The 72,089-nt window shown below is 41.6% G+C and overlaps 2 long non-coding RNA genes across 2 annotated transcripts; both read left to right on the top strand.

Annotated features, from left to right (window-relative positions):
• Positions 1–34,888: 34,888 nt before the first annotated feature.
• On the top strand, positions 34,889–35,242 carry LOC124653828. Its single transcript, XR_006988040.1, has 3 exons — positions 34,889–34,964; positions 35,077–35,120; positions 35,201–35,242. It is a non-coding gene; the product is annotated as an uncharacterized LOC124653828 (long non-coding RNA).
• A 5,643-nt stretch (positions 35,243–40,885) lies between these two features.
• LOC124651888 lies at positions 40,886–44,480 on the top strand. Its single transcript, XR_006987523.1, has 3 exons — positions 40,886–40,981; positions 41,449–41,486; positions 44,433–44,480. It is a non-coding gene; the product is annotated as an uncharacterized LOC124651888 (long non-coding RNA).
• Positions 44,481–72,089: the final 27,609 nt, after the last annotated feature.

The raw sequence follows: 72,089 nt of genomic DNA, 5'->3' as shown, positions 1-72,089 counted from the left end.
TTTTTGTGCAATAGTGATAACCATAATACTTTGCAAGTAATTTGATAGAAATACTCAAATGACATGAGCAAGTGATGAACTTGCCCGAACACCGCAAAGTTCTGCAGCTTGGAAGGTATGGACTGACCCTTGTCCTCTTGTTCTGAAAAATAGCATCATTGTCCGATAAGGGCAATGGTTAAAGAAGCAATAATGCATGATTCCAGTTTTAGGGTTTGTTTCCCCCCTTTCCGATGTCGTTGTTATTTTATGAGAGGTTAGATACTAAGAACATCTTAGGGATCCTTGATTTAGGGTAAATCCAACCTTGAAATGTTGTCAAGGTGTTTTAAAATCCAAAGGCATTAATGGACTTACTTTTATTATTTAAAAATATATGTGTGATTTAAATGATTATTTAAATCCTCAAATTAAGACTCATTCTTAATTGTCTTCAAAAATTATCTTTGATATTTTATTTGGATAGAGAATTTTATGCTGATCTATTTCCATATTTTTAATTATTTTTTTAGAGCTTTTATCACTTTTCTATTGAGTTTTCAAATTCCTGGTTTTTAATGGAATTTGGAAAAGACCATTTTGCCCCTGGGCCCACTCGTCGCTGGAGCCCAGTGGTTTGGCTAGACCAGCTCGGGTCCAACCGACCCGAGCGGTCGGTCGCTCACTCCCTCGCCACGCCGCTCGTCCTAACCCTAATCCCCTCCGCTCTCACCGGCGACTGCGTCGCCGCTGCGCCGTCGCCGGCCGATTCCGGCGGACTCTGGCCGCCATGGCCTACGCCATGGGGCGCAATCGACGCGCCTCTCGACGGCGGTCATCCTCATCCGCGTCGATCTGGAGCGGGCGCTGCTCCAGCTCGTCTTCGTCTACCTCTGCGGCGGCTAGGGTTACGGGATCTGCTCGATCCCGCCGTTCCTGGCGCTCCAGGTGCTTGGGCTCCGCCCAGGCTTCGCCGCCGTGGTGCGGCGGTGCCGTGGTGTCGCCATGGCCCGGTTTGGCCTGGCGCCGCCGTGCTTCGGTGCGTGCCGCCGTGGCCGCCATGGCCGTGTTCCTCCGTGACTCGTAAGTGTACACCGCCTCCCTACTGCTCTACTGCTTGATCTTTCTCTCTCCCCTACCTTCTAGACTAACTCTGGCCATTCTTGTTGTTCCTTGTGCCCGTGCTGCTCTGCCTGCCTGCGCCATGGCTCCTAGCTAGTGTTCTTGCTCTACAGCTATGCGTAGGCTACTTACTGTGCTGTGATTACCATGCTTCTGTGTTTCCTAGCTGTTTCTGTTCATTTTCATCTCCGGCCGTGGCCCTCCCGTGATTGCTCATGAGCATCGGTGATGCTCATGGCTTAATGGCATGCACCTATTCATTCTTACTGTCACTAGGGCATCCTGTGTGCTTAATCTTGTCCCTGGCTTGATTGTGGTGGTTAATCCTTGCATACTTGCAAGTGCCAGTGCCTCTGGGCTGGTTCGGTGAGTTCAGATTCATGATTATGCTCCATTGAGCTGTACTGTTGGCTTAGCAGTGTGATTCAGTGATAAATTGTCATGTGCTTATCTTGTATATTGTGATCCTTTGGGTCATCAAGCCTTTGATGTGCTTCTGGATACAATTATAAAGTCTGATGCTCTTATCTGTGAGGCAATTGTTCAGTTATTTAATTATCTGTTTATATGTGAATTGCCTAGAATGAGTTCTAGTATGCAGTAGCATGCTCTATCAAGCCTCTGGTGTTCATATGATCACCGCTGCTTGGAAACAGCACTGCCCTTTGGTGTCCGTGCCTCACTCGTTGCTCTCTTGTGTATCACATGGGCCTGGCCTGGTGTGTGCTGTTGCTTGCTTAAGCATCAATTGATGCCTGTCATGATCCATTTGATTATTGGCAAGACCCTGGTGCATCAATTGCTTGTCTGTTTCATTTATCTGTTTATCCTTGCTTGATTAGATGGATAAATGATGTGAACTGAGATTCAGTGATGATCATCTCAATGGATTTGGTAGGGTTAGATGGATGCCAACACCTGGTTGTGTACCCTAACCCTCCTTTTGAACCCTACTGGGTGATGATATCTGTGCATGGTTTCTTTGCTGGAATTGGTTAAGGGTTGAGGTGATCCTGGCAGTATACAAGTGCTGCCCTGGGATGGCTCCCCTATCTGATGGCTTGCTGTTGCTTACCAAATGTTGTCTGGTGATTCATTTATTGGATTTCCAGTAGCTTTTTGATGTTGAAATCAAATAGACAATGATTTGTGTAACATCCCAAATTTTCAAAACAAAACAAATGAATTTCCCTAGTTCCAAATTTTGGAACCAACAAAAACTTTTATTAAATTAAGTGTGATACATAGTGATCTTGCTTAATTCTTGTGCTATTGCCATGATTGCTTGTTATAGTAGTTTGAAATGATCTTAAACCCTAAACCTCACCCCTCCTATCACCATACTAGTTAAAATAAAATAAAAAGGAAATTAAATAAGAAAAAGGCATATGTGCCTATGGCTAAAATTATAAATCTTTACTCTAGACTTTTCCACTTTAGTTAGAGGATTGGAAATGCTTCATAAACCTTATATAGTACTTCTTAAATCTTTTCCAAGTTGAAACCAAAGAAAATAAAAAGAAACTAAAAATGCCATATAGGCATATGAGAGTAAAATAGCAAATAGGGGAATTTGAGAAATTTGACCCTAGGACTTGTGGTGAATGGTTGGATTACCTCCATATATCATTTCAACAATCCACAACACCTTTTGAATCAAGCCAAGTCAAATTAAAAATCTCAAATGCACCATATGCATAAAGTCATATGTGACACATAGCCAATTCACTAAACCTTGACCTATGACTTTAAACCTTGACCAAATGGTGTGAAACCACCTCTAAGCCTAATATAACACTAAATGGACCCTAACTCATGTCCAAGTGAAGCAAGATCAACCATCTACAAGTTTAGTAAAAAGTGACACCTCATCTCTTATGTATTAAGGCCAAATTTGCAAATCTTTGAACAAGACCATTTGAATTGGTTTCAATGCTCTTAAAATGTTTCTAAACTAATAAGAACCACATTAGAGTCAAGAAAAGTCAAATCAAATGGAGAGAAATCACATAGTGAGAAAATCCCCAAAATTCCCTTACATACACTTTATGTAGAAATGCAAATCCTTCACCAAGGCCATAACTACTTGCTTCCTTGCTTCTAAAATACTTCGATATGATAAACTAACACAATTGCATCTTTGGATCAAGAATCAAATCAAAGGAAATCAAGATTTCATCTTACATATGATAATGGTCATTTGGGCCAAAATTATTTTCTTCACCACTTTACCCCCCTGTATTTCTCAAATCCTAAACTAAACTTTGTCAACCAAAGCCATGTCATCCAAGACCATGTCAAGGTGAGTACTTTTCATGTTGACCACCATGGCCAGAGTTGACTAGGTTGACCAGTATTAAATTGCCAAAAGAGGATCAGAGAAGAAAAACAAGATCACCTCAAATTTGAAACTCTGCAATTCTTTTCCAAATTGAGTGCCACCACCACCAAAACCTCACATTAATTATATCATTAAGATTCACCAAAAAGAATTTCAAAATTCGACAAAAAAGTTCATGCGGCCATTTTCACGAACACTTGGCAGGCAGTAATTCGGAATTGAGTTACACTCTTTTGTCCAGCGAGTTTCTTCCCTAAACCCCTTTAAGCTTGTGATCATTTGCTAGTTCTAGGACCCCTGCATCATCTCAGTACCTCCTTGATCGATTAAAGTGAGAGAGAGGAGAAGAAAACCCTAAAACCGAGCATGCCATTGCACTTTCGGCCACCTTTGGCATCTCCATCCCCGGCCACCATCTCACCTCTTCTTCTTGTCCCGGAGTATCCCTGCAACACAAGGACACAGGCGGTACACGGCCCAGCCTCGCCAAGCCACGGTATTGGCCGGAACGCGCTCGCCCAAAACCCGCCAGATCATGCCAGCACGCGCGGTGATCGCGCTCTGGCCACGCAAGGACGCGCCAGGACGCCCAAGCACTTGATCGACGCCGTCCTCCTCCCCGCATCCCTACCGCCGTGTCGAGTAGCCACTCCACAACCTCTAGCGCCTAGACACACTCAAGCACTCGCGAAGCATGGTCACCATCGTCCTCGCCGTCGACGTACCGCGGGTACTGTGATGATAACTGGACGCGCTCGAGCGATCCCTTCGTCCCTTCTCTGCGCCAGCTAGCTCTCGAGCACCGCTAGGACGACGCCTACCCACTGCCGTCCTTGCCTTGCCCTTTCGCTCGCCACAGGAGCCGCACCATGGCCGCGCCCTTGCAGCACCCCACGGCCACCATGTCCCTCTATAAATAGAGCTCCTCAGCCCACGATCTCTTCACACATTTCACTCCCCTCTCCTCACTGACTCTGCCTGACCACCCAATTTCACCTCATCTCGCCGGAGCCGCCCCAATTGGAAGCTCAGAGCCGCCGGAGCTCGCAGACCATCGCCAGTGATCCACGCCTCCTCAAGCTCTGCCACTGTACCAGGAGCCTTTTCCCCCTCGCCAACGTCGCCTCGAACCTCGACATCGACCGCCGGCGACCTACGAGCGCCCTCCGACCCCCTAGGTACGCCGCCAGCACGCCGGGATCTCGTCGGAGACGACAAGGCTCCACGGCCGTTCGATCGCGTTCTGATCTAACGGATCACATAACGCATACCGTTTCGCGGGTTATGAACCGCTGACGGGTGGCCCCCACCTCGTCAGGCGGCCCGCGCACACGGGCTGTGTTGCTCGGGCCGTGCTACTTGTTTAATTCGTTTCGGCCCATTCTGTTTTCCCGCGTGGCCCAATAATTCAAATATGATCTTTTCCTTTTAGTTCAAATCCAATACTGATGCTGAATTCAAATTTGAATAGTTTAAAATATACTACACCAAATTTGACAAATTTTATATAATTGGAAAGCCCATGAAATTGTCTAAATGATGCCACTGGCCTCATATCCAAATTCGTATTAAATGTCAAATGACAAAAATAATAAGGCAGAGACTTTGGCACATTCAAACTTTATTTAAAAATCAACCAAAATAGATTTTGAAGTAATTCCAATTCTAATAAATCGCAATTGATGTCCTCTAATTGATTATGCAATAACATAGCCCTGTTGTTTGTATGATCATAGACTAGATCAAATAAAATGGCTATGTAGTCATTTCTAGAGTATTTTAAGTTGAAATTCAAACTCAACCCTAACATGAGATTTACCTCTCATTTAAGTTTTGATCCTAAGTACTAATAACCAGGGGGAATGACTTAGGCTAATGAACCCTTGAGAATTATTACTTAGAGATTTTAAATTCATTTAGATGTTAAGTATTAAAACTATGTGAAGTGTAGCACTTCAATTAAATGAAACTCACATATAATAGATATGAAATGTTGACTTTTGGGTCAACCTATATTTCATACCTTATTATTATATGGAGAGATTAAATCTTAATTTTAGGTAATGCAAAGAAATGAATTCTTTAAAGACCTACCTTTCAAATTTTAGGAATTTAAATCTATGAGGTGTAGCACCTCATTTAAATCATTCTCACAAGTAATATTAAGTAATGTGATGACCCTTGTTGCTTGGTCTCATATTTGCTCGCTTAAGAATATTAAATGATTGCCATAGTAGCATTTAAATTGTTCCAACTAATTATTAAATCATATGAGAGGTATCCCTCTCATTTAAACCTTTGTCTCAAGTAATTCTACATGAGGTAGAGACCATGGTCTATTAACTCTCATATGGAATTATTTGAGGATATTAAATCATTACTATGTTGGTATTAAATTGCATGAGGTGTATTCCCTCATTTAAATCATGTTTCTCAAATAATAAGTGTGAAGTGTTGACCTTAGTCAACATGTGCTCCTACCTTAGTATTTGAGGAAATTAAATCTTAACAATATTTAATGAGAGGAGATTAGTTCTCCAAACAAATAAATAGAAACATTAATTAATATTGTAATGAGAGGAAACTATTTCCTCCAAAGCATTAAAGAGTTATACTAATAAATAATTATAATGAGAGGAAATTATTGTTTTCTTTAAAACAAAGTAAATCACCATGCTAATAAGATGTGATGCTAGCATAGGCTTGTGTGAATCTTTGGTGTGTTTAGTCTAGCATGCAAGTTTGGTGTGGTGATTGTATCCTCGTATTCGTTTATAGACGCTAGTACCGAAGGCTACGAAGGGGACGACGAGAACATCTACGGAGAAGAAGGAGGAACATTTTGATCCATACACCAACCAAGGCAAGCTAATATTCTTGCAAGATACCCTAAGGCAAAGCTCTACAAGAGCAAGGCCTCATACCCATTTAATTTATGCTTAATGATCCTATCCCAAGTTTTTACCTTACAAGTTTTTGACTTTGGTTTATCAAAGCTTTACTTGAGTTTATTTATCAAAGTTACTTTTTGATTCATGATTCATTTTTGTTTAGTTATGGAGTAGTGCAAGAGTATCAAACTTAGCCTAGAGCAATCCAGGTTACTTAGCACCCCTCATAACTAGCTGCTAGTGCTAAAGATTAAAATTGACTATTAGAGATGGGAACTTGTGAAAACCAATGACGTTGAAAACCTGGGAATGATGAGTCATTCTATTGAAAGATTTTGAAGGTGAATATGACGGGTGAATGACTTGGTGAATTTTACGAAAACTGATGGTTGGGTTCGGATGCGATACCATTCCAATTTACAAGTACCCCCACAATACCTGATTATGGGTAGGGCTTAACTGGAAATTTATGTGTCTTTGTATGGGTTCCCTCTAAACAAACGTCATCGGGGTTATGCCAAAAGCTGCCTCCACCACAACACAAAAGAAACGACGATAAAGATGAGGTGAATGTCCGGCCCAAGCCCTGTGCAGTTCCCGGGTTGACTGCGGTTTTCACCGGGAGGCCAAGCTCATGGGGAGAGGTGCTCATACTAAGTTATGTAAGTAAAAGGTTATGGTTGATGATCCGCGTACTGAGTTACGATTATTCAGGGTTACCCCTGACGGATGTAATCAAAAGTTGTGGCACAAGTGTACAACCTCTGCAGAGTGTAAACCTATTCGAATAGCCGCGTCCACGGTTAAGGACGGTTGGAAAGGCCATACTGTTCCGTCATCAGACCATTTTCAAAAATGTGACATATGACTCGGTGTTTTAAATTTTGAAAGGTGAATGGTGGATTTGAATTAAAATCACAACCAAGTTGTGGGAATGACACTAATGTTCCCTCTTGAGTTAGTCTAGTGATTCAAGCATCTTTACTAAATGTTTATGAAATAAACTTGGCTTTATGCAAATAAACCTAGAGCTTAGTATCCCCTTACTAGAATTGATAGTTCTTACACTAGTATTAGTTTGCGAGTACTTTAAAGTACTCATGGCTTTGTCCCTGGCTATTCAAATGGCCAGACTTTGAAGGAGAACAACAGTACGAGGAAGATGGACAACAGGACGTCTACGACAACTAGGACCGCTCCTGACGTCAAGCGTTGGCCTGTGGATTAGATAGCCACTACTACTTCGCTTCCGCTATTTGTGATGTTCGTTGATCAATAGATCAACTACTATTGTAATATTGGATCCTGTGATCTACCTTTGTAAGACGATTACGTGTTGTAATAAATGATGACTCTATGATATTCAACTATTATGTCTCGCAACAACACTATTCCTGGGATTGCGATGTATGGCATAATAGGCATCTGGACTTAAAAATCCGGGTGTTGACAAGTTGGTATCAGAGCCATTGTTTGACCTTAGGAGACCCTAGTTAGAATGGACGTTCTGAAAAACCTAAGTTCAAAAACAAATGAAGTGAATATTTTTGGAAAAACTTAGTCACTTTCGTATCTTTGAGATCTTGTTAAAAATAAGAAGTCATGCTCTTCTTTATAAACCTACATAAAATTTTGACACACTTGTTCACTCTCTAAACTTACTCATCTAACTCCCTTTCAGATGGACCCAACCAACGTCAAGTTTTACCAGCTTGGGAATGGCGGAGACTTGAGCTTCGAGAGGGACCTTGATGCCCTGTCGAACTTTCTTGGACGCCCCCACCCCGAGTTCCACGGAGTTGAGGTCAACGACCAGCACGGTGGGGAGCTTCGGTGGGTGATCACCGCTGATCCGAGAGGCAAGATGGAGCCTCCTACTTCGAGAGGATCCTCTTCTCCTTCGGGGAAGGCAAGCTGGCTGGACGGACCGACACGTGCTCTTCGGGAAGCACTTGCCCGTCTATGCGGGCGAGAATGAGGCCGCCATCCAGGGAGAGCGCTTTGCGCATCTCGCAAGGCGTGAATCCGATGGAGAACCCATGGACCTGCCGCTCCACCCTGAGCTGAGGCACCATGTGGATCACCTGGACTTCATGCTGTTCCACACCCAGAAGGAGCTGGACAACTCGCGTGCCTACGCCAACCAGACCCACATGGCATTGGCTCATCATGCCGATGCTATCAAGCTGCTCGCCAAGGACCGCAAGTCACTCCGTCTGCAGCGTGCCAAGAATGCCGTTACCATCGACCACCTTCGCGCCCGGATAGTATCCTTGGAGGCCACTGTCAAGGCTCAAGAAGATCAGCTCGAATGGGATGGATGAAGACGGTGAAGACATTCGGGGAGGAGAAGCCTTCCCGAGTGATGATGAGGACTTCGAGGAGGATGAATTCACCGAAGAGGAGGACTATGAGTTTCGGAGGCCGGAGAGGATGGAATCATCCCGATCGATGTGGATGATGAGGATGAGTAGTTGCACTAGTTCACATGTGTAGGTGTGGGTATGTATCGGGATCCCCTTGTATCGTAGAGCGGTGAATGGTTCTTAAAACCAACGGTGTGTTAGCTTTGTAATATTTGATGTTTGGTATGAATGAAAAAGTGTTGTTGGTTGTACCCCTCAACACTACTCAAGTTTTGAAACTTTTCAAGTTTATCTCAAACAAACCATAGAAATTCCCCGCTTATCTTATGATCCACCTTATTATTCAGATGGCCCCTCCTACCCGCAACAACCCCCGTGCCCAAGCCAACCAGATGCACCTTGAGCACGCCAAGATGACTGACACCATCAACATCCTTGCCATGGAGCGCAAGGCACTTCGTCATCAACACGCCAAGAAGGACTACCTCATTGCTCGCCTCCGCGTCGAATAGCATCACCGGAGCAGCTCATCTCAATACCCAACCATGCCCCCGGAGGCAAGTCCACTGTGACTTGCTATGAATGTGGTGTTACGGGTCATTACTCTAGAAAGTGCCCGATAAAGCCGCCAGCAATGCCCCAAGGACTGGAAGCAATGCTGTACCCATTACCCAAAAGGACAAGTCAACGGTAACCTGCTATGAATGTGGAATTGTGGGTCATTACTCCAATGAATGCCCCAAGAAGCTTGCTAGGACTGCCTTCAATACCGCTGCAATTGCCCAGCAGCAGCGACCGTGTCGCAACCGGAAGGAAGTTTGCCCCAAACTACCCACACAACCGCAACGGTCGTTACTACCGCTTGAATGCCATCGAAGCTCAGTGAAGCACCACGAGACCATGCCAAGTATGTCTTCCTGTTAATAAAATGCTCAATCTCTCTTAGGAACCTAACTTTTCTTAAAATCTCGGGACGAGATTTGTTTAAGGGGAAGGGTTTGTAACATCCCAAATTTTCAAAACAAAACAAATGAATTTCCCTAGTTCCAAATTTTGGAACCAACAAAAACTTTTATTAAATTAAGTGTGATACATAGTGATCTTGCTTAATTCTTGTGCTATTGCCATGATTGCTTGTTATAGTAGTTTGAAATGATCTTAAACCCTAAACCTCACCCCTCCTATCACCATACTAGTTAAAATAAAATAAAAAGGAAATTAAATAAGAAAAAGGCATATGTGCCTATGGCTAAAATTATAAATCTTTACTCTAGACTTTTCCACTTTAGTTAGAGGATTGGAAATGCTTCATAAACCTTATATAGTACTTCTTAAATCTTTTCCAAGTTGAAACCAAAGAAAATAAAAAGAAACTAAAAATGCCATATAGGCATATGAGAGTAAAATAGCAAATAGGGGAATTTGAGAAATTTGACCCTAGGACTTGTGGTGAATGGTTGGATTACCTCCATATATCATTTCAACAATCCACAACACCTTTTGAATCAAGCCAAGTCAAATTAAAAATCTCAAATGCACCATATGCATAAAGTCATATGTGACACATAGCCAATTCACTAAACCTTGACCTATGACTTTAAACCTTGACCAAATGGTGTGAAACCACCTCTAAGCCTAATATAACACTAAATGGACCCTAACTCATGTCCAAGTGAAGCAAGATCAACCATCTACAAGTTTAGTAAAAAGTGACACCTCATCTCTTATGTATTAAGGCCAAATTTGCAAATCTTTGAACAAGACCATTTGAATTGGTTTCAATGCTCTTAAAATGTTTCTAAACTAATAAGAACCACATTAGAGTCAAGAAAAGTCAAATCAAATGGAGAGAAATCACATAGTGAGAAAATCCCCAAAATTCCCTTACATACACTTTATGTAGAAATGCAAATCCTTCACCAAGGCCATAATTACTTGCTTCCTTGCTTCTAAAATACTTCGATATGATAAACTAACACAATTGCATCTTTGGATCAAGAATCAAATCAAAGGAAATCAAGATTTCATCTTACATATGATAATGGTCATTTGGGCCAAAATTATTTTCTTCACCACTTTACCCCCCTGTATTTCTCAAATCCTAAACTAAACTTTGTCAACCAAAGCCATGTCATCCAAGACCATGTCAAGGTGAGTACTTTTCATGTTGACCACCATGGCCAGAGTTGACTAGGTTGACCAGTATTAAATTGCCAAAAGAGGATCAGAGAAGAAAAACAAGATCACCTCAAATTTGAAACTCGCAATTCTTTTCCAAATTGAGTGCCACCACCACCAAAACCTCACATTAATTATATCATTAAGATTCACCAAAAAGAATTTCAAAATTCGACAAAAAAGTTCATGCGGCCATTTTCACGAACACTTGGCGGCAAGTAATTAGAATTGAGTTACACTCTTTTGTCCAGCAGTTTCTTCCCTAAACCCCTTTAAGCTTGTGATCATTTGCTAGTTCTAGGACCCCTGCATCATCTCAGTACCTCCTTGATCGATTAAAGTGAGAGAGAGGGAGAAGAAAACCCTAAAACTGAGCATGCCATTGCACTTTCGGCCACCTTTGGCATCTCCATCCCTGGCCACCATCTCACCTCTTCTTCTTGTCCTGGAGTATCCCCGCAACACAAGGACACAGGCGGTACACGGCCCAGCCTCGCCAAGCCACGGTATTGGCCGGAACGCGCTCGCCCAAAACCCGCCGGATCATGCCGGCACGCGCGGTGATCGCGCTCCGGCCACGCAAGGACGCGCCGGGACGCCCAGCACTTGATCGACGCCGTCCTCCTCCTCGCATCCCTACCGCCGTGTCGAGTAGCCACTCCACAACCTCTAGCGCCTAGACACACTCAAGCACTCGCGAAGCATGGTCACCATCGTCCTCGCCGTCGACGTACCGCGGGTGCCGTGATGATAACCGGACGCGCTCGAGCGATCCCTTCGTCCCTTCTTCGCGCCAGCTAGCTCTCGAGCACCGCTAGGACGACGCCTACCCACTGCCGTCCTCGCCTTGCCCTTTCGCTCGCCACAGGAGCCGCGCCATGGCCGCGCCCTTGCAGCACCCCACGGCCACCATGTCCCTCTATAAATAGAGCTCCTCAGCCCACGATCTCTTCACACATTTCACTCCCCTCTCCTCACTGACTCTGCCTGACCACCCAATTTCACCTCATCTCGCCGGAGCCGCCCCAATTGGAAGCTCAGAGCCGCCGGAGCTCGCAGACCATCGCCAGTGATCCACGCCTCCTCAAGCTCTGCCACTGTACCAGGAGCCTTTTCCCCCTCGCCAACGTCGCCTCGAACCTCGACATCGACCGCCGGCGACCTACGGCGCCCTCCGACCCCCTAGGTACGCCGCCGGCACGCCGGGATCTCGTCGGAGACGACAAGGCTCCACGGCCGTTCGATCGCGTTCGATCTAACGGATCACATAACGCATACCGTTTCACGGGTTATGAACCGCCGACGGGTGGCCCCCACCTCGTCAGGCGGCCCGCGCACACGGGCTGTGTTGCTGGGCCGTGCTACTCTGTTTAATTCGTTTCGGCCCATTCTGTTTTCCCGCGTGGCCCAATAATTCAAATATGATCTTTTCCTTTTAGTTCAAATCCAATACTGATGCTGAATTCAAATTTGAATAGTTTAAAATATACTACACCAAATTTGACAAATTTTATATAATTGGAAAGCCCATGAAATTGTCTAAATGATGCCACTGGCCTCATATCCAAATTCGTATTAAATGTCAAATGACAAAAATAACAAGGCAGAGACTTTGGCACATTCAAACTTTATTTAAAAATCAACCAAAATAAATTTTGAAGTAATTCCAATTCTAATAAATCGCAATTGATGTCCTCTAATTGATTATGCAATAACATAGCCCTGTTGTTTGTATGATCATAGACTAGATCAAATAAAATGGCTATGTAGTCATTTCTAGAGTATTTTAAGTTGAAATTCAAACTCAACCCTAACATGAGATTTACCTCTCATTTAAGTTTTGATCCTAAGTACTAATAACCAGGGGGAATGACTTAGGCTAATGAACCCTTGAGAATTATTACTTAGAGATTTTAAATTCATTTAGATGTTAAGTATTAAAACTATGTGAAGTGTAGCACTTCAATTAAATGAAACTCACATATAATAGATATGAAATGTTGACTTTTGGGTCAACCTATATTTCATACCTTATTATTATATGGAGAGATTAAATCTTAATTTTAGGTAATGCAAAGAAATGAATTCTTTAAAGACCTACCTTTCAAATTTTAGGAATTTAAATCTATGAGGTGTAGCACCTCATTTAAATCATTCTCACAAGTAATATTAAGTAATGTGATGACCCTTGTTGCTTGGTCTCATAGTTGCTCGCTTAAGAATATTAAATGATTGCCATAGTAGCATTTAAATTGTTCCAACTAATTATTAAATCATATGAGAGGTATCCCTCTCATTTAAACCTTTGTCTCAAGTAATTCTACATGAGGTAGAGACCATGGTCTATTAACTCTCATATGGAATTATTTGAGGATATTAAATCATTACTATGTTGGTATTAAATTGCATGAGGTGTATTCCCTCATTTAAATCATGTTTCTCAAATAATAAGTGTGAAGTGTTGACCTTAGTCAACATGTGCTCCTACCTTAGTATTTGAGGAAATTAAATCTTAACAATATTTAATGAGAGGAGATTAGTTCTCCAAACAAATAAATAGAAACATTAATTAATATTGTAATGAGAGGAAACTATTTCCTCCAAAGCATTAAAGAGTTATACTAATAAATAATTATAATGAGAGGAAATTATTGTTTTCTTTAAAACAAAGTAAATCACCATGCTAATAAGATGTGATGCTAGCATAGGCTTGTGTGAATCTTTGGTGTGTTTAGTCTAGCATGCAAGTTTGGTGTGGTGATTGTATCCTCGTATTCGTTTATAGACGCTAGTACCGAAGGCTACGAAGGGGACGACGAGAACATCTACGGAGAAGAAGGAGGAACATTTTGATCCATACACCAACCAAGGCAAGCTAATATTCTTGCAAGATACCCTAAGGCAAAGCTCTACAAGAGCAAGGCCTCATACCCATTTAATTTATGCTTAATGATCCTATCCCAAGTTTTTACCTTACAAGTTTTTGACTTTGGTTTATCAAAGCTTTACTTGAGTTTATTTATCAAAGTTACTTTTTGATTCATGATTCATTTTTGTTTAGTTATGGAGTAGTGCAAGAGTATCAAACTTAGCCTAGAGCAATCCAGAGTTACTTAGCACCCCTCATAACTAGCTGCTAGTGCTAAAGATTAAAATTGACTATTAGAGATGGGAACTTGTGAAAACCAATGACGTTGAAAACACGGGAATGATGAGTCATTCTATTGAAAGATTTTGAAGGTGAATATGACGGGTGAATGACTTGGTGAATTTTACGAAACCGATGGTTGGGTTCGGATGCGATACCATTCCAATTTACAAGTACCCCCACAATACCTGATTATGGGTAGGGCTTAACTGGAAATTTATGTGTCTTTGTATGGGTTCCCTCTAAACAAACGTCATCGGGGTTATGCCAAAAGCTGCCTCCACCACAACACAAAAGAAACGACGATAAAGATGAGGTGAATGTCCGGCCCAAGCCTCGTGCGGTTCTCGGGTTGATCGCGGTTTTCACCGGGAGGCCAAGCTCATGGGGAGAGGTGCTCATACTAAGTTATGTAAGTAAAAGGTTATGGTTGATGATCCGCGTATCGAGTTACGATTATTCAGTGGTTACCCCGACGGATGTAATCAAAAGTTGTGGCACAAGTGTACAACCTCTGCAGAGTGTAAACCTATTCGAATAGCCGCGTCCACGGTTAAGGACGGTTGGAAAGGCCATACTGTTCCGTCATCAGACCATTTTCAAAAATGTGACATATGACTGGTGTTTTAAATTTTGAAAGGTGAATGGTGGATTTGAATTAAAATCACAACCAAGTTGTGGGAATGACACTAATGTTCCCTCTTGAGTTAGTCTAGTGATTCAAGCATCTTTACTAAATGTTTATGAAATAAACTTGGCTTTATGCAAATAAACCTAGAGCTTAGTATCCCCTTACTAGAATTGATAGTTCTTACACTAGTATTAGTTTGCGAGTACTTTAAAGTACTCATGGCTTTGTCCCTGGCTATTCAAATGGCCAGACTTTGAAGGAGAACAACAGTACGAGGAAGATGGACAACAGGACGTCTACGACAACTAGGACCGCTCCTGACGTCAAGCGTTGGCCTCGTGGATTAGATAGCCACTACTACTTCGCTTCCGCTATTTGTGATGTTCGTTGATCAATAGATCAACTACTATTGTAATATTGGATCCTGTGATCTACCTTTGTAAGACGATTACGTGTTGTAATAAATGATGACTCTATGATATTCAACTATTATGTCTCGCAACAACACTATTCCTGGGATTGCGATGTATGGCATAATAGGCATCTGGACTTAAAAATCCGGGTGTTGACAATTTGTCTAATGTCTGATGGCCTTAGCTAGCTGTAGGTGCTAAGTGTGTGGATTAGGTTAGCTATGGTTTCATTCTTGGCTGGATTTCTCTAGTTATGCATGGATTTGCATAACTGTTGTTCCCATAGGATGTTTACCTAGTGATCTTACCCATCTATGCTTGCACCACATGGCTTGCTAGCCAGATGATGACACACACTGGGTATTCTACCCTCCTGTCTTCCTGTGATGCATGATATGCTTATTTATGAGCAAGATATGATCTTGCTCAGGCTTTTGTGTGGTATACCTCACTCCAGCTCCTAGAAAATGAGTGTTGGTGTAGAGGATTGCTTCTGTGTTGTTCTTGTGGTTGATTTACTTGCCCTGCTCCTCCTGGTGATCTTGTGAGCTTGATTTAGTGCTGTGGTGAGTTATTGGATTGAACAGCAGTGGCTGTTCATGTGTTCTTGAGTTCTTGTGTTCTTACCAGTGAAGCCTGTCGATGAATGAGCTAGGGTTTGGCTCAAAACTGTTATATATGATGCTCCTATGCTCTATCTGGTCGACAGCTTGGCTCTGGTCACTTTGGTGACTCTCCCAGGCTTGTGTGCTGTGAGACATGCACACCAGCTTGTGAGCTGCCTGTGTGTTTGCTGCTTGGTACTTGGTCCAGTGAGTGGATCAGCTCGGCTGATCATGGTCATATCCTCTCATTTTCATTTTTCTTGTTAACCTGCCAAGTGGCTTTGCCACTTGGCTTAATCCTTGTTTGGTCTTTGTGTGTATGTGCAGGGACAATGTGATGATCAAGATGAATTTGGAATTCATCAAGTTCAAGATCAAATGAAGATGATCTTGTTGAATTTAGTCTAGGATCATTAAATTGTAATTTTTCTTTATTTTTCTTTCTTCTATTCTGCCCATTTATGTAATGTGTTGTAATTCATTTATTTCCATTATGGATAATGTAAAGACAATGTATCTTGTGTGTTATTCAATAAAGCTCAAAGTTTTCTCTAATGAGCTTTACTTTAATATAATTGTTCATCTTATTTATTATTGATCATTTACTTAATGAATTTCCTCAATTGAATTATTTAAGTAATTATTTAATGTTTGAATTTGAAATTCAAATTCAACCTTCGTTTGAATTTAATCATGTCATAGCATTTAGAATTCAATCATGTGAATTCTCCCCTCTCTTCTCAAAACCCTAAACTAGTGAAGTGAGAAGCAAGTTTGTCGCACTCTCGAAACCCTAATCCTGTAAGGTGTCGAGAGAGAAACTTGTCCCCCTTCGATGCAGTTTTTGTTTAAAAGCGCGAAATTTCCCCAGAATTTACTATGCAATGCACATCCCTTTCTAAAATCTACCCCTCGATCGTCTCTAAACCTGGGACATTACAGTTCTGCTCGTCCCGAGCAGGTAAAACGATAACAAAGATAATTTCTGAAGTGATATGCCATCATAACCTTGATCATACTATTTGTAAACATATGTAATGGATGCAGCGATCAAAACAATGGTAATGACATGAGTAAACAAGTGAATCATAAAGCAAAGACTTTTCATGAATAGTACTTCAAGACAAGTATTAATAAGTCTTGCATAAGAGTTAACTCATAAAGCAATAAATCAAAGTAAAGGTATTGAAGCAACACAAAGGAAGATTAAGTTTTAGCGGTTGCTTTCAACTTGTAACATGTATATCTCATGGATAATAGTCAACATAGAGTAATATAACAAGTACAATATGCAAATATGTAAGAATCAATGCACAGTTCACACAAGTGTTTGCTTCTTGAGGTGGAGAGAGATAGGTGAACTGACTCAACATAAAAGTAAAGAGAATGGTCCTTCAAAGAGGAAAGCATCGATTGCTATATTTGTGCTAGAGCTTTTATTTTGAAAACATGAAACAATTTTGTCAACGGTAGTAATAAAGCATATGAGTTATGTACATTATATCTTACAAGTTGCAAGTCTCATGCATAGTATACTAATAGTGCCCGCACCTTGTCCTAATTAACTTGGACTACCGGATCTTTTCAATGCACATGTTTTGACCAAGTGTCACAATGGGGTACCTCCATGCCGCCTCGTACAAAGGTCTAAGGAGAAAGCTCGCATTTTGGATTTCTCGCTTTTGATTATTCTCAACTTAGACATCCATACCGGGACAACATGGACAACGAGATAATGGACTCCTCTTTAATGCATAAGCATGTGGCAACAATTATTATTCTCATATGAGATTGAGGATATATGTCCAAACTGAAACTTCCACCATGAATCATGGCTTTAGTTAGCGGCCCAAAGTTCTTCTCTAACAATATGCATGCTCCAACCATGAAGGTGGTAGATCTCTCTTGCTTCAGACAAGACGGACATGCATAGCAACTCACATGATATTCAACAAAAAATAGTTGATGGCGTCCCCAGAAACATGGTTATCGCTCAACAAGCAACTTAATAAGAGATAAAATGCATAAGTACATATTCAATACCACAATAGTTTTTAAGCTATTTGTCCCATGAGCTATATATTGCAAAGGTGAATGATGGAATTTTAAAGGTAGCACTCAAGAAATTTACTTTGGAATGGCGGATAAATACCATGTAGTAGGTAGGTATGGTGGACACAAATGGCATAGTGGTTGGCTCAAGGATTTTGGATGCATGATAAGTATTCCCTCTCGATACAAGGTTTAGGCTAGCAAGGTTATTTGAAACAAACACAAGGATGAACGGTACAGCAAAACTCACATAAAAGACATATTGTAAGCATCATAAGACTCCATACTGTCTTCCTTGTTGTTCAAAACTCAATACTAAATGTTATCTAGACTCTAGAGAAACCAAATATGCAAACCAAATTAGCAAGCTCTAAGTATTTCTTCATTAATGGGTGCAAAGTATATGATGCAAGAGCTTAAACATGAGCACAACAATTGCCAATTATCAAATTATCCAAGACATTTTAGAGTTACTACATGTAGCATTTTCCAATTCCAACCATATAACAATTTAACGAAGATGAAACTTCGCCATGAATACTATGAGTAGAGCCTAAGGACATATTTGTCCATATGCTACAGCGGAGCGTGTCTCTCTCCCACAAAGTGAATGCTAGGATCCATTTTATTCAAACAAAACAAAAACAAAAAACAAACCGACGCTCCAAGCAAAGTGCATAAGATGTGACGGAATAAAAATATAGTTTCAGGGGAGGAACCTCGATAATGTTGTCGATGAAGAAGGGGATGCCTTGGGCATCCCCAAGCTTAGACGCTTGAGTCTTCTTAGAATATGCAGGGGTGAACCACCGGGGCATCCCCAAGCTTAGAGCTTTCACTCTCCTTGATCATATTGCATCACACTCCTCTCTTGATCCTTGAAAACTTCCTCCACACCAAACTCGAAACAACTCATTAGAGAGTTAGTGCATAATAAAAATTCACATGTTCAGAGGTGACACAATCATTCTTAACACTTCTGGACATTGCATAAAGCTACTGGGACATTAGTGGATCAAAGAAATTCATCCAACATAGCAAAAGAGGCAATGCGAAATAAAAGACAGAATCTGTCAAAACAGAACAGTCCGTAAAGATGGATTTTATTAGGCCACCAGACTTGCTCAAACGAAAATTCTCAAATTGAATGAAAGTTGCGTACATATCCGAGGATCATGCTCGTAAATTGGCTTAATTTTCTGAGCTACCTACGGGGAGATAGACCCAGATTCGTGACAGCAAAGAAATGCTGGAACTGCGCGAGTAATCCAAATCTAGTACTTACTTTTCTATCAAAGACTTTACTTGGCACAACAAAACTCAAAACTAAGATAAGGAGAGGTTGCTACAGTAGTAAACAACTTCCAAGACACAAATATAAAACAAAAATACTGGAGTAAAAACATGGGTTGTCTCCCATAAGCGCTTTTCTTTAACGCCTTTCGGCTAGGCGCAGAAAGTGTATCTCAAGTAACATCGAAGGGTGGTGCACCTACAGCGGGGTTTGGAGTTTTCTCAACCATGCATAGTATATTAGATACATAAGTTTCAGCGTCTCCCTTTTCATTAGTCTTGGGCTTGCTACTCTCATCAAACAAATTTTCGGGAACAAGCCAAGCATAGTTATTTTCTAGTGCATCATTCATAGCTAGGAGTTTACATGGTATTGGTGCTTTGATCTCCCCACCATCATTAGCATTATTAGTGTACCTTATCCTATCCATATCCATTTTTTCAAGGAGACCAACAAAATTAGTATGAGAACCAAGCATATTAAATTTAGCAAAGACCTTTCTAGCCTCTCTTGCTAGACCACCAAATTCTCTAAGAAGGGTTTCTAAAACAAAATCTTTCTTTTCCCCCTCTTCCATATCACCAAGTGTAAGAAACATGTGTTGGACTATAGGATTGAGATTAACAAATTTAGTTTCCAACAAGCGAACTAAAGCAAGCAGCAGCAATTTCATAAGTAGGAGCAAGTTCTACCAAGTGTCTATCTTCAAAATCTTCAACGGTACTAACATGGGTGAAAAATTCTTCTATATTGTTCCTCCCAATTATAGACCCTTGTCCTACCGGTATGTTCTTTGTGGTAAAATTAAAAGGAAACATGATGAATCAAGTAAAGTAAATGCAAGTAAACTAATTTTTTTGTGTTTTTGATATAGCAAACAAGACAAGTAAATAAAGTAAAGCTAGCAACTAATTTTTTTGTGTTTTGATATAAGTGCAGCAAACAAAGTAGTAAATAAAATAAAGCAAGACAAAAACAAAGTAAAGAGATTGAGAAGTGGAGACTCCCTTGCGGCGTGTCTTGATCTCCCCGGCAACGGCGCCGTGAAAATATGCTTGATGGCGTGTATTTCACACGTTCGTTGGGCAACCCCAAGAGGAAGGTATGATGCGCACAGCAGCAAGTTTTCCCTCGGAAAGAAACCAAGGTTTATCGAACCAGGGAGGAGCCAAGAAGCACGTTGAAGGTTGATGGCGGCGGGATGTAGTGCGGCGCAACACCAGGGATTCCGGCGCCAACGTGGAACCTGCACAACACAACCAAAGTACTTTGCCCCAACGAAACAGATGAGGTTGTCAATCTCACCGGCTTGCTGTAACAAAGGATTAACCGAATTGTGTGGAAGATGATTGTTTGCAGAGAAAACAAGTAAAACAAGTATTGCGAGCAGATTTGTATTTCAGTATTAAAAGAATGGACCGGGGTCCACGGTTCACTAGAGGTGTCTCTCCCATAAGATAAAAGCATGTTGGGTGAACAAATTACAGTCGGGCAATTGACAAATAGAGAGGGCATAACAATGCACATACATGACATGATAAGTATAGTGAGATTTAATTGGGCATTACGACAAAGTACATAGACCGCCATCCAACCGCATCTATGCCTAAAAAGTCCACCTTCAGAGTTATCGTCCGAACCCCTCCGAGTATTAAGTTGCAAAGCAACGGACAATTGCATTAAGTATGGTGCGTAATGTAATCAACAACTACATCCTCGGACATAGCGCCAATGTTTTATCCCTAGTGGCAACGAGCACAACACAACCTTAGAACTTTCACGTCATCGTCCCGGTGTCAATGCGAGCATGAACCCACTATCGAGCATAAATACTCCCTCTTGGAGTTAAAAGTAAAAACTTGGCCGAGCCTCTACTAGTAACGGAGAGCATGCAAGATCATAAACAACACATATGTAATAACTTGATAATTAACATGACATGGTATTCTCTATCCATCGGATCCCGACAAACACAACATAGAGTATTACGTATAGATGATCTTGATCATGTTAGGCAGCTCACAAGATCCAACAATGAAGCACAATGAGGAGAAGACAACCATCTAGCTACTGCTATGGACCCATAGTCCAGGGATGAACTACTCACTCATCACTCCGGAGGCGACCATGGCGGTGTAGAGTCCTCCGGGAGATGAATCCCCTCTCCGGCAGGGTGCCGGAGGAGATCTCCAGGATCCCCCGAGATGGGATCGGCGGCGGCGGCGTCTCGATAGGTTTTCCGTATCGTGGTTTTTCGCATCGGGGGTTTCGCGACGGAGGCTTTAAGTAGGCGGAAGGGCAGAGTCGGGGGCCCGACGAGGGGGCCACACCATAGGGCGGCGCGGGCCCCCCCTAGGCCGCGCCGCCTTGTGGTGTCGCCACCTCGTGGCCCCACTTCGTATGTTCTTCGGTCTTCTGGAAGCTCCGTGGAAAAATAGGCCCCTGGGTCTTCCGAGAATATTTCGTTACTAGGATTTCTGAAACCAAAAACAGCAGAAAACAGGAACTGGCACTTCGGCATCTTGTTAATAGGTTAGTTCCAGAAAATGCACGAATATGACATAAAGTGTGCATAAAACATGTAGGTATCATCAATAATATGGCATAGAACATAAGAAATTATCGATACGTCGGAGACGTATCAGACACTAAGGCCCTGTTTGTTTGGGCTGCAGCTTTTGAAAAGCAGCTGTGGCTGGTGAGCTGTGGAAAAGCTGCTGTGGGAAGCAGCTGTGAGAAGCAGAGATTTGATGTTTGGCCGAACTGCTGTTGATGGCTGTTGTTGCTGCTATGAAGGATGAAATGTCTGAAATAACCCTGATGTCTGACGAAGTTGTATAAATGTTTATTTGACACGAATTAGCTACTTCTGATTGTTTATAACATTATTGTCATGCTTAAGGGTTAATTTTGACGTGCACATATTAAATATAAAACATCACATTTATCTGAAATTTGATTGTTGATTTTAAAAGTAAAATATCTGAAATACCCATAAGTGTTGAAGATGTTGTATATATAAGTACCATGTTTAATAACCAAAATACCTCAATTTATCTTGTATCACAAAAATAATTTTAAACACGATTTGTATGGGAATAATTTTGGAGTGTTTGGTTAGAATTTATTTTGACAGAGTATTCGTGGCTTTTGTAAAACAAGTGTAAATAATGTTACAAGAGATATCCATATAATCAAACCTACAACATCGTGTGTATATATATATATATATATATATATATATATATATATATATATATATATATATATATTCATCATAAGATAGTACAATTCATTTATACTGGATAGTTCCAAGAGTGTTGTCCCTTCGGGGACATCCCATAGTTCCAAGAGTGTTTGAGCACAAGGGGAATATAAGAGTTAATCATCGTTTTTTACAGTAATTAATCATCGTTGGTGGCGAATCTTCCGTGAAAGATTAGCAGTAGCGCTGTTAGCTTGTACACCAAATGGTTTGAAGTCATCCATGTACAAAAAGAATCCAAAAGACGGGAGGTGGTGGGGCTGCTGCAGATGAACTCGATCCCGTGCGGCTGCTCAAGATGAACTCGATCCGGTGAGGTAGCAGTGGCGCCCCGGAAAGGACTCGCTTCGGTAGAGAGCAGGACTCGCGTCGGCAGGAGCATGACTCGCGTCTGGGCTGATCTTGACCAAGTCGACAGGTAGGATCTCATGGACGGCGGCGCGACGAAAGTCAACGCTGGCCTGAGCGGATGAAGATGGCGCCGATTCCCTTTGTCCCGACCCGATTCCTTTGGAGGGAAGGAGCGGCACCACGGGGAGGAGGAGATGCGCTGCTCGGCGGGTCCTCACTCACGGCAACGGCGGCGCGACGGAGGCTGTGAGCGAGGTCGTCGATTCAGGAACGAGATCCACCGACGGCGGGAGTCGGATGAGGCGGGAACGGAGAGGGAGGCGAGCTCAGGCGCTGGTGGCGTAGAACGTGGCGGCGGCTGGGAACGGCGGCGGCAGCGGAAACCCTAATCTACCATGGCTAGGGACGGGTAGGAGGATGGAACACGGGGGGAAATGGGGGTCGGGGCTGGTCGGTTCGACCAAATACACGGGCAGGTTGGTTTATAAGGGAGTGGCACAAATTTTGTAAATATGCTGAAGTGTTGAGACCAGTTTAGTCCAAGCCAACTCGGGAAGCGGCCAAAAGCTCGGGAAGCAGGTCCGAGGCTGCTTCCGGGTTCGTAACGATTCGTAGTTCATTTTTCAGGAGCGCTTCTGGCCAGCGCTTTTCAATTTCTAGGTGTTTGTTTGGACTTCTGCTTTTGGACACTAAAAGCAGAAGCAGAAGCCCAAACAAACGGAACCTAAACATCTTAAATTTCAATGTGGCTTTAGTGAGGAATTTTTAATTAAGAACTATAATCGGAATAGCTATATTCATTTTGGGTTTGAAGAGGTAGAACAATTTGTCATATTTATGGGAGCCTCTGAGATAGAATCCTTCATGGTTAAAAATTATGAAACTTGTGTTGTTTGTAAGGACCTTAAAGATTATGTCTCTTCTATCCTTAATTTTTGCAATGAAAGTTACACCGATAAACCTTATATCATTGATTATAAAGAGAGACTCATTAATGCACAAGAATGCACTCACAATTTGCAAGGACCTGTGGAAGAAGAAATTGATGAACCTGAAAGCTCATTGGATGAAAAAGAGGAGGAAATTGATGAACCTGAAAGCTCATTGGATGAAAAAGAAGAGGAGAGTGATGAACAAAAGGGGGAAGAATGGATTAGCTACCCATGCCAACCTTCTAATGAGAGTAAATCTTTATCTCTTACACTATTTGATTGTCCTCCATGCTTACCAAAGAAGGATGAATGTTATGTTCCTGTGGATTCTCTTGAAATATTCCCTATGAGTAAAACTTGTGAGAATAATTATGCTACTGTTATCTATGATAATCCATGCTATTTTGATAAATCTTATGATAATGCTTTGTTTGTGCCTGATGTCGAAATGCATGGTACTAAAGAACTTTGCTTAGCAAATGTTTATGATAAATCTCTAGATGATGGTCATATGTTACTTGATAATATTAATTGTACTACTAATTAAAATGGGATTGGAGAGGTCTTGACTTTATCTAGGAGTCCCATATCTCTTGAGATTGATCAATCACCTTGTTATATTATTGATAAAAGTGGGTTTGAAAGTTTTAATCCCACTATTTTTGAGCTTGATAAAAATTATGTGTTTATGGATCACGAAATACATGCTTTATGTGATAGTTATATTGTTGAGTTTATCCATGAAGCTACTGAAAATTATTATGAGAGAGGAAAATGTGGTTGTAGAAACTTGCATGGTACTAAAACACCTCTCTATATGCTTAAAATTTTGAAGTTACTCTCGTTTTACCTTCTTATGCTTGTTACTTTGTTCTTCATGAATTTATTTGTGTACAAGATTCTTATGCATAGGAAGTGGGTTAGACTTAAATGTGTATTGAATTTTCTTCTTGATGCTCTCTTTTGCTTCAACCCTTATTTCTTGCGAGTGCATCATTAAAATTGCTGAGCCCATCTTAATGGCTATAAAGAAAGAACTTCTTGGGAGATAACCCATGTCTTTATTTTGCTACTGTTTTATTGTGTCTTGGAAGTTGTTACTACTGTAGCAACCTCTCCTTATCTTTATTTTATTGCAATGTTGTGCCAAGTGAAGTCTCTAGTAGAAGGTTGATGCTAGATTTGGATTTCTGCGCAGAAACAGATTTCTATCTGTCACGAATCTGGGCTGTTTTCTCTGTAGGTAACTCAGAAAAATATGCCAATTTACGTGCGTGTTCCTCAGATACGTACGCAACTTTCATTAGTTTTGAGTTTTCTGATTTGAGCAACGGAAGTACCTGTTTAAAATTTGTCTTTACTGGCTGTTCTGTTTTGGCAGATTCTGTCTCTGTTTTTTGCATTGTCTCTTGTGGACTTTAAGCAAGGCTTTCTAGACGTGGATAGCTGTAGCTAATGTTTTATTGAGTACTTGCAATGTGTCACTACAGGACCAAGGTGGATTAGAGTTTTTTGAGTACTAACCCCTCTAATGAAGTTTATGAGAAGTTTGGTGTGAAGGAAGTTTTCAAGGGTCAAGAGAGGAGGATGATATATGATCAAGAAGAGTGAAAAGCCTAAGCTTGGGGATGCCCCCGTGGTTCATCCCTGCATATTTCAAGAAGACTCAAGCGTCTAAGCTTGGGGATGCCCAAGGCATCCCCTTCTTCATCAACTTATCAGGTTTCTTCTATTGAAACTATATTTTTATTCGGTCACATCATATGTGCTTTACTTGGAGCATCTGTTTGTTTTTATTTTGTTTGTGTTTGAATAAGTGATACGTCTCCGACGTATCAATAATTTCTTATGTTCCATGCCACATTATTGATGATATCTACATGTTTTATGCATACTTTATGTCGTATTTATGCATTTTCCGGCACTAACCTATTAACAAGATGCCGAAGAGCCAGTTGCTGTTTTCTGCTGTTTTTGGTTTCAGAAATCCTACAAAGGAAATATTCTCGGAATTAGACGAAATCAACGCCCAGGGGCCTATTTTTACACGAAGCTTCCAGAAGACCGGAGGGGAGACGAAGTGGGGCCACGGGGCGCCGCCACACTAGGGCGGCACGGCCTAGAGAGGGCCCGCGCGGCCCTAGCATGTGGGGCCCCCGTGACTCTCCCGACTCCGCCCTTCCGCCTACTTAAAGCCTCTGTCACGAAACCACCAGTACCGAGAGGCACGATACGGAAAACCTTACTGAGACGCCGCCGCCGCCAATCCCATCTCGGGGGATTCTGGAGATCGCCTCCGGCACCCTGCCGGAGAGGGGAATCATCTCCCGGAGGACTCTTCACCGCCATGGTCGCCTCCGGAGTGATGAGTGAGTAGTTCACCCCTGGACTATGGGTCCATAGCAGTAGCTAGATGGTTGTCTTCTCCTCATGTGCTTCATTCTCGGATCTTGTGAGCTGCCTAACATGATCAAGATCATCTATCTGTAATTCTATATGTTGTGTTTGTCGGGATCCGATGGATAGAGAATACTATGTTATGTTGATTATCAATCTATTACCTATGTGTTGTTTATGATGTTGCATGCTCTCCGTTATTAGTAGAGGCTTTGGCCAAGTTTTTACTCTTAACTCCAAGAGGGAGTATTTATGCTCGATAGTGGGTTCATGCCTCCATTAAATCTGGGACAGTGACACAAAGTTCCAAGGTTGTGGATGTGCTATTGCCACTAGGGATAAAACATTGATGCTATGTCCGAGGATGTAGTTATTGATTACATTACGCACCATACTTAATGCAATTGTCTGTTGTTTGCAACTTAATACCGGAAGGGGTTCGGATGATAACCTGAAGGTGGACTTTTTAGGCATAGATGCATGCTGGATAGCAGTCTATGTACTTTGTCATAATGCCCAATTAAATCTCACAATACTCATCGTATCATGTATGTGCATTGTCATGCCCTCTCTATTTGTCAATTGCCCGACTGTAATTTGTTCTCCCAACATGCTATTTATCTTATGGGAGAGACACCTCTAGTGAACTCGTGGACCCCGGTCCATTCTTTTACATCGAATACAATCTATCGCAATACTTGTTTTACTCGTTTTCTCGCAAACAATCATCATCCACACTATACATCTAATCCTTTGTTACGAAGCAAGCCGGTGAGATTGACAACCTCACCGTATCGTTGGGGCAAAGTACTTTGGTTGTGTTGTGCAGGTTCCACGTTGGCGCCGGAATCCCCGGTGTTGCGCCGCACTACATCCCTCCGCCATCAACCTTCAACGTGCTTCTTGGCTCCTCCTGGTTCGATAAACCTTGGTTTCTTTCTGAGGGAAAACTTGCTACTGTACGCATCATACCTTCCTCTTGGGGTTCCCAACGGACGTGTGCTGTACACGCCATCAATAAGATTGGATCCTAGCAATCCTTGTGTGGGAGAGAGACACGCTCCGCTTTTTCATATGAACACTATGTTCTTAGCTTTATTTTAATGTTCATGGCGGAGTTGAAAACCGCAACACTTATTGATATTTGGTTGGAAACAGAAAGTGCTTCATAATGTCTTGAATAATGTAACGGCCCAGGGTAGTACCCAAAATAGATTTTGCTTGTTCTTTTTCTTTTATGCATCATCATGTCATCATGCATCATCTCATCCATATTTTTACTAAATAAAATTATTTTTATAAACCCAAATTATTTTGTTTTCCCTCTCATATGGTTCTATATTAAACCTCCTCTTTTATTCATTTACAAAACCCTATAACAAAACTATATATTATGTTTACTATAAAACTTGGAACTTATTTTATCTTTATCTCCGCCTTTGTATTCAAATTTAAACTTTTATTTGAGTTGGTTCAAATCATGTTTGCCAACAGTTTTTAAAGGAGAAAACCCCCTAACCCCTTCGTGGGCCTGATGACCCACAAGTATAGGGGATCGCAACAGTCTTCGAGGGAAGTATTACCCAATTTATTGATTCGACACAAGGGGAGACAAAGAACACTTGGAAGCCTTAACAACGGAGTTGTCAATTCAGTTGCACCTGGAAACGGACTTGCTCGCACGAGTTTATCGAGTAGTAACGGTTTTATAGCGAGTAGCAGTAGTGAAATAACAGCAGCAGAGTAACAAAGACAGCAGTAGTGATTATAGTAAACAAGCAGGATTAAAATACCGTAGGCACGGGGACGGATGACGGGCGTTGCATGGATGAGAGAAACTCATGTAACAATCATAGCAGGGCATTTGCGAGATAATAATAAAACGGTATCCAAGTACTAATCAATCAATAGGCATGTGTTCCAATTATAGTCGTACGTGCTCGCAATGAGAAACTTGCACAACATCTTTTGTCCTACCAGCCGGTGGCAGCCGGGCCTCAAGGGAAACTACTGGATATTAAGGTACTCCTTTTAATAGAGTACCGGAGCAAAGCATTAAAACTCCGTGAACACATGTGATCCTCACATCACTGCCATCCCCTCCGGTTGTCCCAATTTCGTCACTTCGGGGCCATTGGTTCCGGACGACGACATGTGTATACAACTTGTAGGTAAGATCATAAACAACGAATATCTTCATGAATCAATAACATGTTCAGATCTGAGATCATGGCACTCGGGCCCTAGTGACAAGCATTAAGCATAACAAGTTGCAACAATATCATAAAAGTACCATCTACGGACACTAGGCACTATGCCCTAACAATCTTATGCTATTACATGACCAATCTCATCCAATCCCTACCATCCCCTTCGGCCTACAGCGGGGGAATTACTCACACATGGATGGGGGAAACATTGCTGGTTGATGGAGAGGCGTTGGCGGTAATGGCGGTGATGATCTCCTCCAATTCCCCGTCCCGGCGGAGTGCCAGAACGGAGACTTCTGGCTCCCGCGACGGAGTTTCGCGATGTGGCGGCGTTCTGGAGGGTTTCTGGCGACTTCGACTTCTCTCCTGGCGTTTTTAGGTCGAGGCGAATAAGTAGTCCGAAGGAGGGCGTCGGAGGCCGGCCGAGGGGGCCACACCACAGGGCCGCGCCGCCCTATGGTGTGGGGCCCTCGGGCCTCCACTTCAATTGCCCTTCTGGCTCCGTTAGTTTCCTGGGAAAATAGGGCCTTCGCATAAATTCCGAGGTTTTTCCCGAAAGTTGGATTTCTGCACAAAAACGAGACACCGAGCAGTTCTGCTGAAAACAGCGTTAGTCCGTGTTAGTTGCATCCAAAATACACAAATTAGAGGCAAAACAATAGCAAAAGTGTTCGGGAAAGTAGTTACGTTTTGGACGTATCAACTCCCCCAAGCTTAGCTTATTGCTTGTCCTCAAGCAATTCAGATTAACAACCGAGCGATAAAAGAACTTTCACGAACACATTTGCTCATATGATGTATATATATTCTCATGTTATGGCTAATACTTAAGCGAGTTCATAATGAGACACATGCAAATAAGATCATCTAACAGCTATGTCAATCATGGAGAGGCACCAACAATTAATAATAAGCATCAAGAATCATGTACATAAGCAAGATTGCAATGTTCATAAGAGAGTATGATAAAGTGGTATCTCGCTTGCTTGTATTTGATTGGCAAAACATAAATGCCCGGGCACCTTTGAAGTTCATAGAAAGACTAGAAGTAGTGATTGTCAAAGATAAAAGCATCAAAGTTATACCACAATCAATCATATTTTGAGAAAAGCATATTATACTAAGAATGACAGTTGTGCTCTCAAGAAAGTGCTCAAAGAAATAATGGAGACACAACATAAAAGTAAAAGATTGACCCTTCGCAGAGGGAAGCAGGGATTAACATGCGCTAGAGCTTTTCATTTGTAAAGCAGGAGTAAAATTATTTTGAGAGGTGTTTGTTGTTGTCAACGAATGGTAATGGGTTCACCAACTACCTCGCCAACCGGACTTTCAAGAGCGGCTCCCATGAATTATTGCATATTTATTTGGCACTCCTTCCAACCTTTCTTGCACAAACCATGGCTAACCGAATCCTCGGGTGCCTGCCAACAATCTCATACCATGAAGGAGTGCCTTTTTATTTTAGTTTTATTATGATGATGACACTCCCCCAACCTTTGCTTACACAAGCCATGGCTAACCAAATCCTTCGGGTGCCGTCCAACAATCACAAACCATGGAGGAGTGTCTATTTAAGTTTAATTAATTCGGGACTGGGAATCCCATTGCCGGCTCTTTTTGCAAAATTATTGGATAAGCGGATGTGCCACTATTCCATATGAGAGTCCGTCAAAAGTAAATGACAAGGTTGAAAGCTAAACACCACATACTTCCTCATGAGCTATGAAACACTAACACAAATTAAGAAGCATTTTGAAGATTTTAAAGGTAGCGCATGAGAATTTACTTGGAATGGTTTGAAATGCCATGAATAGGTATTTATGGTGGACACTCTGGAATAACTTGGTTTTCAGGTGTTTGGAAGCACGAGCAGCGTTCCCGCTCAGTACAAGTGAAGGCTAGCAAAAAGACTAGGGAGCGACAAATCAAGAGAGCGATGACTCGTCATAATCATGCTTGCGGCAAAATAAATTAATCGAGGCATAAAAGTGATACAAGAACTCTGAAGCAATGTAAATCATTGAGGCTTAATTGACTCTTGTTCAGTCATATGCATGCGTGAGCATGTGCCAAGTCGATATAAATGAATTATTCGAGAGGAGGATACCACAATGCCATACTTACTTATGAATAAAACAATGCAAGCAAACATCCATGACATGCTACTCATATTAATAAATTGGAGCTAATCATGAGAGATCATGAACTACTAGACTTTCTTAAATGACATATACCTCACATGAACCAACTAAGCATGCTCACATGGATGAGTATATGTACAAAAATGAAAACAAATAGAGTTCATACCAGCCTCTCACCACAATCGGATTGTCGTAGATCGTCATTATTGCCTTTTCACTTGTGTAGCTTGGATAATATGAAATGAAAACCACGCTCCAGCCACCGAAGACCATTGAACTCAAGATGAACTTTACAAACCAAAAAAGAACAGCAAATATTTTTTGTGTTTTCGAATTTGAGAACAAGAACAAAAGGAAACAAGCAAACAAAGCAAAATCTTTTTGGGTTTTCTTATAGCAAACTAGCAATAGCAAATAAAGCGAAACAAATGCAAGAAACCAAGATAAACAAATGATGAAGAGAAACAACAGAAATATTTTTGGTCTTTTTGTGTTTTGAGAAAGAAACAAAGTGGAAACAAGAAATAGCAAACTAAAAGAAACACAGAAAAACGAGATGGCAGAAATCTGCCAAAACCTGACAGCAGTACAGAAATCGATTTTTACAAAAATCTTACGTTGCTCAGTTCAAAAAGTGTTCAACTAATGAAAGTTAGATAACAACCTGGGGAACCTGCACGAAAATTTTCAGCTCAAAATGACGCTCTGGCTATTTTTGAGAATTTTTACGGTAACGTTCCAGAATCTGTTTTCAGGCAGCACTTCCCCAGATATCATCTTCCTCTCATTAGAAAACCACTCAAAGAGACTAAACAAGTATATACAAGTATCCAGCAATCATAATATGCAAAGAATGAGTGATGCCGGTATACCTCCCCCAAGCTTAGGCTTTTGGCCTAAGTGGAGTTCAATCCCATCGATCCCATGAAGTAGTATCTCCGTAATATGAAGATGGGTCGTATTCCGGGTATGTGCTAGAAGAAGCACCCGGATATGTGACGGTGTGGTCGTAGGAGGTCCCGACGTCCTCGGAGTCATGTTGCTGGTGGAACTCTTGTATCTTCATATGCTCATCCACCTCCTCCTTAGTGCACGACCATGATTGCCTGTCAATACTGAGCAAACCTGGTTGGGGAAGAGGAATTTCTTTCTCATCCCCGTCAGAAAACAACATTCTATATACCATATTATCTAAAGTAGAGTCAGTTGTAACAAAATGATGACTCTTCATAGCAGTAATATCGAGTCTCCTAGGGGCCAATGGCACATCATTAGGATCAATAGGAAGATTAAGAAATGTTAAAACACGCAGTGCAATGGTTCCTCCAAAAATAGGCCCCCTGGTAGTCAGGCGGCGAGCAATAAGAGCACCGAGGTGATAGGAGGTTTGACCGAGTAAGTGCAATATTCAGAAAAGCAAGATGGTAGCTAGAGATATTACTAGTGTTCTCCCTACCAAGAATGCTAGTAGCAATGTAGTATGCAAAATACTTAATGGCGGGAAGTTGAATGTTCCTTATCTTGCCCCGCTGAATGGTGCGACAATCATCATCGGTAATCCCTCGGTAGAGCTCCAATAAGTCCCGGGGGTTGTCATCAATCCTACTTGCTGTACCTACAGGGGAAATATCCAAGGCACAACAAAAATCCTTCAATGGCATAGTCACAGTATTACCATAAATCCTGAATGCAACCGTTGGCTCATAGTGTTTGTTGTCGAACTGGAAACTCTCGACGAAAATTTTGGTGAGTAAGTAGTATTGCTCCCTTTCATCGCCCATATAAGTGGTTAACCCTGCCCTGTTGACAAGGGTTAAGAAATCCTCCGAGTATCCCTGCATTCCTTAGAAAATCATAACATGGAAAAGTAGAAGCATTAGGAGGACCGTTGTCCTCTTCAGGCGCGAAGCTGGGCGCGAGGATGTCTTCATTGTATGATTGCCTAATCCGGGTGGCGGCCCTAGAAGGCCTCCCGGTGCTGGTTGTCCCCTTCTTGAACAACTCTCCAAAGCTAAACTTCTTCATAGCTTCTCTGAAATTTTCAACAAATGACATAAAAATTTGATTTGGTGACATATAATTGAGGGAAACTACCATAGGAACTTGCTAGAGTACTAATCATGCATCAAAACTAGTTTCTACCACTTAGAACAAGCATGCAAGCTCACTAAACATGTTACCTACAGCAGCAAAATATTCAAGATATACTCAACCAAACGAAATTCTACTTGGATGGGTGGAGGAGTCACATACCGAAGAGCAAATGTGCCAAATTTCAGACAGAAATCTGGGCTGAGCAAAGAGATCGAGAAATCTGCAGCTCTGGAGCAAAAACGCGAGAGAGATGAACTTGGTACGAGTTTTTTCGGGAGAGAGAAGGTGCTGGGAGGAAGAGATGACAAAGTGGGGCAGAGGGGAGCCCACACCACATGGTGGCGCGGCCACCTCCTTGGCCGCGCCGGCCGGTGGTGTGGCGCCCCCCGGTGCCCCACAGGTCATCCTCCGGTGCTCCCGAGTGCCTCGTCGAAAAATAGGACCAACGGTATAATTTTTGTGAATTTTTGAAAACTTTGAAAAATGCACATTTTCTGGGTATTAAGTTTATTATTACTGGCCAGGAAAATTTTTGAAATCTCAAATCAATTAAGAAACTTTGCAAATTAAAAGTGCTACAGCAACTAGAGCAAGTGGAGGAAGAAAGAGATGTTGTTTACCTCCTCTATGCATATAAAAGGTATTTGTTAACAAGGTTGATCAAGTCTTGCTACCAAATAAATTTTACATAGCATATGAAGAAATAAACCTCAAATCAATCATGTTACCTTGAATTGTATTGATATGGATCCAATCACAAGAGTTTGATATTCTTCTTTAGGCACATATATAGGACAATCAATAGTTCCCACTTTGATAGTTCTCACATGAGAAATAGTATTAACTCCGCAGGCTTTTTCAATCCTCTTGGGGAAATAGACGGTGTGTTCCTTATCATCAACATTGAAAGTAACCTTTCCTTTATTGCAATCAATAACAGCCCCTGCGGTGTTAAGAAAAGGTCTCCCAAGAATAATGGACATATTATCATCTTCAGGCATTTCCAACACACTACACCAAAATAGTCACGTAGAGACGTCTTCCATTTAGAACCAACATGATGTAAAGATATTCTCAAAAAAAAAAAAAACATGATGTAAAGACGTCGTTTTGAGACGCTCTATGTAGCGTCCCATTACCACGTAAATCCCCCGCTCAATATATCTGTAAAGGAAAATAAAAATAATCCCACGAAACCCGAAGGCCCAGAAAACCCACAACCCAGGTTTCTTTCTACCAATCTCCCATCTCTCACGTATCTGACTTAGAACCTAGCAAAACCTAGCGCCGCCGCCAGTAGAGTCCACCGCGGTGTTGCTCTCCGGCGAACTATCCCGTTGCCCTCTCGAATACCAACCCCCTTCCGCCCTCATCCCTCCCCGGGATCCTCTCCCCCAGGCAGCGCAAGGAATTCGTCTCCCAAGACAAATGGCGGTATGAGACACCGACCAGAATTGGTCTTCTCCATCTCCCGATATAAGATGGTAAGCAACCTTCGCTGGCTTCCACATCATCTACCGTATGAGGTCTGCATGACTTATTTTACCTGTATGCTGCGAATTAGTGCTTTAGTTCCTTCTCCCCTGTCCTTAGATGTGTTGCTTTCATTCCGTGACTGAGTATGTATTAAAGTGTGTTTCTATTGTCCTGTATCCGTGGAAATTGCTTTTAATTTTTGCAGAAGGGTTAAAACTTTATCAGCACTCAAGTGGAATTGATGGAGTATATGTCACCAATTTCGTCAGCATGCACAAAGTTCAGACTGTTTTGATCATGTTCTCGTTTACAATATCCATTAACTTTTTCCGAGTTATTTACTGAGATTTGAATGTTTTTCTTCAGTTCCGCTACAATCTGGATTTAAGATAATTGATGGGGATAATCTTATTGACTTATGCAGGATAGTATGTTGTCGATGACTGAACGGGTCCTAGCAATTTGTGTTAGTCGATATCCAGAATAGTAATAAGGATCAAAGGTACGGTGAGAGTACTTATCGGTCATAAAATATGCAGCTGCCAATTATCTATTCCTGTAAAAAAAAGTAGTACGGAGTTTATGGCTATATGCTAACTGCATGGTTGCCAGGAAATTTGCTATTATCATGTTGTATACAGTACCATCTCTGTATTCTGTTTCTACCTATCGTGTTGCTATATTACGCTATTTTTTGGTTATAGGTTTTGAATTGAGACCACGAACTACTTCCATGATGTTTGTACATTTAAGTGCAGATGCTTACATATTCAAGTGCAAAGTTCAGAAGAACTATTGTTTTGGACAATGAATTGCTCTAAAATAGACACAATTGGCCACTAATTTTGGTACATATTTGTAAAACATGCCTTTATTTATCATAATGGGTATTATTCATTTGCAGTTGTTGTCATGCTATTTTCACGGTATCTACGGAAAAAAGGATGGCCTCACGTTTTACATCTGCGAAGAGGCCTTCTTGCTCTTACAAATCTTATTACTGTGTTAGGTGATGAAAAGAAGAGGAAAGAAGGATCATTTGTCCGGAGACAGTAAAATAAGCTGCCTAGTGCAGGTATGTGTATGCATACTTGTATTTCTATATGAACCCACCTTATCTTAAGACAGAAAACTGAAATGTGGCAATGCAACATATTCATGGCTCAGGGCTATTTGTTCTCTTGCAGGTCTGGTGTTTCACACTTCTAGCGTTGTATTGTTCCATCACGAGGTAGGGGTACTTACTAAAATCAAGTTTCTTTTCCGTTCTTTTTTCTGCAGCTTGCATTAGTCATGCGGATTCTATTGCAGAAGAAACCATTAGTAGATACACTCAAAGATTAGGACAGATTCAGTAAGTACCATCTCATTGTTTTTAATTTCTTTCTGAAAATTATTTATGTAGGTGCCATTAGTCAACACTCTGAAATTTCATTGCGTGAAGTTTGTTTGTTAAATTTTTCTGAGCGAATTATGTTGGATTAACTAACATATTTTCTAAATGGAACTTGCAGCTTATTGGAGGAAAATAAATGATATCTACAAATGCGGCAGTTGTGGAGAAGATATTGGATCTCACATGTTGAAAATTCTTAGATAGTTCGTACTATTTAGAGATAGAAAGTCTGAAAATGTATGTAAGCTCGTATATTTTTTCCAAGTGTATTTGCACCTTATGGATGCTTGAAGCTTTCATCAACTTCGTCTTTCCAAGTGATTTTGTCTCAGTGTCTTCTCAATATAATTTTTGTATATGAATATGCTTCATCGGTGGAATATATATGTGATGAACAATGATCGCGTTTTCATCAGGCAAACAATGTTTATATAAAAAACAAAGAAAATTGAGCCATACGTCACTACCCTGAAGCAACTAAAATTAATCTCTATATTTATTTGAGACGTAATAGAGCGTTCATAGGGATTGTTGAGACGTTATAATAATCCATATATAAAAGCGTCTCTAGGCTTGTAGAGATGCAATATGAGCGTCTCATGTTTTCCAGACACGCATGGCACAACGTCTCTATGTGCTTTGTGACGGTGCATAAGGAGACGTTTCAAAGACGCTTTATGAAAGCGGCTCTATAATGCAGTAGAGATGAAATAAAGCGTCTCCAACCATTTAAATGAGCGTCTGTACATGCCTAGTTTCTTGTAGTGACACAACAAAATCAGTTAATATCAAGCAGTTATTAGTAACTTGAACAGGAACATCCTCACATATACCAACAGGAATAGCAGTAGATTTATCAGCCATTTGCAAAGATATATCAGTAGGTATCAACTTATCTAAGTAAAGTCTCTTGTATAGAGAAAAAGGCATAACACTAACACCGGCTCCCAAGTCACATAGAGCAGTTTTAACATAATTATTCTTAATAGAACAAGGAATAGTAGGTATACCTGGGTCGCCCAACTTCTTTGGAACTTTGCCATTGAAAGAGTAATTAGCAAGCATAGTGGAAATTTCCTCATTGGGGATTTTCCTTTTGTTAGTAACAATATCTTTCATATACTTTGAATAAGGAGGCAATTTAATAGCATCAGTCAAAGGGATTTGCAAGAATAAAGGTTTCATCCAATCGCAGAATTTATTATAGTGTTCTTCTTCCTTTGATTTTAGTTTCTTAGCAGGAAAAGGCATTGGCTTTTGCACCCAAGGTTCTCTTTCATTACCATGTTTCTCAAGCAATAAAATCTTCTTTAGTATACTTTTTATTTTTAGCATGCTTTTCGGGTTCTTTTTCAACCTCTTCTTTATCGGGAGTATCATTCTTATCATTATCTTCACTATTATCATGTTCATTACCACTTTCAGTTTCAGCATCGAAATAGAAATACTATTAGGATCATTAACGAGGTTCGAAGGATTCTACAACATTTTTATGTTTCTTCTTCTTTTTCCTAGAATGAGCTCTAGGTTCAGGTGCGTTGAGAATCTTGTTCAATTCTTTTGGGATGCCCTTCGGGATATAGAGGATCCTGGGTAGAGACACCACCTCTAGTTGTTACTTCATAAGCTTGTTTTTCTTTAGCATTATTTCCTAACAAGTCATTTTGCACTTTAGTGAGTTGATCAATTTGAGTTTGAATCATATGAAAATGTTTAACAAGCATCTTAACATCATTGGAGGTTCTCTCCACAATATCATGCAATTGACTAATAGCTTGAGAATTTTCCATTAGATGATTCTCTACTCTCATATTAAAATTTTCTTGCTTAACAATATAATTATCAAACTCATCTAAGCATTGCGCAGGAGGTTTTGAATACGGAATATCTTCCCTAGTAAAGCGTTGAAGCGAGTTTACCTCAATCATGGATGAAGGGGGAATTATCTCACATATATCTTCTATTGGAGGTAGATTCTTCACATCTTCGGATTTAATACCTTTCTCCTTGAGAGACTTCTTGGCTTCCCTCATATCTTCATCATTTAATTTAATTAAACCCCTCTTCTTCACTATTGGCGTTGGAGTTGGTTCGAGCGTATTCCAATCATCATAATTCCGGCCTATTTTAGCCAATAATTCTTCGAGCGTCGTCCGGAGTTCTTTTCTCGAAAACACAACCAGCACAACTATCCAGGTATGCCCTAGACTCAATGGTTAGTCCACTATAAAATATATCAAGTAAATCATGCTTTTCCAAATCATGGTCGGGCAAAGCTCTAATAAGAGAGCAAAATCTCGCCCAAGCCTCAGGCAATTTCTCCTCATCTCCACCGATCAAAATTATAAACTCTCTCGCAAAGCAGCATGTTGAGCACTAGCAGGAAAGTATTTGCGGAAGAAAACGAGCAAGTAATTCTTTTGGACTTTTAATAGAACCAGGTGGCAAACTATTATACCAAGTTTTAGCGTCATCCTTTAATGAGAATGGAAATATTTTAGCAACAAAGTAAGTACGCTTCTTAACATCATCGAAAAACAAGCTACTCAAAGTAGATAACTCAGTCATGTGTTCAACAAGACTTTCTTTTTCGAGTACCACAAAAAGGTGTTTTCTCAACAATAGCTATATGAGATAGATCAAGAGAAAAATCATAATCTTTATCCCTAATGTTTATAGGAGATGTGGCAAATTTAGGATCGGGAGACAGTTTATATCTAACGAGTATGTTCCGCAAGCAACTTTTTAATTTTACTTGCATCGGTAGTAGCATTGCATTTTTCAATAAAATCATCATCAAGCTCCACATAATCTTCCTCAAGATCATCACTAAAATAATCAAGTTCGAGTGAACTAACAGGTGTAGTAGCATTAGGAGTTTCAGTATTTTCAATTTGTCTAGATTTAGCAATTGTAGCATCTAGAAAAGATCCCAATGAACCACTATCATCAAGCACAGCAGAAACATTATCAATATTATGAGAGTGTTCAGATTCAGCAGATGTACCCGCATGCGAAGCATGTGGCGGTGAAACAAGTTTATCAATCACAGATGGTGAATCAAGTGCAACAGAGGTACTCAGAATTGTACCTTTTCTTGTAGTGGATGGTAATATGGCGATCTTAGTATCGCGAGGTTTACCCATGATGGAGAATTTGCAGTGAACAATATTAATCCAAGTGAACTTCCAAATAAAGCTATGCTCCCCGGCAACGGCGCCAGAAAATAGTCTTGATGACCCACAAGTATAGGGGATCGCAACAGTCTTCGAGGGAAGTATTACCCAATTTATTGATTCGACACAAGGGGAGACAAAGAACACTTGGAAGCCTTAACAACGGAGTTGTCAATTCAGATTGCACTCGGAAACAGACTTGCTCGCAAGAGTTTATCAGTAGTAACAGTTTTATAGCGATAGCGATAGTGAAATAACAGCAGCAGAGTAACAAAGACAGCGAGTAGTGATTATAGTAAACAAGCGAGGATTAAAATACTGTAGGCACGGGGACGGATGACGGGCGTTGCATGGATGAGAGAAACTCATGTAACAATCATAGCAGGGCATTTGCAGATAATAATAAAACGGTATCCAAGTACTAATCAATCAATATGCATGTGTTCCAAATATAGTCGTACGTGCTCGCAATGAGAAACTTGCACAACATCTTTTGTCCTACCAGCCGGTGGCAGCCGGGCCTCAAGGGAAACTACTGGATATTAAGGTACTCCTTTTAATAGAGTACCGGAGCAAAGCATTAACACTCCGTGAACACATGTGATCCTCACATCACTGCCACCCCCTCCGGTTGTCCCAATTTCTGTCACTTCGGGGCCATTGGTTCCGGACAGCGACATGTGTATACAACTTGTAGGTAAGATCATAAACAACGAATATCTTCATGAATCAATAACATGTTCAGATCTGAGATCATGGCACTCGGGCCCTAGTGACAAGCATTAAGCATAACAAGTTGCAACAATATCATAAAAGTACCATCTACGGACACTAGGCACTATGCCCTAACAATCTTATGCTATTACATGACCAATCTCATCCAATCCCTACCATCCCCTTCGGCCTACAGCGGGGGAATTACTCACACATGGATGGGGGAAACATTGCTGGTTGATGGAGAGGCGTTGGCGGTGATGGCGGTGATGATCTCCTCCAATTCCCCGTCCCAGCGGAGTGCCAGAACGGAGACTTCTGGCTCCCGCGACGGAGTTTCGCGATGTGGCGGCGTTCTGGAGGGTTTATGGCGACTTCGGCTTCTCTCCTGGCGTTTTTAGGTCGAGGCGAATAAGTAGTCCGAAGGAGGGCGTCGGAGGCCGGCCGAGGGGGCCACACCACAGGGCCGCGCGGGCCCCCTGGGCCGCGCCGCCCTATGGTGTGGGGCCCTCGGGCCTCCACTTCAATTGCCCTTCTGGCTCCGTTAGTTTCCTGGGAAAATAGGGCCTTCTGCATAAATTCCGAGGTTTTTCCCGAAAGTTGGATTTCTGCACAAAAACGAGACACCAGAGCAGTTCTGCTGAAAACAGCGTTAGTCCGTGTTAGTTGCATCCAAAATACACAAATTAGAGGCAAAACAATAGCAAAAGTGTTCGGGAAAGTAGATACGTTTTGGACGTATCAGGGCCCTCTCTCTTCCCTGGCCTCTCCCTATTCTTGCAGAGCAGCCCACCAAGCCCAGCACCGGCCCTTCCAACTCAGCCCATACCCCTTCGACCCTCCTGTGTCGTCTTCCCTTTCCAGCTCACCGGGCACTCACATGGCGTGGTGGAGGCAGTGGTCCTCCTCGCCCAGCACCAACCACTCCCTCCTCCCTCTTATCTCTTCGAGCCGAGGCTCCCCCGAAACCCTAGCGCCCCTCCTCTTCCTCCCTCCTCGCGCCGCCATCTCCTCCTTTCTTTTCCCCTTTCTTCTTCTCTGTGAGCAACCAACGAACAGCCACCGAAGCCATGGACTCCTCACAGAAACCTTGACCGTGTCGACGACTCCGTCCACCCCAAGCCTCGCCGCCACCACTGTTGGAACCGCCTCGTCGTCCTCTACGTTCGGGTGCAAGGAATCGAGCTAATACCCTGTATTTTGAGCGTAGTGTCGCCGATTCACCGCGTCGGTCGCCGAGCTTCTTCTCCGATTCCGGCCACCTCCGCGCTTCCCCGTCGTTTCCGGGCATGGATTCGTGATCCTGGTAACTCCCTCTTCACCCTGGACCTCGAGCCCTTCTCAATTTCATTCTATGCGAGCCTACCGGCGTTGACCGCCGTTTTCTCCCGTAGGTGCTCGTCGCCGGCGAATCTCCGGTGATGCCCCAGTACTGGCGCCACCATGTCTGAGTTCCCCGCAGCGAGGCGCACCTCCGATGCCATCCCCCTTGCCCCGTCTCGGCCGTAATTGCCGGATCCGTCCCGGACTTGATCTCCTTCCGCCATGAACCCGAGCTCCGTCCTAGTCAACTTCAAAAGTAGGCGCAACCCGTATCCTTCAACATCCTACTCAGTAGCCCACTGGTTCGTTCAACCTATATCATTCTATAAGATCATGTGTTCAATTCCAGGCTAGGCGATTTAATTTGCCAATCCTTTTTCTGCTCCAGATCCACCCATGGGCCTTGGACCCAGATCAGGCCATGTTCCGGCCCTGATCATCCCAACGCAGAACCAGGCCAGATCGGCCCATCACCCCTCTCTGGTTATTCCTCGTCCTTTTCTTTTTACAAAAAATGCTTTAAACTTGCAAAAATCATATCTCTCAAACTATTACTCAAAAATAAATGTTTTATATATGAATTTTGATCAGAAAAATATGAGGAACATGAATATGCCATCCCTGCATTTGTTTTCAACTCGCATCATGTCGTCCGATGATAGTTATGCATGATCACCTAACATATATGCGGAGTATTTTGGATTTCCAACTAGGTTTTCCCCGCTCCGTTTAATATTGAAGTAGCGCACCCCTGCCATGATATGCCATGCTAATCAACACTTAACTTTGTCGGTAGAAATGCAACTCCAACTCTAATTTATTTGTCCGGGGTTCCGACTCCGATTAATTTGGATAAGTGCATCGCATCATATCTGCCATGCCATGCATATCATCTTGATCATGCCGGTTCTTATTCGTAGTTGTAAGACTTGCATCCGTTGTTTGTCCAGCATTTGCTTCTTCCCGGATAGGATCGCGAAGTGGTGGGGTGATGTAACATCCTAAAAACTGTGCATTTTCAAATTCATACATTGCATCACATCAGCATGTCAAAGTTTCCGTTTTACAAAAGGTTTTACTTGCTTCTTGCATAAAAGTGATTTATATTGCTAGTTTTGCTCTTTGTTGATTAATCTATATGCATACTATTTTTATCCAGTGCTTTACTGGATTGGAGCTGTGCCCATTATATCCAGCTACAGTACTGGAAGTATTTACAAATTTTAGTATATTTAATTGCGTCAGCCTTATAACCTGTAGCTAAATTAATAATAAGAAACGGAAAGAAGAAAGGAAGAAAAGAAGAAGAAAAGAACTGGCCGGCCAGGCCGAACGACACGACCAAAGGGCCCAACTAGCATCTGCATGCAGCTCACTGGAGGCACGCACGTTCTCGTTTTTCTCATCTCGTTTTCTTTTTTTTTTCCTGATGCGGGTCCCACCAGAACGTCTTCAACCTCCAGACTACTACTTCGTATCGGAAACAAACTCTGTACCAAAAACGAAGCCGAAAGAATCTCCCGATTCCGTTCGATTTCGTGTCCCCTTTGTCACGAAAGATCCCTCTATAAATACTCCATAATCTCCTCCGTTTTTGCTCCCTAAAATCCCTAATTTTTGCGCCGCCAGGCTGCGCAAATTTCTCGCCGGAGTTCATCACGGCCGCCGCCATTGTCTTCGATTGCGGCCAGTACTCGTCGCCCCGAGCTCCTATTAATCACTCCATGTTGTTCCCCTTCTTCAACCGCTTCGCCTCATCCCTTTTTCCCCAACTGCAGGGCACGGAACCGCTCGGGAGAGATCGCCGGAGCTTTCGCGGGAGTTTCGCTGCAGAAGAGCTCGGCCAATCCATTGTCATCGTCGATCTAGGAAGGAAGAGACGCTGAATAGCCAATCTCTGAGAGCCCCGTGAAGCCCACAACCCCGTCGACCACTACCCAGGCCGGAGGAGCATCTGGCCGACGGTTTCATTGTGCTGTGCTTATAGGTACGAGACATATCCTCTATACGGCGTTAGATCCAAATCCAATAGTCTGTTTAGACTGAACTGACACATGCTGTTACTACCGATCAGCCAGTGTATATGGTGCTAGCTCTTTCACACATAAAGACTTTGAAAATTCATAACAAATAATCTATAGCTCCGTTTTAGATGATTCTTTTTGCATTGAGTTCGTAATTGAATTCTCTGTAACTTTCGTGTAGAAAGTTTCTCCATCCGAGAAACTTTTCTGACAACTTTTCGGATAAAATTATTAATAAACCGCGAAATGTTTAATCTTGTAAAATTCATTATAAAAGTTTCGTAACTCGGAATTGAACAAATAATATATCGTTGGATTCATAAAAATGAGAGGAATATTTTGGTACTGTTAGTTTGTACTGTTACGAAACTTGCGAATTTTGCAATTTAAAATCATGTATATAGTATTTTTAGTATATTTTAAATTCTGTAAACAATTTTAATATGAATCCAACGCCAAATTGCAGATACTTAAATTCCCTATCCACCAGTATGCCTGCAAGAGATAGTAAAAACTATTTTATACATATATATTTTGTTCATGGTTAAATGGCTATTTGAAATCTTTATTGCATAAAGTAATTGTTTATAAAAATGTTTGATATCAAATTTCTTTCCAGAGCATGCATGCATAATTTCACTATGTGTTTTACCTGTTTGTGTTGTTTGGTGTTTGATTGTGAATTATTTTGCTTGCGTTAGATTGCCCGGATTGCAACGAGTGCGATTGCGACGACTGTCTGAACACCGACCAAGGCAAGTGTCACAAACTCATTATCCTACTGTTTTCTATGCATTGGTAGTTGTTTTATGTGCATAATGATTTCAAATTGCTGGCCCTGGGTTAATATCAAAGTGGAGAGATTGCGAGAGATAAAGGTTTTATTCTCTTAATGAAAACAACCATGTCAAATTAATACACCCCTGTGTGGTAAGTGGTAATGCTTGGTTTATGTTGAGTGGTTGCACCGGGGTCATTTCTATGGCAGCACCGTGTGCATCACACTTGAGGTTGGCCACCCAGGAACAAAGAGATTAGCCTGGTTTTCTTGTTTTAGTAGCTTCCAGTACAACCACATGCTATATGGGCTCCGGCTAGATTGAGTAGGTTGCGAGAACTCGACCCAATGTACCAGAGGGTGGTAGATATTGGTAGGACGGAGCGCGTCCATTGTGGTTGAGATATTGCTTCTGAAAGGTCTTGTCCTAGTCGACATCTGTCCATTTGAGCAAAATGCGCATCATGGAAGAAGAATAGACTAGGTCATGTGGGGAATGTGTACAGCCTCTCGAGAGTGTCAAAACTAAGTACTTAGCCGTGTCCCCGGTTACGGACATCTATGAGCAATTAGAGCTTGAAACTGTTGGATGATCTCGTCAGTCGAATTTCTGAAATTAATGCACCAGGTGGTTTATGGGTAGTAATTAGTCTTATTGATATACTATGTTTTGAATAAATGTTTTGAGAGTAGGGAAAATAAAACTGGCTTTGCGCAAATATGAACTCCACCTGCCAAATATCATGTAGCGATAGGCGCCAGAAAAGCCACCATATGACATCTTGCCATTTCCATACCAAGTGTAATGACCCTTCGGGGCTGCAACGTTTTATGTTGCGAGGTTATTCGAAGACGAGTAAGAGATACCGTAGGTTGCGAGCTTACACCCAACATGTTCGCTCCGTGGCGTGATGGAGCTCTTCGTTTATTTAATTGCTGCTTGAACTATGTTATTTTCAGCTAGCCTTGAGCTATGCACTTTGTAATAATTATACCATGGATCATACGTTGTAATAATTGACGCATTTGCTATTCTGGTTATTCATCGAACTGTGTGTGCTAGCGATTGATCCAAGGGACTAGCACCGAAAAGCACAGAGATTCAATCTGTATTCAGGTTGTGTCGCTTCAGGTGAGATGCGACGAGTTCTCCAGATGTTCCTCGGCAAGCTCTAACAGGCAAGCATTTCCCCTATACTCCTGCCCCTGCAGGAGTCGCTCACCTATTTTATTTTGCCTTCTCCCTCATGCTATCCTTAAGTTGCGTTCTTGTCACGTATCCTTTCCACTTGTTACCTCAAGCAACCCATATTGCCACCACCACCTCCTACAGCTATTGTTTGGTTATCGGGTCTGCCTTGCGAGTCGTAGTGCATGCTAGTGCTGTTTTACCTCGTTACCGTTACTGCTATCTTAACGGGTTATATGTTGGGAAGAATCATGGTTACTTTAGTTGTTGACATTTGTTTAGCGGAGGCATCGGTGGGTCAGCTGATCGTTTTATGATGGCTCACTTGTGTTTCCTAAATATCTTAGGACCCTGAGTTCTTGTTATCTGTTCCGAGACTGAGCGCTCTAACCACACGTGGGTATGCTTACCGGGTCTCCCCTCGATCACTGCCGGAAACTACAGCTTTGTCCAGTGGCCACAATTAGTTTGAATGTTTGTTTGTTTCTCTCGGGCGTGCAAGCTTGTTTCTTTGTGGTCGGATGATATGATGTTACTTTTGGGGAAGCTATGTGCCTTGTAACCCCGTTGTCTCTTGCACGCTCGTAGGATGCGGTGCCACTGCGAAGTGGTCATCCTGCTGGGCACTGTCCACCTAGCACGCAGTCGCAATAGCTGAGTCCGCTTCGGAGCACGGCCGGACTTCGACACGGGTTAACTTAGTTAGGTGGCTTCCTGGACATTGTTGTAGTGAAGGAGAGTGCGTGTCGTGATATCCACCTGTCGTAAGTGGGTTGAGCGTGCGTGTGGGCACATTTGGGCACCCCTGCAGGGTTACAATCTTATCGATAAGCCGCGTCCGCGGTTATGGACGACTTGGAACTGTATGACTTGACCATAGACAACTTACACCTGTTGTTTCACTACTAGTAACTTGTGTAGTAAGATAGAACAACTTAAATAATAACTGGTTAAAACTTGACAACTGTGTGAGTGCCTTTGTAAGTACCTCCTAGCGAGGGGGGAACACATCGGTTGGGTTATGTTTGCAGAGTATAGAATTGTTAGTTTATGCGCTCTCTGATCTTCTCTGATTAGACGAATGTTGTAGAGTGTCTCTATAGGTTTTTAGTGCTTGCGCGCTGCCGCTTAACCCCACCATATTGCCTATGACGTTCCTCTTGCGTCCTCTAAGTCCCCTGCGTGCCTCAAGTACAAAGGACGACTGGTTGACGAATGCTTATACGTCTTGAAGTCTTGTTAAGTACGAACCCGTACTTATTGCTGCTTCTACGGGATATAACCAGGCAGGTATGAAGATATGTTCGATAAAGACGACGCTAGCAAGGTTACCCTTCCGGCTTGGCCTCGGGCAGGGTTATGGACGTCACTGGTTATCTTCAGGACTCTTAGTCCAATTTGTATCTTGTCTGTACTCGGACGTATTTGATCTTCTGTATGATTTGGATCTTTGTATTGTATATTTGTATCTTGACTCGTTGGAGTCGTTGTTGTAATATATGTTTCTTGTGGGCTCTATTGTAATCCTTTTGTAATGTTACCGCTCGTGATAATTCCTCTGGCATCACGTGTGTGATTCTTCGCGCACGTCGTGTCGGAGGGCGTCTCTGAATCGATATCGTGCGGATTTCGGCGGGACCGCTGGAATCCTCATGGTACCGGTTTCGGGGCGTCACAAATAATTTGATACTTGGCAATTGTTTTGAGCTCTCAATTAGATCATGATTAAGCTCTTGCATCATGTAGTTTAAACCTATTAGTGGAGAAATACCGTAGAGCTTGTTGAAATTGGTTTGCATGATTGATCTCTCTAAGGTCTAGATATTTTCTGGTAAAAGTGTTTGAGCAACAAGGAAGACAATGTAGAGTTTTATAATGCTTGCAATATGTTCTTATGTAAGTTTTGCTGTACCGGTTCATACTTGTGTTTGCTTCAAACAACCTTGCTAGCCAAATCCTTGTACTGAGAGCAAATGCTTCTCGTGCATCCAAAACCTTGAGCCAAAACCTATGCCAATTGTCTCCACCATATCTACCTACTATGTGGTATTTCCTGCCATTCCAAGCAAATACTTCATGTGCTAACTTTAAACAATTCAAAAGCTATTATCTCTTATTTGTGTCAATGTTTTATAGCTCATGCGGAAGTATGTGGTGTTTTATCTTTCGATCTTGTCATTTACTTCGGACAGACTTTCACCAATGGACTAGTGGCATATCCGCTTATCCAATAATTTTGCAAAAAGAGCTGGCAATGGGGTTCCCAGCCCCGATTAATTAACTTGCATTAATAATTCTCTTCACATGTTTTGCTCTGATTCATCAGTAAGCAATTTAATTTTGCAAATAGACACTCCTTCATGGTATGTGATTGTTGGAAGGCACCCGAGGATTCGGTTAGCCATGGCTTGTGAAAGCAAAGGTTGGGAGGAGTGTCATCTAAAAAATAAAAAAATAAACTAAACTAAAGTACATGTGTAAACAAAAGTGAAGAGGGATGATCTACCTTGCTGGTAGAGATGACGTCCTTCATGGGAGCCGCTCTTGAAAGTCTGGTTGATGAGGTAGTTAGAGTACCCATTACCATTCGTTGACAACAACAAACACCTCTCAAAACTTTACTTTTACGCTCTCTATATGATTTCAAAACTTAAAAAGCTCGAGCACATGATTTAATCCCTGCTTCCCTCTGCGAAGGGCCATTCTTTTACTTTTATGTTGAGTCAGTTTACCTACTTCTTTCCATCTTAGAAGCAAACACTTGTGTCAACTGTGCATTGATTCTTACATACTTGCTTATTTGCATTCATCATATTACTTTGTGTTGACCATTATCCATGAGATATACATGTGGAAGTTGAAAGAAATTGCTGAAACTTAAATCTTCCTCTGTGTTGCTTCAATGCCTTTACTTTGAATTTATTGCTTTATGAGTTAACTCTTATGCAAGACTTTTGATGCTTGTCTTGAAAGTACTATGCATGAAAAGTTTTTCTATATGTTATCTATTTGTTAGCAACTATAGATCATTGCCTTGAGTCACTGCATTCATCTCATATGCTTTATAATAGGATGATCAAGATTATGTAAGTAGCATGTCACTACAGAAATTACTCTTTTTTATCGTTTACCTACTCGAGGGCGAGCAGGAACTAAGCTTGGGGATGCTGATACGTCTCCAATGTACCTATAATTTCTGATGTTCCATGCTTATTTATGACAATACTTACATGTTTTGCTTGCACTTTATAATGTTTTTATGTATTTTCCGGATCTAACCTATTAACAAGATGCCACAGTGTCAGTTCCTGATTTCTGCTGTTTTTGGTTCCAGAAAGGCTGTTCGGGCAATATTCTCGGAATTCGACGAAACAAAGACCAAACATCATAATTCACCGAGACGGACCAGGACACCGAAGGGGAGTCAGAGGGGAGGCCTGGGGCCCCCACACCATAGGGCCGCGCGGGCTGGCCCCTTGCCGCGTCGGCCTATGGGGAGGTCGCCCTGGTGCCCCTCCTGCGCCGCCTCTTCGCCTATAAGACCCCTTTCGACCTAAAAACGCGATACCTTTTGACGAAACTCCAAAAAGACTCCAGGGGCGCCGCCACCATCGCGAAACTCCAATTCGGGGGACAGAGTCTCCGTTCCGGCACCTCGCCGGGACGGGGAAGTGCCCCGAAGCCATCTCCATCGACGCCACCGCCTCCATCATGCTCCGTGAGTAGTTCCCCCATGGACTACGGGTTCTAGCCGTAGCTAGTTGGTATCATCTCTCCCATGTACTTCAATACAATGATCTCATGAGCTGCCTTACATGATTGAGATTCATCTGATGTAATCGGTGTTGTGTTTGTTGGGATCCGATGGATTGTTACGTTATGATTAGTCTATCTATAAAGTTTGTGAAGTTATTGTTTCTGCAATCTTGTTGTGTTTAATGCTTGTCACTAGGGCCCGAGTGGCATGATCTTAGATTTAAGCTCTATATTTATTGCTTAGATTGTATCTACAAGTTGTATGCACGTGTCTATGTCCGGAACCAAAGGCCTCAAAGTGACAGAAATTGGGACAACTGGAGGGGAAGGCTTAGATATGAGGATCACATGTTTTCACGGAGTGTTAATGCTTTGCTCCGGTACTCTATTAAAAGGAGTGCCTTAATTTCCAGTAGATTCCCTAGAGGCCCGACTGCCACCGGCTGGTAGGACAAAAGATGTTGTACAAGTTTCTCATTGCGAGCACGTATGACTATATATGGGAAACATGCCTACATGATTAATAGACTTGATGTTCTTTCTTAATGCTATTTCAATCCTATCAATTGCCCAACTGTAATTTGTTCACCCAACACTTGTTATTGGAGAGTTGCCACTAGTGTAGATAGCTGGGAACCCCGGTCCATCTCTCATCATTATATACTCGTCCTACATGACATTGGAAGTAGTATCAACTATTTTCTGGTGCCATTGCTCTCATATTACTTCTACTGCTGCTGTGTTACTGTTATTACTGCTCTCATATTACTGCTGCTTTCACATCACCCCTGTTACTAGTGCTTTTCCAGGTGCAGCTGAATTGACAACTCAGTTGTTAAGGCTTATAAGTATTCTTTACCTCCCCTTGTGTCGAATCAATAAATTTGGGTTTTACTTCCCTCGAAGACTGTTGCGATCCCCTATACTTGTGGGTTATCAGCAGGGCGCTGCAGGCCGTGGCAGGCCCGATAGCCTCTAATTCCGGTTGGTATTACCAACCGGGACAAAAGGCCTACCCTTTAGTACAGGTTTGGCTTACCAACCGGGACCAAGTGCCCATTTGTCTACATATACCGTTGCCCTGCCCAAGTGTGAGCCACACTTAGCATTTTCCACTTCTTAGCACAAGAGAGGTGTATGTTGCTTTTCCCTCTTCATATGCACAAGAGGTGTTCGATGAAATGCCTAAGAGCTTTTGCCACTTGAGTTCACACAAAACAAGCCACACTTAACTGTATTTTTTCTTCTCCATCGAGGTTAACAACTTTATCCTTTCATCTGTCATTGATAAAATGCATTTGTATATATATACATCGTTTCACTAATCATGATTGTTTGTAATGATTTTTGATAAGCTTAATTATATCATGCAGATGAATTGGCAATGGATGTACATCGAGCGACGCTTTACCGAGTTCACTTCGAGCCTGAGAAATTTTATCGACGTGGCAGAGGCAAACAAACATGGTGGTTTTATGTATTGTCCATGTGTTAGCGTAAGAATGTCATAAATTACTCTTCCTCGAGTACCATTCACACCCACCTGCTGCTGTCCGATTTCATGCCCCAGTACAATTGTTGGACCAAGTACGGAGAAAGAGGGGTTATGATGAAAGACAATGAAGAAGAAGAGGATGATGACAACTATCCCATGTTCGCTGAATACGGTGATACAGAAAAGGGGGATTATTTTCCATCAGAAGGCAATGAAGACAATGAAGCAGAAGACCAAGAGGCACCAGATGAGCCTGCTGTGGATCTTGGTTGGGCCATTGTTGATGCAAGGAGAGAATGTGAATCTGAAAAGGAAAGGTTGAACTTCGACCAGATGTTAGAGGATCACAACAAATTGTTGTACCCAACTTGCGAAGATGGCCAGAAAAAACTAGGTAACACACTGGAATTGTTGCAATGGAAGGCAGAGAACGGTGTGACTGACTCGAGATTTCAAAAGTTGCTGAAAATAATTAAGAAACAGCTTCCAAGGGGTAACGAATTTCCGGCCAGTGCGTACGAACAAAGAAGGCTGTCTGACCTCATGCATGCATTAATGATTGCATCCTCTACCGCGTTTAGTACGAGAATTTGGATGCATGCCCGTGATGTCTACGCACGCTTCTATTCCTGTAGACAGTGTTTGGCCTCCAAGAGCAGAGGTTTGTAGAACAGCAGCAAGTTTTCCTTAAGTGGATCACCCAAGGTTTATCGAACTCAGGGAGGTAGAGGTCAAAGATATTCCTCTCAAGCAACCCTGCAATTAAGATACAAGAAGTCTCTTGTGTCCCCAACACACCTAATACACTTGTCAGATGTATAGGTGCACTAGTTCGGCGAAGAGATAGTGAAATACAAGTAATATGGATGATTATAAGTAGTAATTGCAATCTGAAATAAAACTGGCAGCAAGCAAACATGTAGCAGAACTTGTTGTAAACGGTGTTTCAATGCTTAGAAACAAGGCCTAGGGATCATACTTTCACTAGTGGACACTCTCAACAATGATCACATAATTGGATAATTAGATAACTTCTCTTCACTTGTGCTACTCTGAATTACTCTCCTATTGGAATCACTAATCATCACATAGTGGCTACAAAAACTCCACTCAAAGTTCATCAAGTACTTGACAAACACCACTCATAGGGATATCCTCATCAAATCATAATCCAAGATAATACCGTTGCAATTTAGACCGAGTACTAACATAGCATACACACTGTCAACAATAGCTATGAAAGGGGAATAGATCACATCAATACTATCATAGTAATAGTTAACTTCATAATCCACAAGAGATTACAATCATAACCTACGCCAAGTACTACATGATGCACACACTGTCAACTTTACATCATGGAGGAGGAATAGACTACTTTAATAACATCACTAGAGTAGCACATAGATTAATAGTGATATAAAGCTCATGATCACATAGATGAACAAATAAATGCTACTCTCAAACACTCTCTTGTTGGATAACAAACACCATTCAATGTGTAGGGCTACAAGAGCTCCGTCAAGCCGGAGTAAACAAGCTCCACAACGTCATAAAGGAAACACACACGATGCACACACTGTCACCATTACACCGTGGAGAGTGAATCCGGAGTTCATATTTAAAGTAACCTCTAGAGTGCATAATAGACAAGAGCAACATCTACATATTCATAAAGATCACACCATGGGAGAGAGAGATGAACCACATAGCTACCGGTAGAGCCCTCAGCCTCGGGGGAGAACTACTCCCTCCTCATCATGGGAGACATCAGCGGCGATGAAGATGGCGGTGGTGTCGATGGAGATGGATTCCGGGGGCAATTCCCCGTCCCGGCGGCGTGTCGGAACAGAGACTTCCGTCCCCCGAACTTGGCTTCGCGATGGCGGCGGCTACGGAACTCTTCGTGGAATATGACTTGATGTTTTAGGGTTTTCGCGACGGCGAGAATATATAGGCGGAAGGGCAGCCTCGGAGGGGCCAGGGGGTGGCCTCCCCATAGGCTGGCGCGCCTGGGGGCCTGGCCGCGCTGCCCTGTGGTGTGGGCCCCCTGCTGGCCGCCTCCGACTCTCCTTCAATGTTCTGGAACCCTCCGTGGAAAATAGGAAGTTTGGCTTTTGTTTCGTCCAATTCCGAGAATATTTCCTGTGTAAGATTTCTGAAACCAAAAACAGCGAGAAAACGAGAACCGGCGCTTCGGCATCTTGTTAATAGGTTAGTTCCAGAAAATGCATAAAAATGATATAAAGTGTGAACAAAACATGTAGGTATTGTCATAATACAAGCATGGAACATCAGAAATTATAGATACGTTGGAGACGTATCAAGCATCCCCAAGCTTAGTTCCTACTCGCCCTCGAGTAGGTAAATGATAAAAAGAATAATTTTTGAAGTGACATGCTACCAACATAATCTTGATCAACACTAATGTGAAGCATATGAGATGAATGAAGTGATTCGAAGCAATGGTCTATAATTTGTTAACAAATAGATAATGACTAAACAACTGAATCATATAGCAAAGACTTTTCATGAATAGTACTTTCAAGACAACTATCAAAAATTCTTGCATAAGAGTTAACTCATAAAGCAATAGATTCAAAGTAAGAGGTTTCGAAGCAACACAAAGGATGATTAAGTTTCAGCAATTGCTTTCAACTTGTAACATGTATATCTCATGGATAATTGTCAACATAAAGTAATATAACAAGTGCAATAAGTAAACATGTAAGAATCAGTGCACACAATTGACACAACTGTTTGCTTCTAAGATAGAAAGAAGTAGGTAAACTGACTCAACATAAAGTAAAACAAAGGCCCTTCGCAGAGGGAAGCAGGGATTACTCATGTGCTAGAGCTTTGTATTTTGAAAACATGGAAACAATTGTGTCAACGGTAGTAATAATTCATATGGGTTATGCATAAAACTTCCTATAAGTTGCAAGCCTCATGTATCGAATACTACTAGTGCCCGCACCTTGTCGTAATTAGCTCGGATTTCCATGGATTATCATTGCATTACATATGTTTCAACGAAGTGTCACAAAGGGGTACCTCTATGCCACCTGTACAAAGGTCCAAGGAGATAAATCACATTTGATTTCTCGATTTTGATAGATCTCAACTTGAGGACATCCATACCGGGACAACATAGAAAACAGATAATGGACTCCTCTTTTTAATGCTTCAAGCATTCAACAACAAGTAATATTCTCATAAGAGATTCTTAGGATTAATTTCCAAGCTGAAACTTCCACCATGATACATGGCTTTGGTTGGCGGCCCAATGTTCTTCTCTAACAATATGCATACTCAAACCATTTAATCAGGAGAAATCTCCCTTACTTCAGACAAGACGAACATGCATAGCAACTCACATGATATTCAACAAAGTAAAAAGTTGATGGCGTCCCCAGAAACATGGTTACCGCTCAACAAGCAACTTATAAGAACTAAGATACATAGCAACATATTCATTACCATAATAGTTTTTTAGGCTACTTCCCCATGAGCTATGTATTGCAAAGACAAGGAATGAATTTTTAAAGGTAGCACGCAAGCAATTTACTTTGGAATGGCAGAAAAATACCACATATAGGTAGTTATGGTGGACACAAATGGCATAGGTTTTGGCTCAAGGTTTTTGGATGCACGAGAAGCATTTCCTCTCAGTACAAGGCTTTGGCTAGCAAGGTTGTTTGAAGCAAACACAAGTATGAACTGGTACAGCAAAAACTTACACAAGAACATATTGCAAGCATTATAAGACTCTACACTTGTCTTCCTTGTTGTTCAAACACTTTTACCGGAAAATATCTAGACCTTAGAGAGACCAATCATGCAAACCAAATTTCAACAAGCTCTACGGTAGTTCTCCACTAATAGATTTAAACTACATGATGCAAGAGCTTAAACATGATCTATGAGAGCTCAAAACAATTGCCAAGTATCAAATTATTCAAGACAATATACCAATTACCACATGAAGCATTTTCTGTTTCCAACCAAATAATAATAAGTGAAGCGATCAACTTTCGCCATTGAACATTAAAAGTAAAAACGAAGAACACTAGTGTTCATATGAAAAAGCAGAGCGTGTCTCTCTCCCACACAAGGATGTTTAGGATCCGATTTTATTCAGAGAATGAAAATAATAAAACGAAAATAAAAGCACACAGATGCTCCAAGTAAAGTACATAAGATGTGACGGAGTAAAAATATAGTTTCACTAGAGGTGACCTGATAAGTTTGTTGATGAAGAAGGGGATGCCTTGGGTATCCCCAAGCTTAGACGCTTGAGTCTTCTTGAAATATGCAGGGATGAACCACGGGGGCATCCCCAAGCTTAGACTTTTCACTCTTCTTGATCACATCATATCATCCTCCTCTCTTGATCCTTGAAAACTTCCTCCACACCAAACTTAAAGCAATCTCATTAGAGGGTTAGTGCATAATAAAAATTCACATGTTCAGCAAGGACACAATCATTACCAACACTTCTGGACATTACTCAAAGATACTGAAATTTAATGGAGCAAAGAAATCCAATCAAACATAGTAAAAGAGGCAATGCAAAATAAAAGGCAGAATCTGTCAAAACAGAACATTCCATAAAGACGAATTTTTCGGAGGCACTTAACTTGCTCAGATGGAAAAACTCAAAACTAAAGAAAGTTGCGTACATATCCGAGGATCACGCATGAATTTTCGCAGATTTTTTTGATTCTTCTACAGAGAAAAAACGCGAATTCGTGACAGATAAGAAATCTGTTTCTGCGCAGAAATCCAAATCTAGCATCAACTTTCTATTAGAGACTTCACTTGGCACAAAAACGAAATAAACATGATAAGGAGAGGTTGCTACAGTAGTAACAACTTCCAAGACACAACCAAACAGTAGCAAAATAAAAACATGGGTTATCTCCCAAGAAGTGCTTTCTTTATAACCATTAAGATGGGCTCAGTAATTTTAATGATGCTCTCGCAAGAAATAAGATTTGAAGCAAAAGAGAGCATCAAGAAGCAAATTCAAAACACATTTAAGCCTAACCCGCTTCCTATGCATAGGAATCTTGTACACAAATAAATTCATGAAGAACAAAGTGGCAAGCATAGGAAGATAAAACACGAGTAACTTCAAAATTTTCAGCATGTAGAGAGGTGTTTTCGTACCATGAAAATTTCTACAACCATATTTTCCTCTCCCATAATAATTTCCAGTAGCATCATGAACAAACTCAACAATATAACTATCACATAAAGCATTCTTATCCACATGCATAAAAGTATCATTACTCTCCACATAAGCATAATCAATTTTATTAGTAATAGTGGGAGTAAAACTATCACAACCATCATTGTAATCATCATAAATTGCAGGCATGGTATAATCATAATAAACTTTATCCTCCATAGTAGGTGGCACCAAAATATCACTATCATTATTATCATCATAAACGGGAGGCAAAGTATCATCAAAGAAAATTTTCTCCTCAAAACTTGCGGGACTAAAAATATCACAATCAGCTTCCCCAAGCTTAAATTCTTCAATAGCATTAGCAATAATAGTGTTCAAAGAGTTCATGCTAATAACATTGCTACAACTATTTTGCAAACAAAGTTCCATGGGTTTTTTAATTCTCTCTTCAAACACATCATGTCCTAATTCAAGATAAAGTTCATAAAGATCTCTAATTTTGTTGTTGTTTTCCATTAAGCCTAACTAGTGAAAATAAAAACAAGAGACAAAAAGATAAAATTGCAGAATCTAAAGGAGATAGCTTCGAGCACTCACACACCGGCAACTGTGCTAGGAAATAGCTTAGTAGTCGGAGGATGTGAATACCTTTTACCTTACCTCCCGGCAACGGCGCCGTGAAAATAGCTTGATGTCTACGCACGCTTCTATTCCTGTAGACAGTGTTGGGCCTCAAAGAGCAGAGGTTTGTAAAACAGTAGCAAGTTTCCCTTAAGTGGATCACCCAAGGTTTATCAAACTCAGGGAGGTAGAGGTCAAAGATATTCCTCTCAAGCAACCCTGCAATTAAGATACAAGAAGTCTCTTGTGTCCCCAACACACCTAATACACTTGTCAGATGTATATGTGCACTAGTTCGGCGAAGAGATAGTGAAATACAAGTAATATGGATGATTATAAATAGTAATTGCAATCTGAAATAAAAATGGCAGCAAGCAAACATGTAGCAGAACTTGTTGGAAACGGTGTTTCAATGCTTAGAAACAAGGCCTAGGGATCATACTTTCACTAGTGGACACTCTCAACAATGATCACATAATTGGATAATTAGATAACTTCTCTTCACTTGTGCTACTCTGAATTACTCTCCTATTGGAATCACTAATCATCACGTAGTGGCTACAAAAGCTCCACTCAAAGTTCATCAAGTACTTGACAAACACCACTCATAGGGATATCCTCATCAAATCATAATCCAAGATAATACCGTTGCAATTTAGACCGAGTACTAACATAGCATATACACTATCAACAATAGCTATGAAAGGGGGAATAGATCACAACAATACTATCATAGTAATAGTTAACTTCATAATCCACAAGAGATTACAATCATAACCTACGCCAAGTACTACATGATACACACTTTCAACTTTACATCATGGAGGAGGAATAGACTACTTTAATAACATCACTAGAGTAGCACATAGATTAATAGTGATACAAAGCTCATGATCACATAGATGAACAAATAAATGCTACTCTCAAACACTCTCTTGTTGGATAACAAACACCATTCATTGTGTAGGACTACAAGAGCTCCCTCAAGCCGGAGTAAACAAGCTCCACAACGTCATAAATGAAACACACAAGATGCACACACTGTCACCATTACACCGTGGAGAGTGAATCCGGAGTTCATATTTAAAGTAACCTCTAGAGTGCATAATAGACAAGAGCAACATCTACATATTCATAAAGATCACACAAAGGGAGAGAGAGATGAACCACATAGCTACCGGTAGAGCCCTCAGCCTCGGGGGAGAACTACTCCCTCCTCATCATGCGAGACAGCAGCGGCGATGAAGATGGCGGTGGTGTCGATGGAGATGGAATCCGGGGGCAATTCCCCGTCCCGGCGGCGTGCCGGAACAGAGACTTCTGTCCCCCGAACTTGGCTTCACGATGGCGATGGCTATGGAACTCTTTGTGGAATATGACTTGATGTTTTAGGGTTTTCGCGACGGAGAGAATATATAGGCGGAAGGGCAGCCTTGGAGGGGCAGGGGTGGCCTCCCCATAGGCTGGCGCGCCTGGGGACCTGGCCACGCCGCCCTGTGGTGTGGGCCCCCTGCTGGCCGCCTTCGACTCTCCTTCGATGTTCTGGAACCCTCCGTGGAAATAGGAAGTTTGGCTTTTGTTTCGTCCAATTCCGAGAATATTTCCTGTGTAAGATTTCTGAAACTAAAAACAGCAGAAAACAGGAACTGGCGCTTCGGCATCTTGTTAATAGGTTAGTTCCAGAAAATGCATAAAAATGATATAAAGTGTGAACAAAACATGTAGGTATTGTCATAATATAAGCATGAAACATCAGAAATTATAGATACGTTGGAGACGTATCAGCCCGATGTGCACTGCATTACGATATAAGATCAGACGAGATGACCTGGGTGATGTTGAGGGAGAGCGCCCCAGGAAGAGGGTTCCTGCCAAGGTTATGTGGTATGCTGCTATAATACCATGGCTGAAATGTTTGTTCAGAAATAAAGAGCACGCTATATTGTTGCGATGGCACAAAGAAGACCGTAAGAAAGACGATATGTTGAGACTCCCTGCTGATGGGTCCCAGTGGAGAAAAATCGATAGAGAGTTCCCGTACTTTGCAGAGGATGCAAGGAACTTAAGGTTTGGTCTAAGTACAGATGACATGAATCCTTTTTGGAGAGCAAAGATGCAGTCATAGCACATTGACAGTGACTCTTTGTATCTACAACCTTCCTCCTTGGTTGTGCATGAAGCGGAAGATCATTATGATGCCAGTGCTCATCCAAGGCCGGAAGCAATTTGGAAACGACATTGATGTGTACCTGAATCCATTAGTTGAAGAACTTCTACACCTGTGGGCCATAACATGTGTACCTGTGTGGGACACGCACGAGCAGGAGGAATTTGACCTACGAGCGCTACTTTTCGTAATCATCAATGATTGGCCCGCTCTTGGTAACATTTCAGGACAGTTAAACAAGAGATACAATGCATGCACGCATTGTTTAGATGAGACCGAAGGTGCATATTTGGATAAATGTAAGAAGGTCGTGTACCTAGGGCATCTTCGATTTATTACGCGTAGCCATCCTGTAAGAAAGAAAGACAAGCATTACAACGGTGAGGCACATCACCGGAAGAAGCCTGCCCACCGTAATGGTGCTGATATATTTGGTATGGTTAAGGATCAAGAAGTAATATTTGGAAAGGGTCTCGGCGGACAGTCTATTCCAAATGACACTACTGGACACGTGGCCATGTGAAAGAAGGAATCTATATTTTGGGAGCTAACCCATTGGAAAGTCCTAGAGGTCCGCTCTTCAATCAATGTGATGCACGTGACGAAGAATCTTTGCGTGAATCTGCTAGGCTTCCTAGGAGTGTACTGGAAGACAAAAGATACAACAGAAGCACGGGAGTACCAGCAACATATGAAAGACCCAAAAAAAAACTGCATGAGACAGATAAAGGACGTTATTACTCTAGCTATGCTCTTACAAAAGCAGAGAAGGAAACCTTTTTTGAATGCCTGAGTAGTATCAAGGTCCCGTCTGGCTTCTCCTCCAATATAAAGGGAATAATAAATATGGCAGAGAAAAAATTCCAGAACCTGAAGTCGAATGACTGCCAAGTGATAATGACGCAGTTGCTTCCGACTGCATTGAGGGGGCTTCTACAGGAAAATGTTCGAGTGCCCATTGTGAAGCTATGTGCATTCCTCAATGCAATTTCTTCAGAAGGTAATCAATCCAGAAAGTCTACAGAGGTTGCAAAATGATGTGGTCCAATGTCTTGTTAGTTTTGAGCTGGTGTTCCCACGATCCTTCTTCAATATTATGACGCATCTCCTCGTTCACCTGGTCGATGAGATTTCCATTCTCGGTGATATAGGCATGCTGAATGGGCCTGCCGAATAGGGTACCCGAGGTTATCTGGAGGCCCACGACCCGAAGCTTTCAAGGCCCAGAAGCCCAGAGAACCTCGATAAGGAATATAGAGTTGTATTAGGAATCATGAATCATGTAACAATACAGGATTCTCGGATGGCTTCTCGGTGTTTGTAAGTTGTTCGACACGAAATCCCTCGGCTCTTCCTCCTATATAAAGGGTAGCCGAGGGGAGGGGAAAGGATCGAATTTGTTGTCAACATACACCCTAATTTCTGAGTCGAGCATCTTTTCGGCTGAACCTTCAAGATCTATGTCGAGGGTAATCCTCGGCAATGCCCTCCATTTGGGGCTTAGGGTTGATGGAATCCTGTAGGCTGACACGAGACATCGGTTATCAAACAAGCGAAGAAGGCGATTTACCCAGGTTCGGGGCCCTCGATGAGGTAAAACCCTTACGTCCTGCTTGTTTGATCTTGATTATGAAAATATCGGGTTACAATGGGGTGCCGAAGGTTTCGCTGTGATCTCGTCGAGAGTCTAAGTTCTGTAGGGACCTAGCTCTAGATTTTCGATGGCTATGGTTGCTAAGATTTTTTGTGTATCCTTGGCAGCCCCTCTCCTGGCCCTTATATTGGGGGCCAGGTCTCAAGAGTTATGTCTCGGTAGGACTAGGTTACAAAGAGTCCTAGTTCTAAACTTTCTTTTTATTCTTCGTCTTCTTGCCTTGCTTCTCAAGAACCCACCTTGTGAACCGACGTTATGGCCCACCTAGCCTTCGGGTGTTTTCATGGGCCTCCGGTTGGGCCGCTAGAGGTAGCACGATAGTAGTTACCCGAAGGGTAATGCCCACGTCAGTAGTCCACGAGTGACTAGCCGAAAATATTTTGGGTAGAGACTAAAGCGTACCTCTGTCGACTATTTTCTTCATCCGATAAACTTTGTCCTCCTTGTACCAGCATCATCTTCTTCTATCGGGTGCGCGTCCAGCGCTCCCGATGGGAGTAGCCCCCGAGTCTAGGTACGGATGCTTGGAACCGTGCATAGACTCAAGTTGTATTACTCGAATTCTTTCTTCTGTCGAAGCTTTCTGCAGGTCTTCATAGATCATCTGATACATTTATATCGGGTCTTCAATTCAATACGTAAAGGATATTGAGTAACCTGCCCAGCTTTGCTGGTTAACTACCGATGGCAAAACAACGTTACCCTACACAGAATCAAGTCCCCGGGCATGATCCTGGAGTGCAAAAAACTTTCTTCGGGCGTGCAATCAGCACTCCCGATGGGAGTAGCCCCCGAGTCTGGTCGCGGGTGCTTGCAACCGAGTGGAGACTTAGGCCAAGCGGTCTAAATATTTCAATCTTTCTTTAGATATTCTTGAAATTCTTCTTCTTAAAGTTGAATCTTCGGTTCTGGAATATATCGGGTGCGCGTCCAGCGCTCCCGATGGGAGTAGCCCCCGAGTCTAGGTACGGATGCTTGCAACCATGCGTAGACTCAAGTTGTACTGCTCGATGGTTTTAATTTTCTTCGAATGCTCCTTGTGGACTCGATATTTTTCATGACATCATTGATGACGCCGCCACTGCTACGGTTTGATTGATAGGACGTGACCTAACGGGTCCACCCCACTTCTGCACGGTTCTGTCTTTGGAAATGACCAGTACTTCCGTGCAGTTACCAAGGTGTCTCCTCGATTTCCGTGCTTAATGATGAAAAAAGATCCCTTTACTAAATCGAGGGCACCAGCACGTGTCCACTCAATTCTCAAACTTCCTTCTTCCTTATAATCTCAAAGGGTAAAGTTTCCTCTCTCCACTCTTTCTCCTCGCACCCTTTCTCTCTCGTTCATACTCCTTGCTCATAACCGCTGCGCCACCGTTCTCTAGATCTTCATCAGATCTCGCGATGGTGAAGAAGAAGAATCCCACTCTCGCCGCCAATGTCGCGAGCGCGGCGCCGCCACCAAAGTCCCTCCTAGTTCATCGAGGAGAAGCGTGATACGTCCATTTTGCATCACTATTTTATATCATAAATTGCTGTTATTCATTGATATATTTCATATTTAGAGATGATATTTATGTTATTTCACCTATTTTGCATGTTTCATGATTATTGGAGAATTATTCACCGGAGTCAGGATTCTGCTGGAAAAAGAACCGTCAGGACACCATATTTCTGAAGATCAACAATTGACGAAAATTATACAGAACATCCTATTTTTCCAGAAGACGAAGCTAGCCAAAAGGAGGGACCGAGGAGGGCCGCCATGGGACCCCCCATAGGCCGGCGCGGGCCCAAGCCTGGCCGCGCCGCCTTGTGGGGAGGGGGCCCACAGCCCCCTTCGGCCGCCTCTCCTTCGCGTACTTCTTCGTCCCGAAAACCTAAGGCACGGGGGAATACGGAGAATAGACATAGCCGCCTCTGCGGGGTAGAGAGACACCAGAGAGAAAAGAGCTCTCCGGCGGGCAGGAATCCGCCGAGGAAATTCCCTCCCGGAGGGGGAAATCGTCGCCATCGCCACCGTCATCGAGCTGGACATCATTGGGATCATCATCATCATCATCTCCACCATCTACACCGCCATCTCCACCGCTGCATCTCGTCACCGCTGTAACATCTAGGGTTGAATCTTGATTGTTTGATAGGGGAAAGTTTCCAGGTGTCGATTAATACTTGTTATTGATGCTATTGAGTGAAACCATTGAACCAAGGTTTATGTTCAGATTGTTATTTATCATCATATCACCTCTGATTATGTTCCATATGATGTCTCGTGAGTAGTTCGTTTAGTTCTTGAGGACATGGGTGAAGTCTAAATGTTAGTAGTGAACTATGTTGAGTAATATTTAATGGTTTGATATTTAAGTTGTGGTGTTATTCTTCTAGTGGTTTCATGTGAACGTCGACTACATGATACTTCACCTTTATGGGCCTAGGGGAGTACATCTTGTATTCGTTTGCTAATTGTGGGGTTGCCGGAGTGACAGCAACCTGAACCCCCGTTAGTATATCGATGCAGGAGGGATAGCAGGATCTTAGAGTTTAAGGTATGTGGTTAGATTTATCTTAATTACTTTCTTGTATTTGCGGATGCTTGCAAGGGGTATAATCACAAGTATGTATTAGTCCTAAGAAGGGCGGTGCATTAGCATAGGTTCACCCACACAACACTTATCAAAACAATGAAGATTAATCAACTATATGAAGCGAAAGCACTAGACTAAAATCCCCGTGTGTCCTCAAGAACGTTTGGTCATTATAAGTAAACAAACCGGCTTGTCCTTTGTGCTAAAAAGGATTGGGCCACTCGCTGCAATTATTACTCTCGCATTTTATTTACTTGTACTTTATTTATCTGCTATATCAAAACCCCCTGAATACTTGTCCGTGAGCATTTACAGGTGAATCCTTCATCGAAACCGCTTGTCAACACCTTCTCGCTCCTCGTTGGGTTCGACACTCTTATTTATCAAAAGTACTACGATACACCCCCTATACTTTTGGGTCATCAAGACTATTTTCTGGCGCCGTTGCCGGGGAGTGAAGCGCTATTGGTAAGTGGAATTGGTAAGGAAACTTTTACTGTACGTGCTGATTTTATTTCTGCCTGCTGCTATAAGTCATTATGGAGAGATCCTCTCTTGAATTTCTATTTGGGAAATCTACTACTACTGCAACGGTAGTGGATGAGGCGCCAGGTGAGGAAGTAATACCATATAAAATACCTATGAAAATTATTGAACGTGTTGTGGATAACCGCTATGAAGGGGATGGAACTGTTCATCCTGGAGATCATTTACTGCTTTTACATGAATTATGCGGGTTATTCAAGTGTGCAGGTATTTCAATGGATGAAGTTAGGAAGAAATTATTTGTTATGTCGCTATCTGGTAAAGCGGCACATTGGTATAAACTGCTGAAGGATGGGCGTTCTCTTCATTGGAAGGATATTGTGCCTCTATTTTATTCTAAATTCTATCCTCCAAGTGAAATTCACAAAGACCGAAACTGTATATATAATTTCTGGCCTCATGATGGAGAGAGTATTGCCCAAGCGTGGGGGAGATTGAAGTCTTTAATGCTCAAATGCCCCATTCATGAGCTTCCTGGTAATATTATCATTGATAATTTCTATGCGAGACTTTCTTTTCAAGATAAAACCTTGCTGGATACTTCTTGTTCTGAATCATTCACACGCAATAAAGAAGAGTTTAAATGGGACCTTCTTGATCGAATCCAAGAAAATACTGAAGGATGGGAGAATGACAAAGGTAGAGTGTCAGGTATAAATTATGATTATGAATGCATTGAAACTTTTATGGATACTGATAAATTTCGTGATATGAGTGCTACATATGGTCTTGACTCTCAAGTTGTTGCAAATATTTATAAAGCCTTTGCCTCTCATTTTGAATTGCCTAGGAAGAATTTTGATAAGTATCATGAACCTTATAAAGATAAAACTGATTCACCTAAAGGTAAATGTATTGAAATTAAAACTATTGATCATGTTCTTCCTGAAGCTTATATTGAAAAAACTCCTTTCCGTGCTAAAATGAAAGAGTATTCTGTTATAACTAGTGTAGTTAATAAAAGTGCAAAGAAACACATAGAACCTGAAGAGCAAATAAAGGTTGAACCTGCTGTTGCATTAGTTAAAAATCTTGTGACTGAAAATGTAGAAGATGGTCATATTATTTTCTGTGAAGATGCTTCTAATATTGTTTCGCATCCTAATAAGTCTAGGAAAGCCAGTGTTCCTGTGCTCTCTGTTCGAATTGGTGATCATTGCTATTATGGTTTATGCGATATTGGTGCAAGTATTAGTGCCATTCCTTATGAGCTCTACACGGAAATCATGCATGAAATTGGTTCTTGTGAACTTGAAGATATTGATGTGGTTATTCGGCTAGCTAATAGAGAAACTATCTCTCCCATTGGTATTGTTCAAGATGTGGAAGTTCTAAGTGGTAAGATTAAATATCCTGCTGACTTTTTGGTACTTGGTTCTGCTGCTAGTAAGTCTTGTCCTATTATTTTTGGTAGACCTTTTCTGAATACTTGTGGAGCTGTTATAGATTGCAAGAAAGAGAAAATTGTTACTAAATTTGCTGGTGAATCTTATGAGTTTAACTTCTCTAAATTTGCCAAAACTCCTTATAAAGCTGATTTGCCTAATGATGATTTTAGAGTTGAACAGTGTGCATCTATTGCTCTTGCTCCTAATAATCCTTTGCAGCAACATTTGGAGGATAGTGAGAGTGAAGTTTTTAGGGAAGAAAGGGATGAGCTTGATGAAATTTTCCTTCGTCAACCTATTCTTAAACATGACTTACCTGTTGAAGATCTAGGTGTAACACCACCACCAAAGGACGATCCTGTATTTGATTTGAAACCATTACCTGATAATCTTAAGTATGCTTATATTGATGATAAGAAAACATATCATGTTATTATTAGTGCTAAGCTTTCAGATATTGAGGAAGAAAGGTTATTGGAAATATTGAAGAAACACGGAGGAGCTATTGGCTACACTCTTGATGACTTGAAGGGGATTTCTCCCGCTATTTGCCAACATGCCATTAATACAGAAGATGATGCAAAACATGTTGTTGAACATCAGCGTCGTCTAATTCCCAAGATGAAGGATGTGGTAAGAAATGAGGTATTAAAACTTCTTGAAGCAGGTATTATATATCCTATTGCTGATAGTAGATGGGTTAGTCATGTGCATTGTGTTCCTAAGAAAGGAGGAATAACTGTTGTTCCTAATGATAATGATGAGCTCATTCCTCAAAGAGTAGTTGTAGGGTATAGAATGTGCATTTATTTTCGAAAAGTTAATAAAGTTACTAAGAAAGATCATTACCCTTTACCTTTTATTGATCAAATGTTAGAAAGGTTGTCTAAAAATACTCATTTCTGTTTTCTTGATGGTTATTCTGGGTTTTCACAAATTGCTGTTAGAGCTAAAGATCAAGAGAAAACAACTTTTACTTATCCCTATGGAACTTATGCTTATAGGCGTATGCCTTTTGGTTTATGTAATGCTCCTGCTACTTTCCAAAGATGCATGTCTGCTATTTTTCATGGCTTTTGTGAAAAGATTGTTGAGGTATTCATGGATGATTTTTCTCGTCTATGGGAATTCTTTTGATAATTGCTTGCGAAATCTTGATAAAGTTTTCGAGAGATGTGAAGAAACTAACCTTGTTCTTAATTGGGAGAAATGCCACTTTATGGTTAATGAAGGAATTGTATTGGGACATAAATTTTCGAGAGAGGTATTGAAGTTGATAGAGCTAAAGTTGAAGCAATTGAGAAGATGCCCTATCCTAGGGATGTTAAAGGTATTCGTAGTATTCTTGGTCATGTTGGTTTTTATAGGAGATTTATTAAAGATTTCTCTAAAATTTCAAAGCCTCTTACTAATCTTCTTCAAAAAGATGTACCTTTCGTTTTTGATGATGATTGTAAGGAAGCCTTTGGAACTCTAAAGAAAGCCTTAACAACTGCTCCTGTAGTTGAACCTCCTGATTGGAATCTACCTTTTGAAATTATGTGTGATGCTAGTGATTTTGCTGTAGGTGCTGTCCTTGGACAGCGAGTAGATAAAAAATTAAATGTTATTCATTATGCTAGTAAAACTCTAGACGCAGCTCAAAGAAATTATGCTACAACTGAGAAAGAGTTATTAGCCATAGTTTTTGCATGTGACAAGTTTAGATCCTATATTGTTGATTCAAAAGTCACAGTTCATACTGATCATGCTGCAATTAGGTACCTTATGGAAAAGAAAGATGCTAAGCCAAGGCTTATTAGATGGGTGCTTCTTTTGCAAGAATTTGATTTACATATTGTAGATAGGAAAGGTGTTGATAATCATGTTGCTGATAATTTATCTAGATTGGAAAATATTGCTTATGATCCTGTTCCTGTTAATGATAGTTTTCCAAATGAACAATTGGCTGTAATAAAGGTGAGCTCGCGAGATAGTCCTTGGTATGCTGATTATGCTAACTTTATTGTTTCGAAGTACTTGCCTCCAACCTTTTCATCTTAGCAAAGGAGGAAATTCTTTTATGATTTGAGGCATTATTTTTGGGATGACCCACACTTATATAAAGAAGGAGTGGATGGTATTATGCGAAGATGTGTCCCAGCATATGAACAACAATAGATATTGAGTAAGTTTCATGGGAGTGTTTATGGAGGACATCACGCCGGAGATAGAACCGCACAAAAGGTTCTACAATCAGGTTTTTATTGGCCAACGCTTTTCAAAGATGCAAGGAAGTTTATCTTATCTTGTGATGAATGTCAAAGAGTTGGTAATATCTCTAGACGCAATGAAATGCCTATGAATTATACTCTTGTTATTGAACCATTTGATTGTTGGGGATTTGACTTCATGGGTCCTTTCCCTTCTTCAGAAGGTAACACTCATATACTTGTCGCTGTCGATTATGTTACTAAATGGGTAGAAGCCATACCTACAAAAAGTGCTGATGGTGAAACCTCTTTAAAAATGCTTTTAGATGTTATTTTTCCTAGATTTGGAGTACCTAGATATATTATGACTGATGGAGGTTCTCACTTTATTCATGGTGGTTTTAGAAAAACTCTTGCTAAATATGGTATTAATCATAGAATTGCTTCAGCTTATCATCCTCAAACTAGTGGGCAAGTAGAATCATAAAATAGAGAAATTAAATCTATTTTGAGAAAGACTGTTAAAAAATCTAGAAAGAATTGGGCTAGTAAGTTGAAGGAAGCATTGTGGGCTTATAGAACTGCTTATAAAAATCCTATGGGAATGTCTCCTTATAAAATTGTTTATGGAAAAGCTTGTCATTTACCTTTAGAATTAGAGCATAAAGCTTATTGGGTCGTAAGAGAACTTAATAAAGATTTTAAACTTGCTCGGTAAGAAGAGGTTGCTACAATTGAGTTCTTTAGATGAATGGAGAAGTGAAGCTTATGAAAATGCTAAACTTTTTAAGGAGAAGGTTAAGAAGTGGCATGATAGAAGAATTATTAAAAGAGAATTTAATGTTGGAGATAAAGTCCTATTGTATCGGTCTCGTCTCAGATTTTTTGCAGGGAAATTACTCTCAAAATGGGAAGGACCATATGTTATTGAGGAGGTGTATCGTTTAGGGGCAATTAAAATTAGTTCTCTGCAAGGTAATGCCACACAAGTAGTGAATGGACAAAGACTCAATCATTATATTTCTGGAGATTCTTATAATGAAGATATTGATGTTATTCAAGTAATGACTCCGGAAGCTTTCATCAAAGACCAAATTGACAGTTCTGCAGAGTTCGACTTTGAATAGGTAACAGTTTTAGTAATAAAAAGTCCCCGTTTAACTTTCCGAACAATATTTCTGCTGTTTTTGGAAAATATGAAAAATTACGAGATCGAAACGGAGTGGAGGCGACGCACGAGGGCGTGCCCCCATAGGCCGGCGCGGGCCCCACCTTGGCCGCGCCGCCCTATGGGGACAGCCCCTCGGCGTCCCGTTTCCACTCGTTTTCGGCCTGGAACCTTCCTTTGTGGTAAAAATATTTGCTATATAATCCCCCGGATCCCCATAGGTCCGTATATCGTTTTCTCGTTGTGTTTTGTTTCGAGCTGTTTTCTGCCAGGATCTGTTTTTGATCTAGAAGCACCATGGTCTCCAACAACAAAGACAAGGGGCCTTTGGAGGAAGATATTCAAGACCCCGAATTGAAGGAAGAAGTCGAGAGCGAGGATGAGGGAGAAGTGGAGGAAATTCCGCGAGTACACCCGCGCGCCACCGTTGCAAGCATTGGCGTGATGGCAAATCCATCCAACACCAAGAAAAGTGCACGGATCGCCACCGGAGGAGGAGTTCCACGTTGCTTCCTAGCTCCAAGGACATCTCCTCCAGGCATTGACAACCCTTTCCGCACTTTAATCTATAGTCGTCAAATTGAAAGGACTCCCAAGGTAGTATTGCCTAGTGGTTGGGATATAGATCGTTCTAACACTGCAGGAGAGATGAAACCTGAAGCTGAAGGAGATCTTTAAGAAGCGCGGGAACGGGCCATCACCACAGAAGGAGTAATTCATCATCGGTATTGGCATCCCCTTGGTTTGTTCCAAGCTTGGGGGAGTGCCGCGGTATCACATCATCACTATCCTTATCTTTTTACTATCAAGTAGTGTCATATCATGAGTAGGAAAGTTATCATATAAGATGGTTTGCAGTGTGGAAGTATCTCTCTCTTAGTTGGTTATCTATGTATCCGTTGGTGTGAGTTATCGTTATGGAATATTAATGAGAAGTCTTATCATTTACTTTTTGCACACCTTATTTTAGTTTGCAATTTCTGTTATATGATCACTCTTGACATTAGTATTGATATCACTTTGGGAGCATCAAGTAAATCTATTTGGTTTTGGCAAACTTAGCATTGGTCAGTAGCAACAATACTCTGATGTTTAAATAGAAAAGGGAAATACATGTAGATATATTGCTTTATTATCTTTCTGCTAATGAGTTTAGTATTCTGAAGTTAAATTGCTTGTGCTTATGAGAAAGATGCATGATTGTTTCTATCACATGTATATTTGTTTGTTTCCCTCAACCTTTATGCTTGCTACCCAACCTTGCTAGCCAAAAACCTGTATTGAGAGGGAATGCTTCTCATACATCTATAACCTTAGACCAAACCCATGCCATTTGTGTCCACCATAACTACCTACTATGTGGTATTTTGCGCCACTCCAAGTAAATACTTCATGTGCTACCTTTAAATAATTCAAACTATATTACTCCTTATTTGTGTCAATGTTTCATAGCTCATGAGGAAGTATGTGGTGTTTTATCTTTCAATCTTGTTGGGTGGACTTTCACCAATGGACAAGTGGCACATCCGCTTATCCAATAATTTTGCAAAAAGAGCTGGCAACGGGGTTCCCAGCCCCAATTAATAACTTTCATTAATAATTCTCTTCACATGTTTTGCCCTGATTTATCAGTAAGCAACTTAATTTTGCAATAGACACTCCTCCATGGTATGAGAAATGTTGGAAGGCACCCGAGGATTCGGTTAGCCATGGCTTGTGAAAGCAAAGGTTGGGGGGGAGTGTCATCCACAATGAAACTAAAATACATGTGTAAACAAAAGAGAAGGGGGATGATCTACCTTGCTGGTAGAGATGACGTTCTTCATGGGAGCCACTCTTGGAAGGTCTGTTTGGCAAGGGGGTTAGAGTGCCCACTACCATTCGTTGAAAACAACAAACACCAATCAAAATCTCACTTTATGCTCTTTATATGATTTCAAAACTTGAAAAGCTCTAGCACATGATTTAATCCCTGCTTCCCTCTGCGAAGGGCCTATCTTTTACTTTTATGTTGAGTCAGTAAACCTATTTCCCTCTATCTTAAGCAAGCAATTGAGTTGTTGTGATCCAACCATTTATGCTATGATTTAGTTAGTCATGCCTTTTATGCTTTCTTGTTTAGTACAAATTTTATCTGAATGAATATGACTTTGAAAGTTATCAATGATTATGAGGAGATTGTTATGATTAAGGATGAAAGCCCTGCCATATAAATTCTGATATAAAAGCTTTGCTTAGAAGATAAGTACAATCTGTTAATAGTTCTCTGACCAAGAACAAAGTTTGCCATAACCGTTTATTATTTCCTATGCACCTCTATTTGTGATTTCTCTTTACTTATTTCAAGTTGAGTTATATGAGGAGAATGTTTACTAGAATATCTTGTGTGAATCAATGTGATGCTTCTTGTCCGTATTTTATTTATCGACTCTTCACTCCATAAACATGTGGTCTTGTTCATTGAGCTCAGTTTCGCTTGGGGACAAGCGAAGTCTAAGCTTGGGGGGAGTTGATACGTCCATTTTGCATCACTATTTTATATCATAAATTGTTGTTATTCATTGATATATTTCATATTTAGAGATGATACTTATGTTATTTCACCTATTTTTGCATGTTTCATGATTATTGGAGAATTATTCACCGGAGTCAGGATTCTGCTGGAAAAAGCACCGTCAGGACACCATATTTCTGAAGATCAACAATTGACGAAAATTATACAGAACATCCTATTTTTCCAGAAGACGAAGCCAGACAAAAGGAGGGACCGAGGAGGGCCGCCATGGGCCCTCCCATAGGCCGGCGCGGGCCCAAGCCTGGCCGCGCCGCCTTGTGGGGAGGGGGACCACAGCCCCCTTCGGCCGCCTCTCCTTCGTGTACTTCTTCGTCCCGAAAACCTAAGGCACGGGGGAATACGGAGGATAGACATAGCCGCCTCGGCGGGGCGGAGAGACACCAGAGAGAAAAGAGCTCTCCGGCGGGAAGGAATCCGCCGGGGAAATTCCCTCTCGGAGGGGGAAATCGTCGCCATCGCCACCGTTATCGAGCTGGACATCATTGGGATCATCATCATCATCATCTCCACCATCTACACCGCCATCTCCACCGTTATATCTCATCACCGTTCTAACATCTAGGGTTGAATCTTGATTGTTTGATAGGGGAAACTTTCCCGGTGTCGATAAATACTTGTTATTGATGCTATTGAGTGAAACCATTGAACCAAGGTTTATGTTCAGATTGTTATTTATCATCATATCACCTCTGATTATGTTCCATATGATGTCTCGTGAGTAGTTCGTTTAGTTCTTGAGGACATGGGTGAAGTCTAAATGTTAGTAGTGAACTATGTTGAGTAATATTTAATGGTTTGATATTTAAGTTGTGGTGTTATTCTTCTAGTGGTGTCATGTGAACGTCGACTACATGATACTTCACCTTTATGGCCTAGGGGAGTACATCTTGTATTCGTTTGCTAATTGTGGGGTTGCCGGAGTGACAGCAACCTGAACCCCCGTTAGTATATCGATGCAGGAGGGATAGCAGGATCTTAGAGTTTAAGGCTGTGGTTAGATTTATCTTAATTACTTTCTTGTATTTGCGGATGCTTGCAAGGGGTATAATCACAAGTATGTATTAGTCCTAGGAAGGGTGGTGCATTATCATAGGTTCACCCACACAACACTTATCAAACCAATGAAGATTAATCAACTATATGAAGCGAAAGCACTAGACTAAAATCCCCGTGTGTCCTCTAGAACGTTTGGTCATTATAAGTAAACAAACTGGCTTGTCCTTTGTGCTAAAAAGGATTGGGCCACTCGCTGCAATTATTACTCTCGCATTTTATTTACTTGTACTTTATTTATCTGCTATATCAAAACCCACTGAAAACTTGTCTGTGAGCATTTAGAGTGAATCCTTCATCGAAACTGCTTGTCAACACCTTCTGCTCCTCGTTGGGTTCGACACTCTTATTTATCGAAAGTACTACGGTACACCCCCTATACTTGTGGGTCATCAAAGGGCATCAGATGCTCCTCCCCCAGCTCCGTCACCGCCCGCGCCGGAAAGCTCCACGGCTAGGCCTACGCCCGGTGATTGGCCAGTTTCCGCCACTACAAAGCTTGACGAGAAGAGGGCTCGGAGCCTTGGAATAATTTCTGCCGGCGAGGGGAACGTCATTCTCCCAGTTGCGACCTCGCGGCCTAATCCCCCTGCCGGTTTTACTGTGATGTTCTTGTCTTTCTTGTACCGAGGACTTTCGCTTCCTGCTCACAAATTTCTTCATCGCCTCCTTCGTGAGTACGAGATCCAACTCTGGCAGTTGACCCACAATTCGATCCTTCATCTTGCTATCTTTAACACCCTCTGTGAAGCATTTCTGGGTATCGAACCTCATTTTGGTCCGTGGAAGAAGATTTTCTTTGTGAAGAGGTACAACTGCAGTGGTGGGTCCTTCATCATTGCCGGAGTTGGGTTTGTTGTTTGTGGTGACCCGACATACCACTACATGGTGTAGTATGCAAGTCTGATATAACACCAATGAAACACAGTTCCACTAGTATTATATCGCTCAGAGTGGTACAACAGAAACATATGCGGGTCCAAGGCATGTCTATAGAATTACAACATCGACTCTGTTACATAAGATCCACACAGCCTCCTAATTTACAATGAGGTAAAACTGCAAATAAACTCCAGAAGAACGACTCGTAGTCTAAACCTAACACGAACTCTACTTGTAGAGTATTTCACTAACTACAGAGGCTAAGAATAGACTCTAGCTAAATAGGAGCTAGGTTTAGGAAGCTAGTTCCCTTCTATGGCT

This window comes from Lolium rigidum, chromosome 5, assembly GCF_022539505.1.
Source record: "Lolium rigidum isolate FL_2022 chromosome 5, APGP_CSIRO_Lrig_0.1, whole genome shotgun sequence".
Taxonomy (NCBI): Eukaryota; Viridiplantae; Streptophyta; class Magnoliopsida; order Poales; family Poaceae; genus Lolium; species Lolium rigidum.
Note: the sequence above shows the minus strand (reverse complement) of the source record. Positions and strands in the feature narration are given on the sequence as shown.